The sequence below is a fragment of the Patella vulgata genome, chromosome 7, assembly GCF_932274485.2.
Source record: "Patella vulgata chromosome 7, xgPatVulg1.2, whole genome shotgun sequence".
Classification (NCBI taxonomy): domain Eukaryota; kingdom Metazoa; phylum Mollusca; class Gastropoda; family Patellidae; genus Patella; species Patella vulgata.
Window position 1 is genome coordinate 65956966 of NC_065885.2, and position 72089 is coordinate 66029054.

Genomic DNA, 72089 nt, shown 5'->3' on the forward strand with positions numbered 1-72089 from the left:
CTGTCGGCTTGTGGACGCCATGTCCAATCAAAACCATCTTTCACCAGTTCTATCATCTCCGTCAGACGGTTATCTGAATGACAGTTACAGACGGCACTGTTCCGTATCGACAAAGATCGTAATTTCTGCCGCAGCTTACACAATATATACTTATTTTCAATTTGTTCATGAACTTTAAATTCTCGGAATGTATCACATAGATTCTTCAGCAGTGTTGTAAGATGGATGACATTAGAAAAGTTTGTTGCTGTCATCTGAAAATAATAAGCAACAGATTTAACAAAGTTCCATGGTAGGGATGAATCTACTGGTCACTGGAAGTAGTAGACGGGTAGAAGAATCCCTGGATCTCAGTGACACAGCCGGGGATAATAATCCAAATAAATTAATCAACAAACAACAAACTACGGCTGTACGATATTGCAAAAAGGGACGATATCGATATTGGCATGTTTTTCAACGATCTAGTTAAATATCGCGATATTTAATAATAATGTCACTTTGCTATTAAATAAATTAAATATAAATGCATTAAAGCTGACAACAGTGTGAGTAAAAATTGTGGGTAAGAATTGCTTTCTTCATACACATTAAACTTTGCTTTTTTTATAATATAGATTTATTAAAATGAACAAAACATCCTTTTTGGATAAAAACGTTTCAATGCTTTTTAACACAATAACAGGAGACATTACTTAATGCCTGTACATATAATTAAATTACAACCGCTGATGTTTAAAAAGCGTCTGCTTATTACCTTGAGTAAGAAAATTCTCAAATATCACATGCAGCAGTAGTAAGTAGATGCGGTCTTCAAGTCTTTTATTGTAAGTTCAAACAGTTTAACAAATACTAAATGATTCGGACTATCTTCCATTCAAGCATTCGATTAGCTGCGGTATTCCTGGCCTAACAGTGACAGTAATCTATTTAAAGATCGTTTTATTCTTGCTTTCAGAAATTGAGTTTCGTTGAGTTTTCTAAAAATGTTCGTTTTTTTAAAAATATGACAACCTATTTATAGCCTGGTTATTAGCCGCGGTAGTGGGAAATTTCAGGCCTTTAGTAGGCCTAAGCTTTACATGTAGTAACAACTGACAATTTATTGTCGACTAAAAACAAAGTAAAAGCAACGCATACACGATGCAGTGAAAAACGGCTGCGGATACTGCGCAAGTGTTTTTAACATTTAACGATTCTCAAAACATTAGTTTTATTATAGTTTATTGCCATCTGCTAATTTCCACTGCTGTATAGTGTATTACCTATTTTTATGATAATTTTTTTTGATATTTAAAGTTTTTGGTGATATTCGATAAACCACTATATCGACGATTTTTGGCCACATGATATCGTAGTTGTGTCTGAAAATACCATATCACGATAAATGACTATATCGAGAATATCGTACAGCCCTACAACAAACTTGACAAGACACTATATAAGTAAAGTGGTTTATTCGAGCTACAATCCTTTATCAACTGGTAGCCCGAAACGCATCCTGGATTAAACCATTTTACTTTATACAGTCTTGTTAAAGGAGGCAAGTCTCTAACTCAGTATCATTCACAGTCGTCAACATTGCAAAAACGACTCAATTTAAATCAACATTGATGGTGTGATTTTACCGTGAAAACATGGGCGTCTGATATCCAATATCTAAGACAAAATGAACATTTTAAAATTGGCAAACGAATCGCCAGACTGGAATGTTTTCAAGTGCCATTTGCAATGAAGCAACTTGATGAACGAGGATAAATATAACCCACAGAAGAATAGGCTGCGGTACTACAGGTGTAAGACTGGAATAACTGTTGATATTTAGAGTTTAAAAATTTATGATAGGTCTTTGCTTGTCGAGGGGGGAGGGGGTGGGGGTGGAAATCATCTGAGTGCATAGACTAGCCGCCGAGGAGGCTGAGATAGCAATTCACCGACCTTTGCTTCCCCTAAACTTGTTAAAAGTATAAAAAATTGTATTTTAAAATTTCATTTAAGTCAACCGAGTGCAGGCACTGAACAAAGCAGTTACAGTATGCAAGGGTGTCGGGTGGGGGTCACTGAAACTTTTGCCCTGGGACTGGGGCACCCCCATTGGCTTACATCATCTTAACTGTGACATTGCGTGACACTCTGACTAGACCTCCGTCTGACTCAAGAAGCCAAGGCGTCGGAAGTGAACTCTGAACACAACAAAAGTAGTTTAGAAATAACCCATGTCACTGCTTTGACATTGGCATGTTTTGAGAGGTCATCAGTAAGATGTTATCAAGCCTGGGAATGTCAAAGCCTACATGACAGACATCACAATCACTGTGTTCGTGATACTAAAAACGAACTTGGATAGACGCCAAATCGCAAATGATTAAAAAATGTCAACCGTTCCGAAAACTGTAATATCGATTTCTCCACGAAAGGGTCATTGAGCCGGGTGACAATGGTTTCAGTTTAACCAGAAGCTATTATGGAAGCACACAAACCTGGTCCAAATAGCCCTGTACCAATTCTTTCATTCTAAAATGTGGTACAGAAAACACATCCACTTCCTCTGGCCAATTCGGAGCCATCTTGGATTTATAATTCTCGCAAAATCTCGGTAGACCTTGAAGTTCTCGTCGTATCTGTTACGTCATGTTGCTAGTGGCGACGTTGATATGCGGCCACGCGCTGTTACCTATGACTGTGGTAATTATTAAAACTGCGGGGCTATTGAACACTGGCGGTGAAAGAGGTTTGAGTTTAGCGGAAAGTAAGAGTAAAACTACAGAATGGCAGCTAGAAATCCCAATTTCTCAACTCAATATCAAAACTTTTTAACGGAGTCCTTCAACAAAGAGCGCGATTCTCGTTTAGCATGGTTTTTTAACAGAAGTCCATCTGATGTGTCAAAGCCGAAACAAATGGAGGTTTTCAGAAGAAAAATTGAAGAAAGATCAAAACCCTCCGAAGCATTGATGGAACGATTACCGGCAATTACAGCCGAACAGAAATTCAACAAAAAGAAGTCGACGCAAATTGATACGCTAGGGCAAAGAAGTGAATTCCTAACGGTGGAAAATATGCGAGCAGTGACTCCGAAAACTCAAAGTAAATTGTACGATGGTTTTACTAAAGAAGGAAAAGGCCGATATCAATACCTCCAGGACAGATATAGCAAAATACCGGAGGTTAAATTTACATACCCATTACTTAGTTCCTGGGATTATGGCTGGAGGCTCAGTGATGTGGTGAAAAAGGAGGATATTAAGAAACCAGCGCATGGCAGAACGCGTATTGTTGCCGATACATTCTACACTAGAAATGGAGTCGGTTATCCTTCAGCCATATCTGGCTAATCTTTGAGCTAATTCAATGATTTTTTTTAAAGATGAGTTTTAATTTGTGACAATTCCTAACATTTTTAATTAGGAAAAGAACTGAAATCAAAATGTGCGAAGTGTTCAAATAGTAATTTTTTAAGGCCCGGCTTAACGAACAATTTCGAATTTTCGAAATAATATTTTCTGCCGCGCTATCCTGTGATACAAGAAATACTTTTTATTTTCATTCTGTTTGGAGATTTCGGACTAAGGGTGTTCTCGTAATATGAACTTTGTTGAAAGAGAAAATGGACCCGAATCGAACTGTGAAATATATAAATCGTTAGGCAGGAAGACAAAAGAACTTTTTGATACAATTATAATTAAAGTTTTTCACGCTTTTTGTGTGTGTGTAAAGGTATATTATTTATTTTTTATCAAATATATGTACATAAATTTGTATTTATCAGCATTAAAGAAGCCAGTCATTATAAAACATTGATGGAATTTGGTTGGATGTTTTACTTATTATATTTCCAATTCGGAAACATCTAACCTAAATTGAATTCAATAATTCAATATTCTAAAATATGAACACAGAGCAAATTTCACTTACAGGTCAAAAAAAGGACAATTTGTCAGTTTGCAAATTAATTTATAGGAATTTATTTGTTTATCATGGGGATTACGGTGTCATATAACGGTGAATATAACGGTATATACAAACGGATATAGTTATTACATCATAATATGTGTTTATTACACGGTTTCTGACGTTATAACTGTGACGTAATACAATCAAATAAGTATTAATCCAAAACATTTTTATTGACATGGTATCCAATAACAATGATGGTTTATCATCACAACTGCCGTCATTATACAGTCGATAACTTGATTACGGCTGATGTAATCAATGATTTGATTAGTTTATCCCATTAGCCTTCGATTTTTATATAATTTGTCTAAATTGAAATCTGAATAGTAGTCGGGATGTGCTGTGGTATTCCAGTAGAGGAGCTAGGGATGAGGGTGTGCTGAGGTTTTTTGTTGTTTTTTTTTTGGGGGGGGGGGGGTTCTCAAAAAATCCCGGTGAAATACGCGATTGGGAATATGTATCATCCACAGGCACTTGAAGGGATTAAATTAAAACTTCTTACTACTGCATGGCTATATATTAATATTATAGTAGTTAGAAGTTTTATTTTAATCCCTTCAGGTGCCTATGGTATCATCGTGAATATACAATTAAACATTAATATGAACTTTTATCACATTTAAACGAAAAACGAAATGAAATGAGGTTTAACGTCCTAGCATTCTGCTACGGCCTATCTTATAACGAATTCCAACTGCCAAGGGATCTTTTATGTGCACGGGACATCGGCTTTTCGTCCACTCTGAACGACTATACCTTGTTCCTTGCCAGGATCTCTGTCCTGCACCACTGCCAAGGGGGAGCCATGCTTGAAAACCCCGATGAACTTTTTCGGCCAACACCATGATCGAACACGGAACCTCCAGGTTAGAGAACCAACGTCTTAATCACTGAGCCACCGCGGCTTATTACAGTTCAACCACAGTCTTCTGAGTTGTTAGTTGGAATTCGATATAAGAGTAGGCGATAGTGCCGCTGGCCAGGCAAAATTTCCCTCATAGCACACTGTATGGCGTATGCCCGTCTTCATTAGCCCAGTTTAGGATGATTATGGTCTGCCCATGATCATTCCAAGGATTTATGACAAACATCCGCCTCGATATTTTGACAGCAGCCATGTCAATTATTCAGTCAATATCCTATAATCAATAGGTACAGCTAGACCTATTTTGTAAGGCCAACTCAATTTTTGTCAAGGTCGCTGTGATGTAAATAAGGTTAGGGCACGAGAATGTAGGTTAGGGCAAGCTTTAGGGCTAGGTCCAGGGTTAGGGTTAGGGTTCGGATTAGCGCTAGCCCTGTTTACATCTCGTGACCTTTGATCAAACTTGAAGTTAGCCTTATCAAATAGATCTAACCCAACAGGTGCGTTGAATGACGAGGGTGGGGTGGGGGGAATAAGATAGGGTTATGGTTAGGGTTGGGATTAGAACTAGTCCTGTTTACATCTCGTGACCTTTGATCAAACTTGAAGTTAGCCTAATCAAATAGATCTAACCCAATAGGTACGTCGAATGGGGAGGTAGGCGAGGGTGGGGTGGGGCTATTTAGTATAAGATAAGATAAGATTTTATTGTATCATTGCATCCATACAAACACAGCATACACAGTTTATACGAATATTTTTATTACACGATTTCATATGTCATAACTGTAACATCACATTTTATAAACATCAGAAAGCCAAACATACTTAACATACGACGTTGCTATGGGCGGTGTCATTCGACACCGGGTTTATAACTCTAAGGGGGTCGTTAATAATGTAAGACGTGGCATTGAATTAGATCTAATCTCTAGTTGGTCATTGTATAGGTGTGTAGACTTAATTATAAATATACTACACAATTATAGCAGGTACAGCTTAAAGGGACAGTCCCTCAATATGAAATCAAATGGCGTAATTCCGTCTCGGTTTTGTTTCCGTTGCATATCTTATAAACCGTTTAAGTTAAAGGCCAATCTGGTTAAAACACAGATCCTATTTCGTTTCGTTTTTTATAGTTCAAAATTTCGTTTACTTGTCTTTACTACAGGATCTAGACGATTTCCGGGGGATGTGGCCTACATTGTTTGTGTGCATATAGTCAGTTAATGGATCAGTTCAAGAGACACACCTCGTGGCTATATCGAGAAGTTAATTAGTTACCATAATAACCAGATGTTTCAGACCGTGCTGTTATTATATCTGACTAAACCACGTAAATAGAATAATAGCTGTCTGTCTTCGACACATGGATTACAAAACGTAATATTTCCATGTCAGTCTTTATTTATATCCACTTCCTATAGAAACATAATAAGCCTCCCTTGTGATAAACCGTCTTCAATTAGCCCAGTCGGTTCAGAAAAAGTAGGACATTACACCCCACATCATTGCATTTCATTTCACACACGAAATGGTATGATAAATTCGACAGAATGTATGATAAATTCGATAGAATGTATGATAGATTCGATAGGATATATGATAAATTCGACAGAATGTATGATAAATTCGATAGAATGTATGATAGATTCGATAGGATATATGATAAATTCGACAGAATGTATGATAAATTCGATAGAATGTATGATAAATTCGATAGAATGTATGATAGATTCGATAGGATATATGATAAATTCGACAGAATGTGTGATAAATTCGATAGAACGTATGATAGATTCGATAGGATATATGATAAATTCGATGGGGTATATGATATTTTCGATAAGATGTATGATAGATTCGATAGGATATATGATAAATTCGATAGAATGTATGATAGATTCGATAGGATATATGATAAATTCGACAGAATGTATGATAAATTCGATAGAACGTATGATAGATTCGATAGGATATATGATAAATTCGATGGGGTATATGATATTTTCGATAAGATGTATGATAGATTCGATAGGATATATGATAGATTCGATAGGGTGTATGATAGATTCGATAGGATATATGATAGATTCGATAGAATGTATGATAAATTCGATAAGATGTATGATAGATTCGGTAGGATATATGATAAATTCGATAGGGTGTACGATATATTGGATGGGGTATATGATATATTCGATAAGATGTATGATAGATTCGATAGGATGTATGATAAATTCGATAAGATGTATGATAAATTCGATAAGATGTATGATAAATTCAATACCAGTCTAAGAAATGTTAAATCAACCAATTGTCTCTTTAAGTGTTTAAGTTCAATAATCAATATTTGTTGTATATCGTAGATAGGGTTTATATATCTTACAGTAAGTAAACACATAGATAGATGAGACGAGGCAAGGTTTTTAAATAAAATGGGGTTTAACGTCCTACTGTTCTACCCCCACTTGGTTAAAGAAGACGGGCATACGCAATACAGTGTGCTATGTGGGAAATATTGCCCAGACAGCGGCACTACGACCTTCTCTTATATCAAATTCCATCTGCCAAGGGATCTTTTACGCCAATATGTACACGGGACGTCAGTTTTTCATCTCATCTGAACGACAAGACAATTGTCCCTGTCAAGGCCTCGCCCTGCACCACTGACAAGGGTAAATCACGCCTACCACGAGCCTTTGATGAGTTCGAATGCAAACGAGAAATGTAAATTATTCGACCTCGGTGTATTAAAAACACGTCAACAATAGCTGGAAAATGCGTCGAATTCTATATTTGTAATCCAAGATTAATGGTACAATGTTTTACAACAATACACTCGCGGGCCCTGGTCTTTATCAGTGGGTGGAAATCGGGGGACCCGTAGAAAACCCACGGAGATAGGCGCCCAGGCCGTGGGAATCACATAACGTTGCTACTTTGGTTTTGTTTTCTTACATGAAATTTAAATAATCAATCTGAGTACATATTAGGAAGCCACGGTGGCTAAGTGGGTAAGACGCTGGCTCGCTAGCCTGGAGATCGGGTGTTCGATCCCCTGCATTGGCCGAGAAAGTTCATAGGAATTTTCAGACGTGGTTCCCCCCTTGTCAGTGGTGCAGGACAGAGGGCCTGACAAGGACAACTGTCTAGTCGTTCGGATGGGACGAAAAACAGAAGTCCTGTGTATACATTGGCGTGTACGTAAAAGATCCCTTGGCAATTGGAATTCCCTTATAGCACACTGTATGGCGCATGCCCGTCTTCATTAGCCCATTATAGGAGCAGAACCGTAGGACGTTAAACCCCATTTCATTTCATTTGAGTACATTTTAGCCGCGAGGAATCGGTTATTGTACGAATTTGATCGGTGAGTGAACTTTTAATCAACACCATGCCCTCAACACGTCTTTAAGCTGTTGGCTTACATATTATATATTATAAATCCACCCTGAACCCTCTATATTATTTATATTATTGTAACATATTTCCATAAGGTAAAATATGGCAACAATTCTGGCCTATATAATAATACGATATATCTGTTTTATATAATGTAGGCCTATATATCGTCTCTTATAATTCATAAAGAAACATTATTCATGAGCTAAATCTGCAGGTTTTTCTTAAGGCCGTACATGTTATATAAATTGTTCAAGGGCGTTAGGTAAGATTAGATAAAGAGCTGACAGTTCTCGCTAACATTTCAGTCAAATTGCTTCACTCTGAACCGAGATACTACCCATTCAATTTTAGGCTAGCCTCGGTCGTCATTACTAACGTTGCTGCGATAATAAACAAAGTCTCGATTATCCATTTTTATGTTAAATTATCCATCACAAAATGTATTCAAATCCTCTAAATATCACATCGAGCATTAATTATGGTCTGGATAAATTAATTAATGTCTAATTAATAATTTAGATAACATTTCAGGCCTAAAGAAAGACCTGCAATAGAAAGATTTAGCTCTTTGCATAATGCATGTTTAATTAGACATTTATTAACAAGGTCATAATCTACTCTCGATGCCATCGGATAACCTCGTTTTTAAGTAGATTAGAACAGTTCCGCCATTTAATGATTTAATTTAAAAGTGGAGAAGCGAGGCTAAGTCTTCAATAACCAGCACCGTGGTTACGATATTAAACAATCAATGCACACATCTTGTCAAAACTACAAACATTGATATCGTCGTTCAAAATAATGTAATTTGAATGAAATTTTCAATATATTCATTTTGCATTGTCTATTTTTAAACTATTCTTTATCTAAATCTTACATAATGTATCTTTAATGAATGACGGGGTTTTATAATGTCCACTCGACACAAAGTAGGTCATTTCGGGATTAACATATGGTTCAATATTATTTCAATAATTCGCTTGCGCACAGGGGTCTTTAGGACCTTATTATATCACGCACACGCGTTAAATCACTAGACTCCACACACACACACACACACTTATATACATTGTTGTATTATCTAATTGTTGTTTACCCGAAAGTTTATGCGAAAGTGCTAGTAATCGACAAATAATGTATAGTTATTTTTTCAAAAACTTTTATATTTTTGTGTATTTATTACCTAAGAGCATATATAGACATTAGTCGTTCGTGTGTAAGAGATATGGGGTGTTATTGAACAAATAATACAGGTATATTACCTACAGGTGTATAAAAGGTTTAATATATATATATATAGACATTAGTCGTTCGTGTGTAAGAGATATGGGGTGTTATTGAACAAATAATACAGGTATATTACCTACAGGTGTATAAAAGGTTTCACATATATATATATATATATATATATAGGTATATAATAGATATGAAGGGACTCGTGTAAACCATACTGTGCATTATAAACATGTATATCATAGAAATAAACTATATCAACCATAATCAATTAATCCATTATTAAACATAGATTAATGTATAATATACCCTATACATTACAAGCATACCAATAATAATATATCTATTGATCCTAGTCACTATCATACTGTGCAGTATAAACATGTATATTATAGCAATAAACTATATCAACCATAATCAATTAATCCATTATTAAAAATAGATTAATGTATAAAATACCATACCAATAATAATATATCTATTGATCCTAGTCACTATTATTATATGTATTAATAGACCACTGAATTGAAATCCGGGTTCATTCAAATTTCAATTGTCGCTCATTAACTACGTATTACGTGAGTGAGAGAGAAATGGGGTTAAAGTCCACTCAGTAATATCGGGGTTAACATATTTCAAAATTTGCCAGCGCAGAATGATTTCTATCAGCTGGCGAACGAGGTTGGGGGGGGGGGGGTGGTGGGGTGGACGGGGGCTGATTAGAATACACGAGGTTCGGTATGCGACCCCAACCCTCGTGATGTTTATAACAGTTGCTGTTGTAGTAATTTGTTATATCGTTAAGTATTGTCTCTAAATGTAACCATTTGTGGTAATTTGTTATAACGTTATTAAGTATTTTCTCGTAAAGATACATTAGTTAAGAGCTAAATATGACAATTGTATGTCTTTCTATAGGCTTTCAATGTTATAGAAATTATTAATTAGGTCTTCATTTACATAACAAACCCAAAATCAACTATATGGACCCTCGGATGGCTTGGGTACAGCTTGGATTTAAACAGTCGTCCATTTAATAATTGGCTGACCAAGCTAACATTTACCGTTAATTACTGGCGTCACTACCGGAGATTGCCGATGAAAGAACTGACATTCGAGGGTATCGTCGGCATTGAGAATCGAGAATATGTGAGCGGAGTTATCGTCTGGCAATCAAACGACCAGCAATTCTTGGAGACGGCGCGGAGACGGTTGATGCCTATTTCTAGTCCAAACTTCCAACAGTGGCAACTCCGTGACTGAAATTTTCAATATTTTCTTTGTTTATCATCAATATTTGAACTGTTATATCAAGAATGGCAACCTCTTAATTAAAATCTGAACTAATGTATCTTTATTGTGTAATGAAATGGGGTTTAACATCCTACTGTTCTGCTCCGACTGGGCTAATGAAGACGGGCATGCGCCATACAGTGTGCTATGAGGGAAATTTTGCCCGGGCAGCGGCACTATGGTCTACTCTTATATCGAATTCCAACTACCAAGGGATATTTTACGTGCATGACAATGTGTACACGGGACCTCGGTTTTTCGTCTTATCCGAATGACTATACTGCTGTCCTTGTCAGTTCCTCCACCCTGCATCACTGACAAGGGGAAACCACGCCGGAAAATTCCGATGAACTTTCTCGGCCAATGCAGGGATCGAACACGCGACCTCCAGACTAGCGATCCAGCGTCTTCCCCACTTAGCCATCGTGGCTCCCGCTATCTTTAATGTAACTGTTTGTAGTAATTTATTTTATCATTATAAAGCATTGTCCCTAAAAGTAACTTTTTGTAGTAAAAGTATTGTCTGTGATTGTAACTATTTGTAGTAATTTTGTTATAACGTGAGTCAGTGTTATCGTACGGATTGATCGATTTGTTATTGACGTTGTACAGAAATCAACGATCGATATTAATTATTCACATTGTGGATTGATTAATTTGATTGATCTGTTTATATTGAACTGTAACAATTGACACTCGGTGTAATCAATAACATAACCAAATGTAATTTACAACCATATTAAAAGCGTGTAAAGAGTCGAGCAAATATCGGTTCTATAGATGTAGCTACGTTTCAAAGTTAAAACCACAGATCTTCATATTTAAGACAGTATTTTTTTTTTCATGGCTTAATTCGCGCTACTATTTATTTACTCAGTTTCATTTTTAAATATTTAATTATCAAAATATCGACACTAGATGATCTACCGGCAGGGATTCCTATCACAAGATCTTTCCCAGCATTTATATGTGGCGCCGGATTATTTATATTAGAGGATACCGAATGTTGTGAAATTTTCAATTAATCACATCTTTGTAAGTACTGAAAGTTACAATTTCATATTTTCTAAGAGGGTCAAAACATAATTATTTCTATGTCTTTTGCTCAATAGGTTGTCAACTTACTATTATACGATCACGGGTGTCATTCCCACACTTAAAAATCATAACACCGGAAATAATAACACAATTACCACCCAATTACCTCCCTTGTTTTCCTATTTCCCACCATGAAATAGCTATCTTCAAACGTTTGAATTTGAAGTTAAAAATGATATTTTTGCCATTTTATCAACTGGCAATAGTGAATTATAGGATTAATAGGATTATTCTTTAACAAGGTAGGACTCTTTGTAGATACCATCTATTTTAGGGCTTTATTTTAATAAATTTTAAAAATATAACTTAAAAATATGAAATTGTAACTTTGAACTGACATACTCTGTAGGGATTCAATTTTAACACTTACTTGCAAAGGAGTTAAACTCCCTCAAATGACATGGGTTGGATGGCCGAATGATTTAACGCGTGCGCTTTAGTGCATAAGGTCTGTCAATGAGTCAAGTGGAATGGCTTCGATTCCCTGCTTGTACGTGACAAGGAGTAGGGTCGCCTGTTCATCCTCGTAGGTTTTCTCTTGGACCCTCTGTTTCCTCAAGACCCTTACGCGCAAGCGAAATTTTGGCTCCAAAATGACCTAGCTTGTGTTGCATTGACCCCCTCTCTCTCTCCCCTCCTCTCTCTCTCTCTCTCTCGCCCCTACCCCACCACCCCCTCTCTATATCTTTTTCTCTCTCTCTCTCTCAATCGCTCAGATTCTAATAAAAACATTATATTATGTACAGCATAATAGGCTACACGAAAAAGAATCTTTCACAGTTGGAATTCGGTGTAGAGTACGCGGATACGCCCCTGTCACAACAACATATGCCTTATAGGAACTCATAGAAAACTGCATGGGTGTTTGTCTGTCTGCATTAGCTCAGTAAGTGTAGATATTTGGTGCGTTAATCACCATTTCATTGATGTGTTATTTGATACTTTTCCTGTTAGATGATTTGTATCGCAGGGATGGTGAAGTTACCTCCCTTGCGCCGAGTAAAACTTCGCACAACATGACAATGCATTTTTCTTGATATCCTCGCATGAGGCATAAAGGTCGATAAGTTATTCCCACAAGACATAGCGGCCCTACAACCAGGAATAGAGTGCTAAATGATAAGGCCAAACCCCCCACCCACCCACCCAATTCTTAAACCCAATGCTTACCCTAACCCTAACCTACAATCTCGCCAACAATCACGTGCCCTAACCTTATTCATATCTCAGCGACCATGACAAAAATTGAGCTGGCCTTAACAAATAGATTTAGCCCTTCAACCAGGGAAAGAGTGACGTAGGAGTGGGTGTGACGACTGACGTTTTAGAGTAGGCTTTCCACTGTATCTTTGTACTCGGCATTTCCCGTGGTCATTTGTTTTGCAGGCTTTCATTGGTTAACACACAAAACCCGATGCCCAGCATTTAAATTATATTTATAGCACGGCTCTAATGAGTTAACAGGTTTAACCAGAGGCCGAAAGCCGAGGGGTTAAACCTGTTAACGAATGAAGCGTGCTATAAATCACTTGTAACATTGACAACTGCTCAACATGCTTGTTGTTATTGCACAGAAAACCCACCCCATTTCTCTATATGATTTCTACTAAAACTAGCGTAAACCAGCAAAAGTGTGCAATAACATTGAACATGTCTAGTTATTGCACGGTTAAGCTCCACCCAATCTACTAGAGGGAAAACAATCTGCTTATTCAACGAAAAGAACAAAGGAAGAATTTCCCATCCATGTTACAAACAATAATATAGAGCTCATGAATGCAAGGATCTGTTTGAAAGAGTTCAGTTAACCCTATGTATTTGGCGAAAGGTCAACCTTGTAGGCCATTTTTTAAAATAAAATTCTTCCATGACATTAAATTCGGATTACCTAATTTCACAAATTTCCTATGGTTTTAAAAATGTCAACAAACTGTGACGTCGATCTGTAGAATACTGGGGGGTTTCCAACGGGTGCGTCCACAGTTACATCTCGAGACCCCTGGTAACTCTGTCCAGTCCATATGTGAACCCAGCTTGATGTAGGATCCGCGGGTAGGTATACGTCCCAGTGTTTTCTAAAATCTAATATAACCGGGGCTATTAATAAATCATTCCCATATAGGAACTGATACGTCACGTTGTAGCATCTGACGTCATCGGGATAATTAAAGAATAGTGGTTTGTAGGCGGGGACGCCTGACGTCACCGTGTCATTTAACACGATCTTAGTATAGTTTTTCAGCGTTTTAAAAATGTGCGTTAGTCTGGCGAATTTATCCGATATTTCTGGAGTTGAATAAAATTGAACATTTTCTTTCGGTTGGTTTCCTGAAAAAGAGTGCAGAAGAAAGTAGGTCATTATTATAAGATATTAGTAGAACGGCCAATAGGAAGATTTCTTTGGGCTCCATTTAGCAAAAGGGGGTGGATATGGCCAAATGGTTAGCGCGTGCGCGTTGTATCATAAGGTCAGCCATTTAATCATCTGGCGTGGTTTCGATTCCTCGGTTGTACGTGACAAGTAGTAGAGGAGTAGAGTCGCCTGTCCAACCTCGTTGAATTTCTCCGGTCCTCCGGGTTTCTCCCACTGTTAAAGACCCCTACGAGCAAGCGAATTTTTGAAATAAAATTGAACCATATGTTAGTCCCGAAATGACCTACTTGTGTCGAGTGGTTGTTAAACTCAACATCATCAAGCAAACGATCGTTTATAATGATGAGTAGATCTTTATGTAGATCATTATCACAATGTCCATATTATCAAAAGTTGTGAAATGAAATGGGGGTTTATCGTCCCGCTTATCTACGTCGGCAGAGCTAATGAAGATGGACATACATTTTAGAAATTGTGCCCGGACAACGGGGCTACGGCTCTTATATCGATTTGCAGCTACTAAGTTCCTTTTACATGCAAGCCAATGTGTACACGACCTCACAATTGTTCGTCTAAACAGAACAACAACTAGACGATGTACCTGGACACTCAAAAGTTATCCTGGATTTCTTTTTTTCACTGTATGGGATAGTAACAAACCTTGATGTGTTCGGAATACCGGACCAAACGCCGCATACTCCGCAGATCTAAGCAGAAGTTCCTCCCTTCGGACCAGTAGCGGGGCAAAGGTAGTGTAGCCCCCTATATCGAAATGGGTAATGCCCACTCCACTGAGACCCATGTTTAAAGCTGCTGGGATGGTAGAGGCTATTCCATCGGCATAGGTAAAATCAACGTCTTGATCACCCGCCCACATTAGCGTACTGTATTTACCAGTTCCTTCAAATTAAAAAATACACCTTTAGAAATAAATTGATTATGATCCACATAGTTGTCCTCGTGTGTGGAGGCCATCGAAAGAATGTAAAATTTAAAAATGGACCAAGAAAACCGCTTAAGAATTTTGAGAATCCCACGTAAATGACGTCATAAGTGGAGGACATTGTAATTGAAGATGATGCAACAAGAGCAGCTAATTCTTTTAGTCGAAGTCGAACATAAGCTCACAGTAGAACGTGCATCCGCTAAGTAGTCGCGAGAAAAAACGCTTCGAAAATGTTGCTTAAACATACATTATGCACGAGCTAAATCTGTCTATTGAAGGTCTTTCTTTAGGCCTTCTATCTAAATTAATAATTAGACATTAATTAACCTATCCAGACTATAATCAACTCTAGATGGCATCGCTAGCCTGCGATCTTTAGTGGATTGTGAGCTGATTTACTGCATAACTTTCCTTCACGATTTAACGATTAAATGGATAATCGAGACTATGCTGTTTATCGTACTGACTTTAGTAATGATGATCAAGGATTGGCGGAAATTCAATCGCTTTGTTCTCGGTTCATAGTGGATCAATTTGACTGAAATTTTAAGCAAATTCCCTTTACATTATCTAGTTTTTAACTATTATAGTGAGAACTGCCAACTCGTTATCGAATCTCCCATAATGTATCTTTAATATCGAGTAACTTTTCCGCGCGCGAGAACGCTTCCTACTTGGATCTGCGTCTCGATTTTGACAATTGCCATAAACTGAGTGTTAAATTGTACGATAAACGTGATGACTTTGACTTTCCGATTGTTAACTTTCCATTTATTAGTAGTAACATTCCAATATCACCAGCTTATGGAGTGTTTGTGTCTCAGCTAATTCGTTACGCGAGAGCTTGTTCCTTTTATTCTGATTTTTTAAGTAGATCGAGGCATTTGTCATCTAAGCTTCAACTACAAGGATACTTGCGCACTAAACTTATTAAAACCTTTAAAAAGTTTTATGGCCGTCATATTGATTTGATTGGTAAATATAACGTGTCTCTATCGGCTATTATTCTAGATATTTTTAATTGACACGTATACTATTACTATCTCCCTGATAATATCTACTACATCGTTAACACAGTTCATCGCGTGCATTTTGCATACCGATAGTTCATTGGCCAATCACGCTATTTTACCGACATTTCGCCTAATAGTTTGGATGCAGCTATGGCGGGTGTGGCGCCAGGCAGGGTAAGCTTACTCTTCCGGACACCTGTTACCATTGTTTGTCGTGTATTTTGTACACGGTGAGCAGTCCATTTGCTGATTACACTATTTTGCCAGATTACACTATTTTGCCTATACCGTTTGTTTTTGGAACACAACCGGTGCAGGTTGTCATTGATAGTCCGTTGGCCAATCACGTTATTTTGCCGAGATTTCGTCTAATAGTTTGGATGCAGCTATGGCGGGTGTGGCGCCAGGCAGGGTAAGCTTACTCTTCCGGACACCTGTTACCACTGTTTGTCGTGTAATTTGTACACGAGGAGCAGTCCATTTGCTGATTACACTATTTTGCTTGAATACACTATTTTGCCTATAACGTTTTTTAGGACTTCGAATTCTGTCTTATGGTTTGGATTGTTCGTACTTGGTTTTATTTTATTTCGTGGAAAGGGTCACATCGCATTGGCATTGAACCGCCTTTTTCGCCGGTGAATTGTTACTTACCAGAAAATCCGGCCCTTAAAAAGAAAACAACCTTTCCAAGCATTCCAAGTTCCTCTACAGCTTCCCGGTTTAATTTAGCCCACAGTACTGGCCATATATTATGATACGACTTCGCTGATTGGTTGTTATAAAGCTTGGCATCTATTGGTAGATATTCACTGAAGTCAGCCATCCAGCCACTCATACCGAACTCTATCATATTTTCTTTGATGATTTCTGCAATAAAAAAATGGGGTTTAATGACCTTTGAATTGTTGGCGATATATCAGCCCAATGGAAGCGGACGGTAACTCCGACATCAGGTCAAGTCAAGTAAAGACGTCTTTTGTTATAAAGCTTGGCATCTATTGGTAGATATTCACTGAAGTCAGCCATCCAGCCACTCATACCGAACTCTATCATATTTTCTTTGATGATTTCTGCAATAAAAAAATGGGGTTTAATGACCTTTGAATTGTTGGCGATATATCAGCCCAATGGAAGCGGACGGTAACTCCGACATCAGGTCAAGTCAAGTAAAGACGTCTTTTGAAGATCAAATGGTAATTAGCAATACGGATTGGGGGGGGGGGGTGTTGATCGGATTACTACGTTTCCGGCTAATCTGTTTCGAATTTCGACCACAATTTGTCGGCGATATATCAGCCCAATGGAAGCGGACGGTAACTCCAACATCAGGTCAAGTCAAGTAAAGACGTCCTTTGAAGATCAAGTGGTAATTAGCAATACGGACTGGGCGGGGGGGGGGGGGGTGTTGATCGGATAGCTACGTTTCCGGCTAATCTGTTTCGAATTTCGACCACAATTTGACACAAGTTTTCGTATATTCCGCGCAACTAGCCTCTTACATTAGGTTCCACGCCTGGAAATAGAAAGTGGGAACACCTCTTGAAAAAGGTTATAGGTTATAGTTAAGATATAAGTCTGTTGGATCAGGGTTAGGACTAGGGTTAAGATGCAAAGCTGTTGAGCGAATGTTTTTGTCATGTTCCAGTCAATTTTAACCATAGATTCCATCAGCGGATCCCGATTTTAAGACTGGTTATTCTAGACTATTCATAGATTCAAAATCTACTAACATCTGAGAAAGATATCCTGAATTTTTAAGACAAACCATTTGAATGTGACTTACGGTTTTTGTACCAGTGATAAGCATCCGGATTGGTTAGGTCTATACTGCCAGCCATTATACCAGCAAAATCTTGAATATACGTCTCATTAGACGAATTCTTGACAAAATAACCGAATTGTTCAGCATATTTAAATAAACTACTATCCACTGTCAAATACGGGTTGACGTAAGCAAGCACGTGTATATTACGATCTCTTAATTCAATAATAAGCTCATCTAATCCTGTAAAAAACAACTGATAAATTTAATGACCTTAAATAATGTAGATTGGTTTATGCGACGTAGAAACAAAATGAAATGAAATGGGGTTTAACGTCCTACTGTTCTGCTCCGAACTGGGATAATGAAGACGGGCATACGTCATACAGTGTGCTATGAGGGAAACTTTCCCCGGACAGCGGCACTACGGCCTACTCTTATATCGAATTCCAACTGTCAGGGAACTCGTTGTCCATTTGAAAGACCCTTTATCCGACACCACTGACAGAGGAGGAATCACGCCGAAAAATCCCGATAAACTTTCTCCGCCAACACCTGAATCAAATACTGGACCGCCAAGTTAGCGAGCCAACGCCTTAGTCAATGAGCCACCTCGGCCCCCCACAAGGTAGAAATAAGATTCGCAGTGTAATGAGAATTGGTAGAATGAACGTCTTAATTGTCTGAAATAATTAAGCTACTGAAGACAATTTTTTCGGGACTAAGATATCGTACAATTGGGCGTTGGAGTCCTAAGCAGTGGGGGGAAACCGGGAGATAAACCCACGAGGCTTGCCTTAAGCTTAGCCCGTACAAATATAGGATGGAAACCACGCGACCTGACTAGATGGTAGACCTTTATGTTCTAAAGTGCATCACGAACAAACAAATTTTGACAACAACAAATGTATTATTTACATATCATTGACCAATATCTGTACCAGGATAAAGTTGTTGGTTCCACTCCCAGTTCCAGAACAACCTATGACCAAATAGATCATCTACAGAACCAGCCCAGTCTTGAATCCAAACACCGGCAATATTCAGACCATGAGCTTGAGAATAGTTGATATAATCCATCATCTAAAAATAGATTATTGAAGTTAAAAATAGATTATTGTAGTTAGATATAGATTATTGTAGTAAAATATAGATTAATGTAGTTAAATATGGATTATTGTAGTTAAATTTAGAAACAGCTTATTTTACATCCGCTAAGTCTGTTCCCCCATATCCTGAATAATAATATTGTTTTTAAAAAATATCTTTCTAGATTCACCTGTTTTGATCCACCCTGAACACCAATAATAGCACCATCATGAATCCAATCCGGAAGATTTGGCATCCTCCCAAGAAAGTTGGTGAGACTAGAAACCAGGAGTGGAAAGGTTTCAGCCGAATTAAAATACAGTCTACCCGGCTGATCTGCTATGAAGATCTCATGGAAATCCGGATGTGAAAAATCCAAGATGGCGTAATTAGAACCGCCATGATGGAAGTAATATTTGTTGGTGCTGTAAAAAGTTGGTTGTGGAAAATACGTCGTGTAATAATCTCCACCGGATTGTTTTAAATCTGTGACGTAAGTTACCAATGTACTTCTGTTTCTTCCGATACCTATGATAGCCAATAGAATGCTAGATAAATACACTAAACAACCAATAGAAAACTATGCTTAGCAACCAATAGAATGCTAGATAAATATAGTCAACAACCAATAGAATACTAGATAAATACAGTCAACAACCAATAGACTGCTAGATAAATATACTCAACAGCCAATAGAATGTTTGATAAATATAATCAACAACCAATAGAATACTTTTATTAATATACCCTGTTCTCCCGTCCAGATAGGATATTGACGACCTCTGAGATTAAGGTAAGAATACTGTTCTCCTCCACCATATATAGCCTCGTTATTATCAGCTGTCAATTGTATCCATATTCTATTATAACTACCAATATCACCAATATCTATAGTTAAAACATGGCCCTCTTCAGATCCCAACCTTATAAACACCTACAATGTTAATATCTATGGTTAAAACATGTCCTTTTTCTTATCCCAACCTTATAAACATGTACAATAATGTTATCTATAGTTAAAACATGTCCTTCGTCAGACCCCAACCTTATAAACATGTACAATGATAATATATATAGTAAAAACATGGCTAAATCTATTTGTTAAGGCCGGTTCAATTTTTGTCAAGGTCGTTGAGGTGTAAATAAGGTTAGAGCACATGATTGTTGGCGAGATTGTAAGTTAGTGTTATGTAAGCATTGGGGCTAGGTCCAAGGTTTGGGTTAGGTTTGGGATTAGTGCTAGCGCTGTTTACATCTCGTGACCTATGACGAAAAATTGAGTTGGCCTTATCATTTAGCACTAACCATAAAGGCATGACCCTTTTCAGATCCCAACCTAATAAACAACAACAACAATAATAATACGGCCTAGTTAATTTGAAAAAAAAGAGAGGTTGGATTCAATTATACAAAAATGTCAATCATTTACCTTGGTTGAACATGAGTACATAGTTAAGTTGTAACCTCGACTGTCATTGGTTACCGTATAGGATAATAAACCAATCTTTTCTCCTGTATAATCAGCAATCTTATAATTACCATACTTCTCTATAAACTCCGTTTCACCAGAACCGATGTACACAAAAGGTCGACGAGCAGAATGTTGGATTATCTAACACATAAAAAAAACCCAACATGCTCAATTATTAAAGATACATTCCCGGGTATAAACTGGGTGATTTGATGATATATTTGAGCTAAAAACATATTAATTTGTCATAATTTTGGTTCACATCCTTCTCAAAAACCCCGTGTACACATTGGCGTGCACGTAAAAGATCCCTTGACAGTTGGAATTCGATGTAAGAGTAGGCCATAGTGCCGCTGTCCGGGCAAAAGTTCCCTCACAGCACACTGTATGGCGTATATCCGTCTTCATTAGCCCAGTTCGGAGCAGAACAGAAGATGTTAAACCCCATTTCATTTCATTCTCAAAACATTGTATTCACCGGGGAATACCCCTGCTATACAAAATCTATCAAAAGAGGTCATGTTTGTGTTATGTGTCTTGGCTGACGCCGTACCTAGCAACGCCACTCGAGCAACCTTCCCTTATCGTCGGGGGCGGAGGGGGGGGGGGGTATTTAAACAATATTTTATTCATTTGAAAAGGATTGATCAACAGGCACAGCCAATATAAGTTCTTTCCCAGGGATACAGAAAATAATAAACGATAAATATAAACATATACATTAAAATAAGATTAAATATAATAAATTGTAAAACCGAACATATATACAGTTTCATGTGGAAATGATGTATACGAAATATAGTTCATGAAATTATTTGATATTATACAACAATATGTAAAAGCGAATGAAAACCTTTTGATAATTTTAATAAAATTATGGACTGCTTCAAAAATCAAAATATTAAAGGTTTTCGAAAGATCTCTAGGGTCATTTAAAATTAGATCTAGATTAACAGTTTCTGTGAATACCTTTAGAGAATTTAATAGTTCGATTCTGATAGTTGAATAAGATGGGCAAGAGAAGAAAAAGTTGAAGTTATCTTCATCCGAAGAATTGGATTTTGGAAATAGTTTTTGATTCAGATAGGTAGTGTTGGAAAAGATGATTATTGAGATTACTAAATTTATTTATTAGTTGGCAGTAAAGGATATTTTCCTTACGGTTTCCATATTGAAAATAACTAGTTTTTTTATGAGAGAGAGAGAGAGAGAAATGGGGTTTAACGTCCACTCGACACAAACTAGGTCATTTCGGGACTAACACATGGTTCAATTTTATTTCAATAATTCGCTTGCGCGTAGGGGTCTTTAGCTGTGGGAGGAAACCGAAGGACCCGGAGAAAACCCACGAGGTTGGACAGGCGACCCTACTCCTTGTCACGTACAACCGGGGAATCGAAACCCCGCCAGTTGACTCAATGACAGACCGAGGTCCCATGTATATATTGGAATGCACGTAAAAGATCCCCTGGCAGTTGGGATTCGATATAAGAGTAGGCGATAGTGCCGCTGCCCGGGCAAAATTGTATGGTGTATGCCCGTCTTCATTAGCCCAGTATAAGAGCAGAACAGTAGGACGTTAAACCCCATTTCATTTCATTTCATTTCTTTATGTAGATTACTTATGATTATATTATATATCTCAAGAAGTTTGGTTTATTGTTGAATCATTTTATTTAGACCTATCTTCCATTAAATATATATATTGAGATAACTTACTGGTCTGTCACCCATTAAATATATAGTAAAGTTTCCATTGCCGTATTCTCTGAAAGTAAAACCCAGACCGTCGATACCAAACACAAAATAAACCAAAAACAGAAGTGAAGAGAGAACGTCCATTTTGGAAATCCTGAAAAATAAAATAAAACATTATGTAAAGGGCTGACCGTTCTAGCTATAATTGTTCAAAAATCGATAATGAAAAATGAATATATTGAAAATTTCATTCAAATTACTTTATTCAGAGTAAAGTTATGAGTGTCTGAAGTTTAGACACGATGTAGCTTAGATTGTTTATTATCGTGGCAACGGTAGGTCTAATGGAATTATTAAATCGCGCGAGTGTTCTAATCCATTTTAATCTCGGCCACCAGTGATCTTGAGTGTTGATTATAGGCTTGTCATGTGAATAAATGTATAGATTATAATTAATATAACAGTTGAAGTCTAAAGAAAGATCTATAATAGGGATTATAAATATAGAAACCTTCATGAAATCTGGAGAAAGTATTACTACGTGTGTTTTTTAACTATGTGTTGACATTCAGTTTAAAGAAAATGCGTCATTTGCGTTTTTCGCATGGCTTAATATTTATTCAGATTGATTATTTAACATTTAATTAAGATAGCAAAATTAAATCAAAATACTAATGCTAGATAACATAGCGAACAGCTGAGATAGATGAAATGTCAACTCAATATTAAGTTCTGAGTGAGAGGGTTTAACGTCCATTCCAGACATGTTAGATCATTTCGGGATAACCATAAGGTTCAATTTTATTTCAATAATTTACATGCGCGGGGAAACCGAAGGACCCAGAGAAATCCTACGCAATTAGACTTTCGAACCTACTCCTTTGTCACGTACAAACGGGGAATCGAAAACGCGCCGTTTAATTCATTAACAGACCTTATGACCTATCGTGCACGCGTTAACCAATCTTCCACCCAACCTCCATCATTAAGTTCTGACACTACATATGTTATACAGGTTGCGATAAGTTAAATTAGTGTTTGGTACTTACAATAAGAGTGATATTTATAATTACATCTCATCCGGGTCGATAAATCAACTGATGATATAAAGATAATACGTTATCTATTTTATAATCTATTCAATCTAGTACAAAGGTTATCAAATTGAACTTTAAAGGTTAATCTAATCTCTGATAAGCCTTGTCCTTAAAGCAGTGAAAGTCCCGTACAGGAATTGGTCCCATGTGATAGATCCCCAACAATCTAAAGAGAAGCGGACACGCGCCACTGACAGGGCAAAATCCGCCATTGTAAAACGGTTAAAAAAAGACGCCCAGCCCCCCCCCCACTACCGCCTCAGAGAAAAGAAATTAAATAAATACTTTATGACTCAAGAAACATGTTATGGCGGAATAGAGATTAATATCTGTTCCATTATAGAGCGATTTAACAATAAAACAGCATTAAATGTCATTAAACTTGCCATTGTTTACTATTACTTACAGCTAGTTGGTTGTAAAGTGCTTTGTTCATTAGGGTGCGCGCTGTATCATAAAGTCTGTCATTGAGTCAACTGGCGTGGTTTCGATTCCCCAGTTGTACGTGACAAGGAGTAGGGTCGCCTGCCCAACCTCGTGGGTTTTCTCCGGGTCCTCCGGTTTTCTCCCACTGCTCAAGACCACTATGCGCAAGCGAATTATTGAAATAAAATTAAACCATATGTTAGTCTCGAAATAACCTAGTTTGAGTCGAGTGGACTTTAAACCCCTCTCTCTCTCTCTCTCTCTCTCGCTTTGTTCATTTTATTTTAAAGGTCTACACTAGGCCTACAATAATTATAAAGCTATAGTACTAAGAGGTTTAGGCGAATGGATATTCATGAAATCATTGAGTTGATGATTTCCAAATTATGGGGTGGGGGCCGAATGGTTTAATGCGTGAGCGATAGAGTATAAGGTTTGTCATCCTGAGGCAATCTCCAAAGTTCCGATCTCCCTCTAACTTGGAAACGGAAACCCCACGGAAACCCCTAGATACATATCCGTTGCCCAGAACAACAGCGGAATCGCACCAACGATCTTGTGTTATTCCTATTGCTTCAACAACTCTCATACACGCGGGACTCTTTATTTCTGGATGAATTTCTGACTGAAGCTCATAAGTACCTAAATATTGGTAAATATCGAAAAAAAGAAGAAAAAACAAACTTTGTATCGAGCTCTGCAGTAATATTTACTGAAGTCTTATTATATAGTTTAAAAGGGTCATCGTTGTACGGTGTCATGAGACTGATAATTAACTGGCGGTGTTTTGTGATATCAAGCGATGCATGTCTTTTTACAATCAATAATTGATATTAAGAACGAATCTACAACTGCAACGATAATAAGTGAAATCAATTTATACGTATTGAATTCCAGGAAACTGCCAATCATGATCAATTTGTATATGAGTAGATCAACATAACGGATAGATGTTTGATTTTATAAAAATTGTCCATTATTGCATTAAAATCATACTCGGGCTGTCAATATTGTATAGAATGTTGCTTAAAATATACAATTTATAAAAAAAAGCTATTAAACCACGAACTTAATCAATTATTCTACATAACGTTATTAAAACCGCCAAGAGGGAACGCTGATGAGAAAAATTATGCTGATATTATCACTTTTTAGTTAAATCGTTTTCTATTCTTTTTCGTTTCGTCGAATCCCTAGTTGTACGTGACAAGGAGTAGGGTCGCCTGTCCAACCTCGTGGGTTTTCTCCGGGTCCTCCTGTTTCCTACCACTGCTAAAGACCCCTGCGCGCAAACGAATAATTGAAATAAAATTGAACCATATGTTAGTCCCGAAATGACCTAGTTTGTGTCGAGTGGACGTTAAACCCCATTTCTCTCTATCTCTATTTTTCGTGTCGTTTTTATTTTATATCGTATTTTATATTTTACCGGACACAATTTTAGTTAACCCCAGACAATTTTTTTTATTGCGCTGTGTTCTTACTTGTGTTCAGTAAACGGCCAATGAAAAGCAGCTGTTCACATAATCTATTTATAATCTCTCACTGACGTCACGTGCAAAACACTCCTGAGACGCCAACCTTCTAAACGACAGCCTTTCTGCTGTTATGTCAATCTGAACGACAGACTCACCCTACCTGCAGAGAAGTGACTCTGACACAGTGAATAGCCATGATATCCATATGACGTTATCTAAACGTCACAGGTCATGAGGTCACATCAACAAACAAATGTAAACACCATCATTATGATCATTATCAACATTACAAGACACAATGTTACATTGTAAACAATAGCCTTCTTGTAGCCTTTAGGACTGTATAATCCGTACATAACGTATTATCGCTTCTTCCAATGATTTTTCAAAAAAATAACATCATCTGCAATTCTAGATTTGACGTCGGCATATTGGCACTATTTTGTGCTTCGGTCGTGTCTATTTCAGATATACACAATCAATTCTGTTAATGTTTTTAGCGTGGGGATTGACTAAAAGTTAATTTATTTCAGTTCTAAACAAAAATTTAAAACTTTAACGCAATTTTAAAAAAATAGCCAAATTCTGGCTGGGATTACTGAGCAAAATGGCCATTCACTGTATACGTGCGAAAAAAAAAAGCCAGCTACCATTTAATTTTCGTACGTTAGTTACGTACGCTGTTATGTTAGATCTTGTGTAGTGCAGAAAATCGGAATCATAAAAACGAAACTACACACATTGAACATTATAATACACTAAAAACACATATTTCAATATATTACGCACCTTTTTATTTTTAGGGAACTATATAAATTTCCTGTCAAAATAAGCCCCCATTTTGAATTTGGCCCCTTAACGGAATTAGCCATCAAATTTGGGAGGAAATCTCCTATTGGGTTCAGCGGGTCGAATTCTTATAAAACCCTTCTTCAAACCGAGGTCCGAGTGAATATGTCACATATTTTACCCCACTAAATAACATCATGAATATTTAAATTTCCCCAAGGGGTGCCAGGGTGGCATCATCCGGGTGCTGAACCTACACATACTGAAGTTATATAATCTATCAGAAACATTAGGTGGATTATATTTCCATGTTTGTCGACCTGCTCCCGGACTAATTCGGGTACATTTTTAACATACAGGTATCGTTCTCTGTATATATACCTATCACTCTGTAAAGACAGAATTTGAAAAGCTGTCTTTTAAAGGGGCATTTTGGGAGATTAGATAAGGAGTTCACAGTTCTCGCTATAATAGTTACAAAATAGATAACGTAAATAGAATATGCTCTGAACCGAGATATTAGCTTTTGAATTTTAGCCAGGCCTCGATCAGCATTACTAAAGTCGGTACGATAAAAAACAAAGTCTCGATTATCCACTTTTACGTTTCATTATTTTTCAAAAAATGTATTCCAGTCATCTAAATATCGCAGGCTAGCGATGGCATCGAGAGTTGACTAATGTCTGGATAAGTTAATTAATGTCTAATGAATAATTTAGATAACATTTAAGGCCTAAAGAAAGACCCGCAATTGGCAGATTTAGCTCTTGTATAATGTATGTTTAACGAAGGCTGACACAGTTATGACGTCGTAACTTAGTTGTGAGGATAAATTCAAAAATCTAATTCACCAAATCGATGCAGAATTGTTCAAAGAAGAAGCATGCCAATTTCTTCATGTCGGTCGGACTTGAATTGACGGAGCCTTAGGCTTTTTCGAAGAGCATATCACCCAAACACGTAGAACAAGATAAGTAGCGATTAGCGACGAGTTCCTCGTCCAAAAATTGATTAAAAGATTTATGTTTTTTATAATCGTCACATGCAATAAATCAAAGTAAATTGTTAATTGATTTTGTGGATTCACGTCAATTATTTTGTTCGCTTACTGAAATGATAAAACAATTTATGATTTTATTATTTGCTATATGTAATAACTCACATCAAAACTAAACCATCATTTATTGTACTCACTTACCGATATTAAAAACAAACAGAAGATAAAAACAACAACATCAAAACCCACGACGACAGTGTGATCATTGTGGCGATATAATAAATTACAAAATAAAAGACTACACTTCGTACAGTTCTATTCAGGGAGATAAAACACTTCGCATAGATAGTTCTATTGTGGAATACAAAGCACTCATATTTATTAATTATTATGAAAAGAGAGAAAACATAAAACACGCCAAAAATACTGAATGAGATTAAACACTGATATTAAATTATTATACAGAAAACATTTCATCAACAATTCTATTCATACTCAAGGGGAGATGAAACTATCGATACTATTTAATTGTTCTGACTGTATTTGCAAGGCATAAAAGACCCCCCCCACCCCTCCTAAACAAACAAAACAAATACAACTACCATAAAAAAAATTGTTAACACAGGGGCGAACATATCGATTTTGATTGTGGGGGTGGGGGTGTTCAGCACAAATGAGACCGACTGATGCACAGGCCCCTAATACGAATGACGCAGGCATGGGCCGAGCACCACAGGCCCCAGGTTATTACAGGGATCCGGGGGAAATTACAGGGATCCGGGGGAAATTACGGGGATCCGGGGGAACGCTCCCCCGGAGAAAGTTTTGAATCTAGAGTTCTTGAATGCCATTATCTGGATATTGCAGAATTCTAATGGTCCGAAAACGCATTTGAATTCATGTTATTTATTAAGAATTTTGCAAGAACGTACAAAGTACTGTGAATCTCTGACAACTTATGAAAATGATAATTAGATCATTTACATGGACCTATATCTTCGATATTTTGTTGTGATGAATATAAATACATTAACAAAGATATGAATATGTCTTCATATTTTCATCAAGCGTCCGCGCTTAGTCAAGTCTGACCACAGGTCGGCGATTTTGTCACGCAAGATCGATTGTGTCCGTCAAGCTCACACACAAGAGTCAATAGTTCATTAGTTCATTGAGGAGTTCCTGTTTCATTATCGAACGCATAACAGTTTTCACTAATTTGAGCTTTGAGAAAACCTAGCGTGTATTGTGATATCCAATCAAAGCAATCATATTTATTCTTATATTAATTATTTGTGTTTTTTCCTTTCTATTTTGGCATTGTTTATTTACCTCATTAATTTATTTTGTCGTCGATACATAATTTTTAGACTGACTGCACTTATTTCGATGCCGAATACCTTTTTTCAGGGGATACACTACCCCCTACCCCCTCGCATATTTACGCCCCTTAAACTATTAAAAAAAACTAAATGGAAAGATATAATTATTAACACTCCTGGATGGATTTATAAAATCAATTTTTTAATCTGGTATTCAATCGGTAGAAATGATATTCATTTAATTTAATATTCTACTATACTGCACTATTTGGCTTAATGAGAGAGAGAGAGAGAGAGAGAGAGAGAGGGAGAGAGAGAGAGAGAGAGAGAGGGCGTCCACTAGGTCATTCCGGGACTAACATATGGTTCAATTTTATTTCAATAATTCGCTGGAGCGTAGGGATCTTTAGCAGTGGGAGAGGAACCCGGAGGACCCGGAGAAAACCCACGACCCTACCCCTTGTCACAAACTTGTAATTAGATAAGGTAACCGCGGTGGCTCAGTGAATAAGACGCTGATTCGCTAACCTAGAGGTCACCTGTTTGATCCCGCTGTTGGCCGAGAAAATTCATCGGGATATTCGTGTGTGGTACTGGTATAATCATTCGGATGGGCCAAAAAAAGTCTCATGTAAACGTGCACGTAAAAGAACCCTTGCCATTTGGAATTCAAAATAAGAGTAGGCCTTAGCGTCGTTGTCCCTCATCACACACTGTATGGCGTATGCCCGCCTTCATTAACCCATTCGGTGCAGAACAGTAGGACGTTAAACTTCATTTCATTTCATTTATAATAAATGAAAGCAATATTAAGTGTATTTTGTCGGATGTCACGCTATATGCTCACAAAGACACAAACAGCCGAATGAAATGGAAATATCTTCACAGGAAACAATAGATTGATTATCGCGATAACTTTAAACATATTTTAACAAAAAAAGAAACTTGATTATAAAGAACGGGATAATGTATAGTTTCGTTTAATTTTGTTTCTTCTTTTAAACGAAGATGGGGTAGTTTGGTGCTATAGATCATAAGGTCTGTCATTGAGTCAAGTGGTCTGGTTTCAATTCTCCGCTTGTACGTGACAAGGAGTGGCGTCGCCTATCCAACCTCGTGGGTTTCCTCCGGGTATACCACTACTAAAGATCCCTACACGCAAGCGAATTATTGAACTAAAATTAAACCATATGTTAGTCCCGAATTGACCTAGTTTGTGTCGAGTGGACGTTAAAACCCATTTTATTAAAATTGAACAATATGTTAGTCCCGAATTGACCTAGTTTGTGTCGAGTGGACGTTAAAACACATTTTATTCTCTCTAGTATATAATTAAATGAATATAGAACGAAACGAAGTTGAAGCCAAACGGATTTGAAGCGAAACGAAGTTAATGCAAAACGAATTTTAATAAAAACCCAAAACGTATTTTAAACGAAACAAAGTTAAATCCAACCGGATTTTAAAGGAAACGAAGTTAATGCAAAACGAATTCTAATAAAAACGAATTAAATGCAAAAATAATTTTAATTTACTTGTCTTTACTACACTAGGATCTGAAAGAGTTGTTATATAACCCGCGTTCTGGAGAATGTGAGGGATTAGCCAATGAAACGGTTTGCTACAGCGAGTTTTTGGCGTCATGTGCACGGAACTGTGAGTAACCCACTAGAAACATCAACGCGTATTGCTTAATGAAATGCCTGACGTCATAGGTCAAAAGCCGCTTGTATGACACCTGACGCGACCTTCCACTACAACCGATGAGATATTCATGTAGTAGAGGCCATCGAAAGTATAAAAAAAGCGAAGCGCCATATAGATCTTTATTTTAATGAGATTGGGGCCCAAGAAACCAGTTTGCGCAGAGCTACCCATCCCGCCTCTGACCGTGTATTGTGTGTACGTCCGCGGGTTTGTCTAGTGTGGCGGAGTTCTCCTTTATTTACAATTTACTGATACATTAGTGGGATAACAAAACATAATTCTGTTCTACTCAGTTTCACATCTGTCATACACACACAGATTAAAGAAACTTTTTCAACTGTATTAAATGAAAGTGGAATAAATAGTTCTCAAAATTCTCGAAGTATGTATACTTAGTGTTTTCGACTAAAATCGCGATTTTTAGGACTTAAAATGTCGGTCAACTAGCTTAGTGTCTGTTCTCAATTAGATCTAACTGTGTATTATGTTATTGTTATTGTTTATTAAAAATTTAACGTCCAATGCATAATATTGTAAAAGTGGGCTCTTTGGGTGTTGTTATCTATCTGAATATAAGGATCCAATATTAAAGTTTCTAAGTAATTTATTAAGTGAAGATATGATTATTAAAATTCAAACAATAATAACATATAACATAAATACAATGTATAGGGTGGTGTAGCTTATAATAATATATATATATATATATATAATTTCACAATAATGTAAAATATGTATTAATCTTTAATAGAGCTAACTCGCTTGTGAAGAGGTATAAATTACGGAAACATATTTAAATACATCCAGATAAGATTAATAATTTTTTCCTCAATTTTTCAATATTCCCTACCCTAACTGTTGACATGCCAAATTTTAAAATCACCAATAAGATTACAGGTGATTTAGAAAAAAAATTCGACTTTCCTTGTACCAGGAAAAAATTATTAATCTTATCTGGATGTATTTAAATATGTTTCCGTAAAAGATAATTAGTGTCTAAAAATAATCAAAAATGGTTCGCGCTAAAATAAACGGAAAAGTAAGAATTTATATGATTTAATACTTGTTTATTCACCTGCGAATATTGTACAATATATATGTTTAATAAACCGAAAAGTACTATATATTCGATAGATTACTTGTTTATTAAAGAAATTTGTAATTTAGATTATTTAAGCTATTAGTGACTAAAAAGTACGATATATTTTACTATCGATTAATGCTTGTTGCTCACTAGTGAATAAATATCTAATAGTTATATTTGATAAAGATCTAATAGTTTTATTTGATAAAGATCTAATAGTTATATTTGATAAAGATCTAATAGTTATATTTGATAAAGATCTAATAGTTTTATTTGATAAAGATCTTACATTTAATTAATTCGACATCAGTAATTTATACCTCTTCACAAGCGAGTTAGCTCTATTAAAGATTAATACATATTTTACATTATTGTGAAATTATATATATATATATATATATATATATATATTATTATTATAAGCTACACCACCCTATACATTGTATTTATGTTATATTGTTATTATTGTTTGAATTTTAATAATCATATCTTCACTTAATAAATATATATATTTAAAATAAACTATATAATCTATAGAATATACATTCTTTAAAATACATTAAAATAAAATATCTAAAATAAAATGTTTGTGCATATTTCTTTAATATGCACTGTTACAATATATGATATTTTGGTAAAGTTGATTTAAAGTAGCTAAGTCTCCAACTCAATATCATCCAAAATCTTCGACATTCAAAACACGAATTATTTGTCAATTTAAATCAACATTAATGTTGTAATCTTACCGGGAAAAGATGGGCTTCTGATATCCATTATTTAAGACAAAATAAACATTTTACCATTGGTACAGGAATCGTGTATCATAATGCGTTTTAGTGCCATTTGTAACACGGGACTCGAAGAACGAGGCTAGACATATTCCACAAGTCATGCCAAACCTTGACGCCATATTCTTATCTGGAGAGCATGCACAATAAATACTATCGGTGTAGACTGGAATAACCAGACGCTAGAGATTGCCATTCGATTGAGACTTCTGGCGTATTTCGCGGAACATAACTGATTTGAAATTAGAGTAAAAACGGAAATTATTGAATGTAAATCAGTTTATATACATTCATATTACATTATTATATGCGTCGCGACCCATTTGTGTCAATTTCTAGTTCCTTTGATTAAGTTATTTACTTATAAGCGTAATAAAAAAAAAAGAGGAAAATTGGTAAAAATATAAAAATATCAAGTTTTTGTATATCAGAATGTCGCTTTAAATGTGTATTATAAACATCTATATCTATAGATATATTTCAATGATTAATATTCACGTGGGATTTACACCAATCGACACCGACATCAATGATTTTTAGGTAGTAAAAGCAATTTGTCTATTTCTTTATCCTGTATTGTGTATTATGAAGCTTTGACGCTACAGAAATATACATTTATTATTTTTATTAGTAGTATTATTATCTACATGCCTTAACATGAATGTTGTTGATGTATTTGGTTTATAAATGTTATCAATAATCAATAACAAAATATGTTATGCTGTGAATTCAACGAACAGATAGGCTTTAATAAAAAAAAACATAGCAATACAGACGATGGCACGCGACTGAGATTATGATAGGCGCCTAACATCTTCACGGTTATAGAATGTCGTTTATGCAACCGGCAATCGAACTTCACGTATTTAACAACTCTAAAACTGCAGTATGTTTAGTGGTACTGCCCTCGGGAATTTAAGTGGCAACTAGTAAAGGACTTAATGAATTCATATCAGCGACAAAGTGTTGAGAACTCGTGGAAATATATTGGCAACAAGGTGTTTTTGGGAACTCGTTTAAATATATTGGTGACAAAGTGTTAAGGACTAATTGAATTCTCATCGGTGACGACATTTTTAAAAACAAATTGAATTGATGACAACGTTGTAAGGACCCATTGAATTTATACTGATGACGTTTAAAGAACTCGTTCAACGTTCATCCTACAAATGTAAAGGGGTTTACCTCTTAACGTGTGCGGTCCATTCTACATTTTGTTAAGGAGTTCACCTCTTATTGTGTGCGATCCATCCTACGTTTTGTAAAGGGGTTTACCGCTTAACGTGTGTGGTTCATTCTACGTTCTGTTATGGAGTTTACCCCTTAACGCGTGTGACCAATCCTACATTTTGTAAAGGAGTTTACATTTAACGTGTGCAGTCTATCCTACGTTTTGTTAATGAGTTTACCGCTTAACGTGTGCGGTCCATCCTAAATTCTGTAAAGGAGTATACCCCTTAAAGTGTTCGGGCCATTCTACATTTTGTAAATTAGTTTACCACTAAAAGTGTGCGGTTCATCCTACATTTCCATCCTACGTTTTCTAACGATGTTTACTGCTTAACTTGTGCGGGCCACCCTACATTTTGTTTAGGAGTTTGCGTCTTAACATTTTATTTAGAAGTTTGCGTCTTAACTTGTGCGGGCCATCCTACATTTTGTTTAGGAGTTTGCGTCTTAACGTGTGCGGGCCATTCGACGTTTTGTTTAGGAGTTTGCGTCTTAACGTGTGCGGGCCATCTTACATTTTGTTTAGGAGTTTGCGTCTTAACTTGTGCGGGCCATTCGACGTTTTGTAAAGGAGTTTACATTTTAACGTTTTAGGTAGCCTATATACCCTAGGCCTAAAATTCAATCGCTAAATTCTCGGTTCAGAGTGGATCAATTTGACTGAAATATTCAGCACATTCCCTTTACATTATCTACATTTTAACTATTATAGTGAGAACTGCCAGCTCTTCAGGTAATCCCCCATAATGTATCTTTAAATAGAATTATATCAAATTTAAAAATCATGGAAAAAGTGACTATAAATATTAGCGGCACTAAGTATGAATTGAGCATGACGACGTTTCATCAGCTAACAGAGCTAAAAGATTCCAAGTTTCTACAAAATGCCGAAAGGGTTAGCGCTAACGAGTATTTTCTGGAGAGATCACCGACTGTTTTCGGGTCGGTACATCAGTTTCTGACCACTGGGGAACTACATCAACCCCCACACACTTGTCCCCATTCCTTTTTAACTGAACTGGAATTCTGGGGGGTGGGTATCTGTGACGTACAGAAGTGTTGTCAGAATACGATATTAATGGCGATTGATGAAAGAAATACCTTAAACAAATTTGAACAATATACCAAAAATAACAATAATCTTATTTATGAAAAAGGTAAAATCATGTGTTCAACTAGGTATATGTTATGGGTGATTCTCAATGAACCTGGTTATTCGAAGCTATCAAAGGTAAGTCAGGAATGTTTCACCTGTTTATTGCCAATCTGATTAAAACACAGATTCTATTTCGTTTCGATTTTTATTGTTCAAAATTTCGCTACACTAGGATCTGGAAGAGTTGTTATATAACTTCCGTTCTGGTTGATGTGAGGGATTAGGCAATGAAACGGTCTGTTATGGCTAGTTCTTGGAGCTGTGGGTATCCCGCTAGAAACATCAACGCAGATTGGTTAATCAACTATCTGACGTCAAAGGGTCAAAAGCCGCTCGTGTGACCCCTGACACGACATTCCACTACAACTGGTGGGATCTTCATGTAGTGTAGGCCATCGAAAGTATAAAAAATGAAACGAAATATAGATCTGTATTTTAATCTGATTAGTTTATTGCATGTATGTAGACGAGACCGGTTGGTGTTTGGTTGCTAGTGTTGTCTAACGCATGCGTTGTAGATTAGAAAACCTGGCAGTGAGCCAAGTGGCGTGGTTTCGATTCTCCGCTTGTACATGACAAGGAGTAAGGTCGCTTGTCTAACATTGAAGGTTTTCTCAGGATTCTCTTATGTTCTCCCACTGCTAAAGTTAGTCGAGTGGATTCTAACCCCCGCCCCACACCCCAGTTACCCGAAGGGGGAATATGCACATGCCAATCAATATAAAAATATTTATTACAGTGTGCTATGAGAGAAATTTTGCCCGGACAGAGGCACTACGCTCTACTCTTATATCGAATTCCAACTGTCAAGGGATCTTTTATGTGCACGCTAATGTGTACGTTGGAACTCAGTGTTTCGTCCACACCCGAATGACTAGACAGATGTCCTTGTGCAGGCCCCCTGACACGAGGAAACCACTCCGGAAACTTTCTCGGTCAACACCGGGACCGAAGCCGCGACCTCCAGGCTAGCGAGCTAGCGTCTTACTCACTTAGCCTTCGTGGCTCTCGTGACAAAATAACACATGAAATAATATATACTGCTACACCAAAGCATTATGGAATGCTCTGGATAATTTTCTGTTTGGATCAAATCTGAAGTTGTTATTCAACATAAAAAAATTCACTTTGTCATTATGGCACGTGCTTTATCACATTAGTGTTTGTAATTCATTATTCATATTTCTTAATTGTTATACTTTCTTGTGAGTAGTGAACATGCATTATACAAGAGCTAAATTTGCCTATTTCAGGTCTTTCTTTAGGCCTGAAATGTTATATAAATTAATTAGAGATAATTTACTTAACTAGATCATAATCAACTCTCGATGCCATCGTTAGCCTGCGATATTTAATGGATTTGAATATATTTTATGATGGATAATTTAACGTAAAAATGGATAATCGAGACTTGGTTTATTATCGCCCCAAAGTTAGTAATGACGTTCGAGGCTAGCTTACAATCGCTAATATCTCGGTTCATTGTGAAACAATTTTACTGAAATGTTCAAGATATTCTATTTACATTATCTATTTTGTAATTATTATATATTGAGAACTGTCAGCTCTTTATCTAATCTTACCTAATGCCCTTTAAATATTAATTGTGAATAGGGTTCTTCTTATCGGGTGATATCAATAGACTTAACGACCTCGGTGATTGATCGGAAATTCAAAGCACTTTGACAAAACACAATTGGGGCCCACTTAGATCGTAAGTTTTGAATGTGAATGATTGTCGCCTTTTACTAATATCGATGAGAGGATGGGTGGCCGAATGGTTTATGGTTTAACACGTGCTCTTTGGACCACAAGGTCTGTAAAGAGTCAAATTCGTGATTCTCAGTTTGTTGTCTACGTGACCAGGAGTAGGGTTACCTGTCTATTCGTGTGGGTTCGTCCAGGTGTCCCCGGTTTCCTCCAACAAGCGTATTACTATTATTATTGTATTTTAGTCCCGATATGACATAGTTTGTGTCGATGATTGGACGTTAAGCCCCATTCCGTCTGTATCTGTGTCTGCACTTCTCTGTTCCTGTCTCTTCCCCCCCACCTTCTCTCTCTCTCTCTCTCTCTCTCTCTCTCTCTCACACTACTTTTACCAATTTCCGAGAAATTTCATCGGAATTTTCCGACGAGGGTTCCCCTTGTCAGTGTCGCAGAACGGAGGGCTTGACAAGAACAGAAGTCTAGTCGTTGGGATGGGACGAAAAACCGAGGTCCCATGTACACATTGGCGTGCACGTAAAAGACCCCTTACAGTTGGAATTCGATACACGAGTATGGCTAATTAGTTTATTAATTTCAGTATTTATGAACTATTTTACTAATTTCAGTATTTATGAATTATTTTACTAATTTCAGTATTTATGGACTAATATTTTACTAATTTCAGTATTTATGGACTAATTATTTTACTAATTTCAGTATTTATGACTAATTATTTTACTAATTTCAGTATTTATGGGCTAAATATTTCACTTATTTCCGTATTTATGAATTATTTTACTAATTTCCGTATTTATGGGGTAATGTTTTACTAATTTCAGTATTTATGGACTAAATTAGAAATATATTGTGTTTATTTCTAGGTGTATGCTGTGATAGCTGGGATATTTGTACTAATGTCCATATTTGTTCTCACGGCACAGACACACCCATTCTTTCAACGAAAGCTAAACATGGAGGAATGGCAGGATTACCTTGACGACGAATTTCAACCGGAAGACATGGATGCGTTTTACGACGACGGATTATATTACTATGACACGATAGCAGCTGACATCCCGCAATCACAAAATAAAACTAGATTCCCTCGACCTTTCACTACCGTTCAATATTTGGTCATAATGGATTACGTGACGACGGCCTTCTTTACATTAGACTTAATGATGAGATTTCTTGTATGTCCATATAAACTGAAATTCATATTTGATTTCTTCAACTTGATGGATCTGATTGCGTTGGTGGCAGTTTTTGTTCACGTGACCATTGAAGGGATTCTAACAAAAGAACGGTACCGGGCAAGTCTTTTGGACCTAGTGCTTGCATTCCAAGTACTTCGTATCCTCCGTTTTCTCAGAATGATAAAAAGAGTTCGTGGTTTTCGAGTGTTGGTCTATGCCATGCGCGTGGGATTTCGAGAACTAATGACCGTCGCCATGTTTGTGTTCCTGGCTGTCATATCGTTTGGGTGTATAATCTATTTCTTGGATGGCAAAACTCGAATCAAACATATCCCAGATGGCATTTACTGGGCCCTAATCACAGTCACAACGGTCGGGTATGGGGATATTGTTCCGGGAACACCCCAGGGCAAGCTTGTTGCATGTTGTTGTGCGCTACTTGGCGTTTTGCTGACAGCTGTAACTGTTCCTGTTTTTGTGAATAATTTTGTTCTGTATTATTCTCATGCCAGTGTGTTGAGTTTACAAGAAGATATAAAAAAGAACCCACGGCTTCATCCAAGTCACGTGCAACCAAACGTACGCGTCATCACTATACCATCACTATCCAACAAAAAGACAGCGTGTAATAAGACATGTCCAGTGACAGATTAGCGGATTATGAACCGGCCTTGACCTTAGACCACACAGTGTATGCGTCATGGCCTGAACTATTTCCATATATCAATGTCTTAAAAAGCTGGGGTTAGTCTTATCCATTTCTCCGCTTTTTGTTCGTAATTCTTGCCTAATGCTTTTGATGTCATCTTCCCGGCGTCAAGGTAACCAAGTGCAACATTGTATTTTGAGCCGTTTATTATGTTGACCAAAGAGTAGTTAAAAGATGCCCCCATGGTGTCATCTCTGTGTTGGTGCTGATTCAAATTCTATTGCGCACAATCGAGCTTTCTAATTAAAACAGCTCAACTTCCGTTTCGTTTAATCTAGCGTGATTTGGAAATAACTGCAGCTGTAATTAAACCATCGATTTTTACATCAAAATCCCCTGAACATAGGCCTACAACACATTGTAAAAGTCAGATGTGTGTCTACCTCTCAACCTAAATTAGTCGTATCTCAACATTTGTCTCTACCTCTCGACCTTAGATTTTAAATGTCCACAATTCAAAAGAAATCAACATAGTAAATTTAAATAAATTGACTCTTTATTTAATCTTTAAGAGGAATTTCAGTCCAAAAATGGCTAGATTCCGTTCAGTATTTATAAAGATATGTGGAATTGACATTTCATTAGCCCATGCTGCTCGACAGGAACAAGACGTCGCCATCTTTAGTCGGTAGCGGAGAAACATGAAGGGCCTATTTTAAATCCGATTGAATTCAAGCTTGGAGATTATCTAGCGATGGTATTTTTGTTTTCTTTATCAAATGTTAAAAAAATCCATCTGAGTACATATTAGCGTGAATTAAGCCGTAAAAAAGTTGATATTTTAGCGGAAATGAAAATGGCGCATCGGAACTTGAACCCAATTGAAACTTTATTTAAATGCATCCTTCATTTAACCCAAAATATCCTTTTATTTAGCCCAAATGGACACTTGTAGACGTCTACATGTGATTTTAATAGCTGATTAGAAATCGATACGTGGCTCTAAAACGTAGACTGACTGCCACTATTTGCTTCGCTTGAGTTATTCTCAAAGTGTGATAGTCCCCATGGATGCAGAATGACCAGAAATCGATACATCGCCTTGTAACACTTTTATTATAATCGAGGGAATTGGATGACCGAATGGTTAGCGCGTGCACGTTGTGTATCATAAGGTCTGTCATTGAGTCAACTGCGTGGTTTCGATTCCCCTGTTGTACGTAACAAGGAGTAGAGTCGCCTGTCCAACCTCGTGAGTTTTCTCCGGATCTTCCGGGTATCCCCCACTGCTAAAGACCCCTACGCCAGCAAATTATTGAAATAAAACTGAACTTTATGTTAGACCCGAAATGAACTATTTTGTGTCGAGTGGACGTTAAACCCCATTTCTCGCTCTCTTCATTATTATCGAATGTTTTTGTTTTTTTTTGGTTTTTTTATTTCGCCAAAGAACTGTAAACAAACAAAACTTCTTTTAGGATGTATGTTTTTAATATTTACATAGATATTTTTTAATATGTCATATCCGTTCCGTGTTTCTGGTTTTTTTTTTAATAGTCGACCAATCATTATATAATAGCATTGTTCTGTATTGATTTACAAAAAATAAAAAGACATGGTGAATTGTTAATTGTTTTGATTTTTGTAAAACATGTCCTCTCTCAAACCAAAACCAAGCGTTAATTAGGAGATAAACACTTCCTGTTTCGCATTTAGAGGGGTGTTATTGTCCAATAGACATGTCCTGTTGGCGTCGCAAGATTCACCCTTAAGGATGTTACAATTGTATTTGCATGGCTTGCTAGCATATTTTGCGTCATATCTTATTTAAAATGTATTCCTATCAATACTGTCGTATTTATAAAAATACAAATAATAATATTTTAGTAAGCTAACATGTCTTTAATGGTAGTGAAATAATAATTATTTATTAAAGGAAAGCATATCACGTCCGTTCTATTTGGCACCATAGTCTTCATTGTTTTCATTGGGGTGTTCCCACTTTGCGGCAGGCTTTGATGTCAAATTTTGTCGCTAATCCAAAGTTAATCCTAGAAAAATGGTGTTATAAACTACATGTATAGGTCCATATCTTTTTTAAGAATAAAACTGTATTGAATTTAACAAATTTAACTTTTATTAAATAACATTATATAATTTACACATATAAAAATATATAGAATTTACAGCCCCACTAAATAGGAAATATTTGTTCCATATTGATCTACACTTAAAGTGCCATTTAATAACTGTGTTTTCAAATGGTCTATTATTGTATCAAGTTGTCGATATTTCTTAACTCGAGGCCTTTTGGTACCACCAAATAATATCTGTGAAATTGTGTTTTCGACTCGACATAAGATTGTTCTTGTTTTATTAAGTTAATGAACTTGTAAATATTAGGATGACATGCTGTCATTTTATTCAACTTAGAATGCCAACCTTCTACGTGGTTGGTAGTGCGGGGCCCTGTTGTATCAAAATGGTTCCACACATTACGGCCATTGTAATTATCAACCCATTAAGAGCTCATTAACGCTGAACACTAGTGAACAGTTCTTGAGTGACTACTTTTAAACAGAGTATAATTTTAAGATCAATTAAAGGATTAACAGTCTGCCTGCATAGTGGGAAAACTCCGTTTTCATTCTACGAATTATCATTTTACGAACTGACCAATTGGATTACGTTTGATGTCACACTATATATATACATCGGCCAGTTTTCTTGAAGGCGGTGAGCATATCACGTGAACTCTCTAAATGGCGGGTTTGGGGGACGGCAGCGCTTAAATCCCAGTCACCTGATTCCTGAATTATTAGGTAAGACAGGCGTACGGTGGGCAATTCTGGGCACGTAAGCCCCTAATAACCTTTTCTGGCGTTGGCCTCAGCTTCGATTACTAGGACCCTCACCCCACCCCACCCCCAACAACACCACACCCTTTGTGAGCTATTTTCCTATTCGTTTATACTGTGCTAAAACTGCGAGCTGTGTTAAAAAGAGTTAAACACTAAAACCTGTAATAAGAAATGAACCATTTGTTTTCAATATGGTTCGGATACGGAAAATCCAGGGCCTTTTTTTACAGAAATATTTTAGTTTTTAGCAGAATCTTGGATTGAATCAGGTCCTTACGTTCTAACGGACTATGTCGGTTGTAGGAGAGTGTGTCAGGTCCCTCTGTTGGACCAAAAAGCACGTGTATAAATGGTACTGTATTTAGAAGTGCACTGATATTTTATAACACATTCCATCTTATTTAGCTATAACAATAGTAGGCTATCTTTTTTATATAAACACTAAAAACCTGAATTATTTACAGCAATACAATCTACAGAATTGTTCTTGAAATTTTAGAAACTATGAGTAAAATACGTGTTCTAGGTCGTCCTACACGTTTGACTGTTCACGGTCTAGAGTCCAATTCAGCTCACTGGAGCACTGCTGCAAGCTTATACAATGAATACAGAGAAATAATTGCACGTTACTTACTCAGTTTTTTTGTAGACGGGATGAGCAAAACGTTTCGTAACATTCTACCTTTGTGTGTTCTCGCCTAACCTTTTCTTTAAAAATAAAACCATTAGACGTAAATTCGGGACATGATGTGTCTACACATGACGAATCTGCTAACTTTTAAAACATGTGATAGCCCTAGGCCTACTAGTAGTCTGGATATTAGTGTGTTAGTTTTAGAACCACGTCTATGTAGTCTATTGATCATATTTTGCAAAGATAACCAAGGGGATACAGCCATTAGTCATTCATGTTCCTGAAGCAACGACCGCGAGTTTTACAACATCTAGCCTCGATAATATGTAGGCTATACGGAGTTACAGTGAGACCAAGTCGTACAGATAAATAATATTTGTCTAGCACAGGTTGGGGGACAGGCAATGTTGAATAATTTTTTTCTTGTTATTAAACAGATTATTTGTTTTAAAAATCCAAGGGAACTTAAGGGAAAACAACTCTTGCAGTAGGCCTACGAGAAACTACGCTGACAAACCCCAAAATGGCAGATCATGTTTCCAGAGCAATGACGTTGCATCGTAAGGAGTCGGCGATAATAGCGCATTGTGTCTGTCTGGATAATTGCGATTGAGTTGTGTATAGTTTGTTAAAGAGATTGATGAATTTCAATTAGGCTAGTTTAGTTATCGTGTACGATTCCTGTAGAATGTTATTATGTGATGATGTTGGTTATTCATTACTTTACGCTTCGCATTAATTACGCCAGTACATCACGCTGTAAATGGGGATTTGGCGCGTGACGGTTTCTACGCATCAACAGAAATGGCAACGACGGAATTTATGACGTCAATCAGTCAAGAATTTTTTACAGCGATGCCTTCCGCCATTAAAGATACCTCTTGCACTTGCAGCGGTGAATAGGGCCAAGTTTGTATAGCCTATTTGAAAAATGAAAGGCGAAATATTATTCCTGTTTGTAATAGGGGTGGTTGTTCATCAAGGCAATTGCAAAACACGTAAGTAGACTGATGATGACGGCTGGAGAACAGCTCGGCTCTAGTCTAGGCTACTCGACTCGATTTGAATTTCAAAAAGGCCTACCGGTTAGGCCTTACTTATAATTACTTTTAAACTACTGTAGACTAGCACCAGCGCAACCACACAGACAACTAACCCTGGGCCTGGTGGCTGCAGTATTAGACCTAAATGAAATTATTATTATTTACTATGCCGCGTAGGCCTGTAGGCCTCTAGTAGGCCTACTGCCTACTTAGCTAGTAGTACGTAGTACTAACTCAATCTCCCAAACAGAGTTGTCTTCCCTTGCAGTTCACACGAATGCTGGATAGCGAGACTTGTGTGGAGAATGGTACTAACTTACTAGTACTAGTTCTAGTGGTAGGCATAATCGAATGGTAGTCAGTAATTTCGTTGCTTTTCTTTTCGACCGTAGACTACTTTGTAGACGCCTTTCACACTTTGTGTGTGGAGGAGCATTTTAAAATTTGTATTGTTTTCTTTTTGTTTAGCCTACTTTGTAGACGCCTTTCACACTTTGTGTGTGGAGGAGCATTTTAAAATTTGTATTGTTTTCTTTTTGTTTAGCCTACATGATGCATGCAGCCTAGCTGATGCGCAAGCATCCATCTAGGCTATAATATAGGCCTAGACGCTATAGAATAATAATATATAATAATTAATACAAGTACTGAAGTAGGCTAGAAGGTGCGTAGAAGTAGTAGAACTTGAGAACACCAACCGCCGGGCGACCACCCTCTACATGAATGACTGTCATAGACTAGGCTAATATTTCACTTAAATTTATTGATGGTTGATGTACCGTTTGAAATAGAAACAGATATGAGATAGTCAGGCCAGCACACTTTGAAGAGTAACAAAGGAGGTGTCTAGGCCTATCTCTCTAGTCTCTAGATAGAGTGACGTCTAGAGTGTCGTCTAGACTGAGTTAAGATTATAAAGCGACTATCATATATCATCAATTTGATGGGAATGCCAGTGTTTCGTCAATAAATGAAATTCCGAACGACCTGCACCACTAACATGGACAACCGCTTGGTTAGCGAGCCAGTGTGTTACTCACTGGACCACCGTTTCATCAAGACAATACTTCGGTCATCTAAGACAAACATGGATCGGTCGGTAGTTTCTATCTATGTGCATGTGTAAGGAGAAATTTGCCCAGACAGTGGCATTCCGCCATCTCTTTTCAACTTCAAACTGTTCAAGAGCTCTTCAGCGTCGTTAAAGATGGGTTCCCAGAAAAGTATTTATCGGGTGGTTATTTCCAATAAAAGTATGGCAATTTTGGAAAGTAGAGATATCCAATCTTACTAGAAAAATACTGGATTCCCCGAAAAACACTCATGGAGCGTATACAGGACAAAAATGTAAGGGTTCCCCTAATCAACAGCCCGACGATTAGGAACATCTGCACGCATGATGTCAAAGGTCACAAGCGAACATTGAGCGCTTGATGTACAAGTTGATAAAATTTATGAAGAGTTAGACGTACAATACTTTCTGAGATAAAAATGACGGAAAAAGACGCGGGTTGTGGATAATCCGAGAATTTAATTAGGATTCGATATTTGTAATAAATAGTAAGCGATTAAAGACAACATCGTCTTATCTATGCAATGAATTCTCCTCTGACTCCCAAGACGTGACGTAAACATGACCTGGTTTGATCGAATTTTAATTGCAGGGCCTTCCTTCGCAATTACAATGTTTGAGAAGGATTTGAAGCATAATTATGACAAATTAATTAGTTTGAATATGTTTTTGGTCCATATATACCATTAAATCACCCAGTTTGTACGCGGGAACCCATCTTTAACGCTAATGTGCACATGGGTGAACGAACCTCCGTTTTCTGTTCCACTATAAAGGCTAGACATACTTTCCTTATCAGCCCCACAGACAGAAGCACTACCGCTTACACATTTAGCGGGGGCTTGAGAAGGGTCGAATGTATTTATCGGGTCAGACTGGAAATCGAACCCGGAACATTCGTGGCCGCTCGAGCGAAGACCATATTATATTGACCCATTGGGTGGAACCAGTGCCTGATATTATGTACCGATATAGCGTTCCTTTGGGTTTGGGATAATTCATCTTATTTTGTCCCAACTGGCTCGTGAAATTTCTAGTCAACACAGACCGCCACCCCTTTCCTAAATACGCCAAGGCTCAACGAAAATGATACTCTCAACTTACAATTTAGTAATGTTGTTAAATTTTGAATCAATTACAGCAGGATGTACACCACCACCTAGAGTTGTTGAAGGCTGTAATTCTGTGTATGTTGATAGACCTGACTGTGGACAGGAAACATTATCTGAAGTTAAACCATATTTCATCGTTCTGAAACAAGAACTATGTCAAGGAAACCTTCAAAAGCCAATTATAAACTGGTTCGTTCAACAAAAGCAAGTAATAATGGCACCAATACCATCATGCCAGTAAGTTTTATACGTCAATCCATAATTTGAAATGAGATGGGATTTAATGTCCTGCTTTTCTGCACTGACTGGGCTAATGATGGCGGGCGTACGCCAGAGTGCTATGAATGAGGAAATTATGCCCGGACCCTAAGTGTTAATCGACAAATTACTTCATAGACAACGCCTGTCTTTAATATGTTTTACATTTTCCATACTTATGCAAATGGGGGAGTATAATCGGGTGTGGTTATAAGGTAGAGATTACATAGCACAAAATAGTAGATATCAATGTTTGATTTGTTTTAGATATTATGGGGACGATTGGGCATGCTGTACTGTGACTGTTACTGTTAGTACATTCTATTTGACGAAACGTAACGATTGTTTCTAAATAGGGAAACCAGGGTTGGTAAGGCGGCTTCGTGTAAGGCGCTGGCTCGCTATCTAGAGACTAAGAGGATTTTTAGGCGTGGCTCTTCAATGAAAAGCAGGCTTGCGTATTCCCGTTTTCAGTCTTATGTATTCCACATCCAGGTGATAATTAGAGTTGTCCCCCTTCAATCACACCACTAATTTGCAAATTGATTTAAAATTGATTAGCGACACTGACAGATCCCCCCCCCCCCATCAATTTCGTTCGGACGTGTGTGATATAAATCATGACTGACATATTTCCTTGACACAGAAGCCCGCCTCAACAATATTTACATCAAAGTGCTTCAAAAAAAAAAAAAAAAAAAAAGACAATAGCTAAGTCGGTAGACACTTATTTTATTTAAACGGTTCTTCACCCCAATGGCCCAAAATCTTAGCTACGCCGCTGCCTGGTTACAACTTTTTCAAACTATGTCTATTAATTCGGATAGGAATTTAAAGAAGAATAGACCGAAACGCTGTTAATGGGACTAATTTTCTCTCTGGCATTACACATAACCATAGATATTATAAAGTGTGGATAGGAAATTAATCCTCATTCCAGTCAGATGTTCTATACTCGGATCGCCGAATGGTTAGCACATGTGCGCTTTAATGCTGTATCATACGGTTTGTCATTGAGTCAACTGGCGTTGTTTCGATTCCCCGGTTGTACATGACAAGGAGTAGGCTCGCCTGTGCAACCTCGTGGGTTTTCTCCATGGCCTTCCAGTTTCCTCCCACTGCTAAAGACCCCTACGCGCAAGCAAATTATTGAAATAAAATAGAACCATATGTTAGTCCCGAAATGACATAGTTTGTGTCGAATGGATGTTAAACCCCATTTCTCTCTCTCTGCCTATGCGAATGCAATAAACGGGAAATGTTGTCCGACGTTTTTTTTAAAGGCACAATATTCCGACTAAATGGCAAATATAAGCTTTCGTTCCATACGCATTAAAAAGTAGTCTTACTATGAAAAGGATATATTGGTCCAAGCTGATTAAAATCGACCAAACTTAACTATTAAATATTAAATGACCTATAATGAAAAGAAATAAAATAGAGATAACGTCCTACTTTTCTGTACCAACCGGTCAAATGAAGTCAGACATATAGTGTCCTTTGAGGAGGAATTTGTCCAGATGTGGTGTCCGCCTACTCTTAGTTAAATTTCAACTACCAAGGGTACTTTTACGTGCATTCCAACCAGTACTCTCTGAGTTAAGAGCCAGTTGGGAAAAAAAACACAACAGATTATAGTAATCCAACAAAAATAACAATGTATCACGCCTCCACCTCCTGCCCCTACCGACCCCACCCTGACATGAAACACAAAATAACTCCGATTAAAGACATATTATGTTTTCGTTCCATTCCTGTAAACTTGTATTTTTACAGGAATACACTGAATTGTACAATTTCCCCAGCAATTCTTACTAGTAATGATGGTGCAGAAGTTAAAATAGATGTTGTTTTTCCACCAGCAAATAATAGTAATTTTCTCTTCGTCCATTTAACAGGTACGTAGACCTATTGCTTGTTATAATCTCACCATAGTGTACAAATCGTCTTCGCCACACCCCTCAGAGACACAGAATTGTCTAAATTCCTTAAAGTAGCAGTATTAATTGATATCAACTAACTACGCCCAGTTTAAACATACATTATGCAAGATCTGAAATGAAATGAAATTGGGTTTAACGTCCTACTGTTCTGTTCCGAACTAGGCTAATGAAGGCGGGCATACGCCATACAATGTACTATGAGGGAAATTTGCCCGGACAGCGGCACTACGGCCTACTCTTATATCGAATCCAAACTGTCAAGGGTTATTTTACGTACACGCCAATGTGTACACGGGACCTCGGTTTTCCGTCCCATCCGAACGACTAGACAGCTATCCTTGTCAGGCCATTCATTATGTATCACTGACAACGGGGAACCACGCCGGAAAATCTGGATGGCTTTCTCGGCCAATGCAGGGATCGAACGCCCGACCTCAATGCTATGGAGCCACCGTCTTAGCCACTTAGCCACGATGACCCCCTTATGCAAGAGCTGAATCTGCCTATTCTTTAGGCCTGAAATGTTATCTAAATTATTAATTAGACATTAATTAACTTATCCAGACATTAATTAACTTATCCAGACATTAATTAACGTATCCATACATTATTTAACTCTCGATACTTTGTTTTTATCGTACCGACTTTAGTAATGATGATCGAGGCTAGGCCTAAAATTCAATTGTTAATATCTCGGTTCAGAGTGGAACAATTTGACTGAAACTTTTAGCATATTCTATTTACGTTATCTACTTTTTAACTATTATAGCGAGAACTGGCTACAAAATTGTTTAATTTACAATGGCTACCAATATTTTTAGAACAACCACACATGTTTAATGTGAATTTATGTTTTACTTTTAATATTTATGGTCGTTTTACGTGAGTTTATTTACATTTATGTATGGTTTATCATGTTTGTGGAAATGGCGCTATATATATAAATTATAATAATAATAATAATAATATACCGGTAATCTTGAATTGTTATTCTGCAGAGCATATGTTCCAAAATTTTCAAGTCATCACATCTCGTCGCTTTTCTGGCGAAGTGACGAATCTGAAATATTTAAGTATTGAGAATTATGTGTTTGAAATTTGAGTTCTGTTGTTATATCTGTGGACATCAAATATTAACATTTATTTATGATTTAATATTTCATACATATACATCAGGACACGGAACGTCATTTACATAAACGTTATTATTTGATGGACATAGAGATAACATCAGAGCGCAGTATCAATATATTACTTAATGTCTCGCTCTTGACCATTAAACTATACATAAAGGACTATTTTAGGAACATGAATCTTTTATATAGTGTTGAATTGTGGATAAGGCAATGGACAGTATGGACTATGATGTGGGTTATATGGATATAATGATAAAGTAAAGTAGAACAACGGTTATTGTTTTGTTCTTTGTCTCGTTTCAGTTAAATATGGAAGACCGTCGGCTAATGAATCTAAGACGTTGGCACGACAAAAACGAGAATCGGTGGGAAAACAAGCAGCAAAATTGAAATCAGAAGCAGAAAGCGAGAAAAAACAGATGTATAGGATAAAGCATGACGCTGACAAAACGAAAAGGGCTGCTGAAATGACGAGGTCTGAACTTGAAAGAACTATACAAATAGCAAAGGAGGCGATTGATGAGGAAGAACGAAGAAATGGCACAAAAAGGGCATTGAACGACGCCAAAAAGAAACATTGCCAACTTAAGAAAAGGCTTAGGCTTTTGTTGTCAAAGAACACACCATACCTTACACCACATAACAAACCAAAGTTTAAACCTAAAACAACTGCAGCTGTAACCAAAAGTCACGACATCAGTGTGGAAAAACTAGAAAATGATCTAAAAAATACTGAAAAATCCCTTGACAAAGAATTAAAAACTATTGAAGATAAGGAGGCTTATGATGAGAACGAAGAACATTATGATTATGAGGAACATGGCAAACATGAGGGTGACGAGCATAAAGATTACGGTGAGCATGAAGCTTACGATGAGCATGGAGATTACGATGAGCATGAACATTACGATGAGCATGAAGATTACGATAAGCATGAACACGGCGAGCATGAACATTACGATGAGCATGAAGATTACCATGAGCATGGTGAAGATTCCATTGCGCATGGTGAAGATTACCATGGGCATGGTGAAGATTACCATGGGCATGGTGAAGATTACCATGGGCATGAAGATTACCATGAGCAGTATGATTATAAATAATAAGTTTTAAAAATTGTTGAGTAGTAATTTCCGTCAAACACGATATTATACAGTGAATACAACTTTTCAGAAAAAAAGCGCATGAAAGACAGAACCCTAGCCCTAAATAACTAGACTTTACCTGAAAATAACTAGACTTTATCAGGAAATAACTTGTATCGGCCAGAAACTAACCAGCCTCTACTAGAAACTAACTAGCCTCTATCAGAAAATCACCAGCTTCTATCAGAAAATAAACAGCTCCTACCAGAAACTAAACAGCTTCTATCAGAAACAAACGAGCCTCTAACAGAAACTAAACAGTTTCTACCAGAAACTAACTAGCCTCTACCAGAAACTAACTAGCCTCTACCAGAAATTAACTAGCCTCTATCAAAATAACTAACCACTACCAAGAAAAAATAGCATCTATCAATATAACCAACCTCCACCAGAAAATAATTTAGCCTTTATCAGGAAATAATTAGCCTCTATCTAAATAATTAGCCTCTACCAGGAAATAATTAGCCTCTATCAAAATAACTAACCTCTACCAGGAAATAACTAGCCTCTATCAAAATAGCTAGCCTCTATCAGGAAATAATGTATAAAGACGAAAACAAGTTTAAACTTGGGTTATTTAAACATCTTTTAGTATTCTTTAAAATGTTATGGATTCCAAAATTGATTTTCACTTTTAAATATATTGTTAAATTCTATGCATTGGGTTAAATTACCACTTGGGTGGTTGTGATTTAATCAAATGTTAGTCACGGGAAAAATAATCAGCGGAAATATTTTGCAATTCAAACATCTATGTTATTCGTTTTAACACTCACCGTGTGATTTGATCTCTGGAGTATAGAATATTATAAGTAGTTATAAAATGAAATAAAACACAACGACTGAAAATAAAAATTTCATACCGTCCTACTGCCAGTCAGGGCCTTACGACCAGTTAGCGGCTTACTGTCAAGCGCTCTACAGCAGGTCAGCACCATACAGTTAGGCATCACTCTAATGCCATTCAAGAGGCATTCAGCGCCTTATTGCCAGTCATCTCCTTACAGCCATTCAGCGACTTAACTATCCAGCGCCATAACTATCCAGCGCCATACAACCAGCGACAATCTGATTAAAACACAGATCCCATTTCATTACCTTTTTTATAGTTCAAAATTTCGTTTTACTTGTCTTTACTACACTAGGATCTGGAAGTGTTGTTATATAAGCTGCGTTTTTGATGACGTGAGGGATTAGTGAATGAAACCATCTGTTACGGCGACTTCTTGGCGTGCGATGCACGGAACCGTCGGTAAACCACTAGAAACGTCAACGCTGATTGATTAATCAATCTCTGATGTTATAGGATCAAAAGCCGTTCGTACGACCTCTGACGCGGCCTTTTACTACAACCGGTCAGATCTTTGTGTAGTTGGGCCATGGAAAGTATAAAAAACCGAAACGAAATATAGATGTGTACTTTAATCAGATTGAACCAGTCAGGCTCGACTATTTTATGTATGAAACCCTTTCTAGATATCAGTCAGCACCGGTCCATCATTATTCTAGCGGTAATGATAGTTACGTTAGTTATTAAATCTAATTTGCACGGCTGCACTTTTCGTTACTTGAATCGGGACTGCTATTTCATTTTTAGTCCTCCCATTTCCAACCCTTCCCTCAAGTTGGGCTTGCCTCTCAATCAGTACAATATGCTTCTCTGCCAACATGGAAATATTGTTAAAAACGACTTGGTCATGTTTTGTGCAAGAGATAAATTTGCCAATTGCAGGTCTTACTTTAGGCCTGAAATGTTATCCAAATAATTATTTAGACATTAATTAACTTATCCAGACCATAATGCATTCTCGATGTCATAGCTAGCCTACGATATTGACTGGATTAGAATCCTAACTGCTGCTCAACGCTCATTGATAATAAAATCAAAAATTGGATAATCGAGACTATGCTTTTTGTCGTACCGACTTTAGTAATGATGATCGAGGCTAGGCCCAAAATAATCGCTAAATTCTCGGTTCAGAGTGGATCAATTTGACTGATATTTTCAGCAAATTCCCTTTACATTATCTAGTTTTTAACTATTATAGTGAGAACTGTCAGCTCTTTAATCTCCCATAATGTATCTTTAAACAAAAAGGTGATATAATGTTCTTGCTAGATATTTAGGTCTATTTTGAAAGCAGCAATCCAATGACATTATTTCGTGAATATCCATTATCCTAAGGCTTTTAGTAATGTCCTTATCTGTAGGCCTAGTGTACTTTAGAATCAAATAGACCCTTTAATTTCAATGAATGGATAAGCGACTGCCCAAATAGATATTTAAAAAAACCGCTAAAACTTTAGATAGATCGACAATGTCAATCCACGAACTCTAACCCAACCCCATTTTCCACACAAGTCTCGCTATCCAGCGTTGTGTAACTGCAAGAGTAGACAACTCTTTTTGGGAGATTGCCCCCATCCCCAATCGCGATTAAGCAGTTCAGCATTAATAATACAGTAGCCCTCTAATTAGAGTAAACTGTTTATAATAGCCTTATAAGACCCTGAAAGAACGTTACCCTGACTGGAACGCTTGCACGTGCTTGTTACTATGCCGTAATATGACGTCCATATTGACTGGAGAACGTCATGTCGCCATTGTGGAAATGTCATCCTGATATCAAAATGAACATTTAAACCCCGAAATAATGAAGATATCAGGGAAAGCATACTTTTTTACGAGTATAGCTTTCCTGTGTTCTGTTCTAAACAATGGAAATAGTACAAAACTGGGTAAGTTTAGTATGTAAGCCATGACTCGCATGACAGTACTAAAAGTACTAGGCTAGGCCTAATAACTATTATTTACCTAGGCCTAGATCTAATAATAATATTTTAATAGCTATTATAACTATAGTCTATTAATATTATTACTGATAGGTCTCCGTGCGGTGAGGCGTGGTCCCGGCAGAGAGAGCAGCCTCCTGCAACAAGACTTACTAGAGTAGGACCTACAGAAAAGCGTCGATCTACCTACAAAAATTAACAAGCTGGAACTAGGTTTTAAGACAATCAACAAGCCTTTTAAGTCAAGTGTATCCTGGGCCGGGGTTACGATTACACGAATTATGGGCCCATGTGGTTGATATTCATAGCTTTTGTAAAGACTGTGAATAGGCTGTAATTTTCGCTTTAGTTTGAATGCTGAATCGGGCTTACTTGTTTGAATTTTGAACTAATAACCTAGAACCTTTTAATAGCATGATAAACCCAGTAGAAATTTGAGATCGCAACCTGTAAGACCCAAATCCAATACTTCCGTTGGCCAACGTTTCTTTCCCATATGTTGCGCCACTGACGAGGAGGTTGTGGTAGGTATATCAATCTTTGCAGAATTAGTTTAAATTCTCTTAAAACCTAGAATACCGATACTAGTCTATTAATCACCGGTACCCGGTAATATTAATTATTCGACATCTTTACTTTAAATAAAAAAAAACCCAAAAAACATGAAACAAATTCTAGTTAATCTGTTGACAGTTCCAACCCGTTTTTTTTTATTTGTGTTTTAACAATTATGTGACTAAATTAAGGCCTTGTTATTATAATGGTTGCCTATGATTACTTCCCTTTCTTAATCAGCTTGGTGTAAGCATATTGTATTAATAGGCTGACTAGATGTATATATTTTTCATGAACTTGAAAATGTGACCCACATGTTATAGTCAACTTATACGAAACGTCGTTATTAAATTACAGAGAAGTAGTTATATCCATCGTGTGTTGTGTTTTGTTGATCTGCATCACCAAGTCCTATTACATTGCTTATTTTATTCACTGCTCTGTACGAATTTTATATTTTCGTTACAGGTCATCACAGGAGATCACATAAACACAAAACACATGAACGTCTAGGTAAATATGAGAATGACGGTGAACGGATCGCCGAGAAAAATTTTGTACACTACCAGACAAATTTGGATGAAGACCAACCACGATTTAAGGTGATACAATATGAAAAACATCTATTTCCAGAACAGAACATTCATAATCTAGAAGAAAATATACACCACCATAAAGAACAGCAAATCAAGCGACACATGAAGGCATTAAAAAGGTTCGGGCGGAAAAAGAGACGACGATTGAGAATGTTAAAAAGAGAAGAGAGACGGCATCAAAGAGCGTGGAAAAGAAATCATACAGAAGAAATACTTGACAAGATTAAACATGGCGTGTTATTCGGGATATCCAATCACGATAATGGAATCCCAGTATCTAAAGCAGAAGAAACGTTGATAAAAGAAATACCCGATAATGTAGAATCCGAAGGACACGATTACATACAAATAGTACATAAAAAAAGGCCGATTAAATCAACATCAATAGAGAAGGTACAAATCGCACGCAGATTTGCAGATGCATCTTTAAATAATCTTAAAAGGACATCGTCTAACTACAAAATACAACCCAGGTCGATGGAAGAACTATTGGAAGATGAACATTGGAAACATTTAGATGAGGCTGAAAGGCGTTTAGATGAGAATGAGGAAATGTAGTCCCAAAACACCAGCCTTACCAGAACCTAACCAACATCTACCAGAAACTAACCAGAAACTAACCAACATCTACCAGAAGCTAACCAGCATCTACCAGAAAGTAACCAACGTTTACCAGAAGATACCAGCATCTACCAGAAAGTAACCAGCATCTACTAGAAACTAGCCAACTTTTACCAAAAAATAACCAGCATATACCAAAAAACTAATGAGCATCTACTAGAAAATAACCAACATCTATCAGCCTCGACCAGAAAAAAAAATAGCCTCTTCCAGCAACTAACCAGCCTCTACCAAAAAAGTAACCAGCCTCTACCAGAAAATAACCAGCCTATACCAGAAATTGATATATACCAGAAAATAGCGAGCATCTACCTGAAAATACCTATCCCAGAAAATAATAAGCCTCTACCAGAAAATAATTAGCCTCTACCAGAAAATTACCAGCCTATACCAGAAAATAATCAGCCTTGCCTTTACCAGAAAATAACCAAACTATACCTGAAAATAAAGAGCCTCTACCATAAACTTGGAATATTAATAAATACTGAACAAAATGTTTTAATAATTTATGCATTTGTAAGAATGATGTTTAATTCTGTGCATTCTGATAAAATGTGGTTAATGCTGTTCCAGTCGCTAGAACAGTAATCTGCTCTAATATTTTGTAATTCAAATATTTAATTTATTCGTGATTTTATCTACGGGGAATACAATATTATAACTAGCATAATATTCCTAACTTTTAAAATCCCCAAGATGTAAATATATGGCCATTGTGTAACATTACAGTTGTTGACTTTCTACATTAAACATACATTATGCAAGAGCTAAATCTGCCTATTGCAGGTATTTCTTTAGGCCTAAAATGTTAAATAAACTATTAATTAGACATTTATTAACAAAACAAGACCATGATCAACTCTCGATGGCATCGGATACTCGAGATTTTAACTAGATTAGAACGGTTCGCCATTTAAAAATGGGAAAGATAGGCTAAGTCTCGAATATACCAGCGCCCTGGTTACCACAATGTACACAACTTGTCCAAACTACAAACAGTGATAACTTGGCTCTGAATGAAGTAATTTGAACGAAATTTTCAATATTTTCATTTTACATTATCTATTTTTGAGCTATTATAGCAAGAATGGTTAGCTCTTTATCTAAATCTTACATAATTAATGTATCTTTAATTAGAATTTTAGCTTTAAGATACATTATGGGAGATTAGATAAAGAGCTGGCAGTTCTCACTATAATAGTTAAAAACTAGATAATGTAAATGGAATTTGCTGAAAATTTCAGTCAAATTGATCCACTCAGAATTAGCGATTGAATTTTGGATCTAGCCTCGATCATCAATACTAAAGTCAGTACGATAAAAAAAAAAACCCAGGCAAATGAAGAACAGGCAAATGAAAGACGATAATGGCCGAACAAAATAGCTTTAAAATAAATCATTGAAGAGTGCTCTATATTTAGGTTGGAGCGAGAATAGCAGTCAGACCCACAGCGCCCCAATGCATCAACACAATATATCTGACACTATTTCGTGAATACCCAGTATATATAACCGTTTATTAAAGATACATTATATAAGATTTAGATAAAGAACTGGTCGTTCTTGCTATAAATAGTTCAAAAATAAATAATACTAAATGTATATATTGAAAATATAATTCAAATTACTTTATTCTGATAGAAGTAATAACTGTAGTTTTGACAAGATATGTGAATATCGTAACCACGGTGATGGTTATTCGAGTCTTAGCTCGCTTCTCCACTTTTAAATTAAATCATTAAATCAATGATTATGGTCTAATCAAGAATTTATATAATTTATATGCAGGCTTTAATAATGCCTCTTTACTAGCGTAGTAATTGTAAAATAGGCTTTCAGAATAAAATAAACCACCGACTAGATCACACAGTCTGAAGGTGCGACATTTATATAATTTATATGCGGGCTTTAATAATGCCTCTTTACTAGCGTAGTAATTGTAAAATAGGCTTTCAGAATAAAATAAACCACCGACTAGATCACACAGTCTGAAGGTGCGACATTTTCTAGTTTTATCTAAACCTATAAATGTTTTTATATCAAATCTTTTTCATAAGGGTCCATTTTGAAAAATTTACCGTTTCTCTACAGACATCGTAAAAATTCGTATATACTCTAACGCTGCAGCTCAGATTAAATTCATAATCCCCCCTGCCTTGGAATGTTACAAATACATGCTCAGGACAGGCCTGTTCGTGAAATAACGTTACCTTGACTACCGTTGAAGGGATGGAACTGTTGCACGTGCGTGTCGCCAGGCCGTAAAATGACGTCCATTTTGACAGGAAACTGCCATGTCGCCATTGTGGAAGTGTCATCCTAATATCAAAATGAACATTTAAAACCTGAAATAATGAAGATCCCGGCGAAAGTGTACTTTTTTACAAGTATAGCGTTCCTGTTATCTGTTCTAACCAATGGAAATAGTACAACAATAGGTAAGTCGTGTCCGTAAAACCTAATTTATACGATGACTCTAGGCTAGATCTACGACTACGGCTTAGCAAGTGCAAGTGAAGTACACAGCTCCGCAACTGAACCAGATATTTGATTAGTCCTATTTATTTGTACGAAACTAATTATTTCCTCCAATTTTTAGTATTTAATATGAAAACGAAGCTAGACCCAAGATAAGGCAATTGTGCAGCATAGTAGGCCTAGTAATATAAATTATTGCACGTGTGAATAGGCCTAGCCATAAATAACCAGGACATGAAACCACTGTCAATGAAGCCTGTCGGTATCTAGTCTAGACTAGAGTAAAACTGAATGTTAACTATTTATAAGCCTATGATGGCTAACAGTAACAACAGGCCCACTTGAAGACAACCAACCCACCGTAAAAACATCTTCATAGACGAGGGGGGAGGTTTAGCTATTTTAATTGCCGTAAATCGTAATATTTAGACCTATTAATTAGGCCTGTATTAAAGATAGGCCTACATAATGTAATAGCTAAATCTACTTATTGTGTAGGCTTTTTTTCTATTTTGGCTTCGTTCCACTGTTAATAGTGTTAAGTTATATACCGTACACTATTATTTAGACATTTATTCACACGCCAAGTCTATAATCAACTCTCTAGGACATCGGGTGACCGAGATTTAAATGTATTAGAACACCCGCGAGATTAGAAAAATTAATTAACGATACAATAGACTTATTCTCGATTATCAAGCTCAGAATAATGTGATTTAAATGATATTTTCAATATATTTATAGCCAGAACGGCCATTTCATTTATCTAAATCTTACATAATGCGTCTTTAATTAAATAACTAAATTTCATATACACCCCCACCCCCTAAATAAAATATTGGTCGCACAAAAAATTCAAATATCTGGCTGGCTAACATTTTTTTAAAAAAAGAAGTAATATACGCAACACTTCACAACCATTTGTTTGACTGAAATGTTTGACCACGACGAAGGGCAAATTATATTCTTTCATATTAACTTAAAAACCGTAGGAAACTTATCTGCATCTCCACCATGTGGTATAGGCCTTTAGTCTAATTAGATCACAAAACATTAGGGACAACAAATATAGTATCATTATTACTATATGGCACTAGCTGTTGTTTGCTTTATATCATATTCTTGAGTACCGTAGCAACTTTAATATCTGGAATAGAATTGTCAATGATCTGCATATTTTATGTCTATATCGTTCCAGGTCATCACAGGAGGCCAGATACTCACAAAACACAAGAAAGTATAGGCGAAGATCAGAATGACGGTGAACAGATCACCGAGAAAAGTCAATCGAGAAGTAATGAGGTACATGCTGCACAAAATGAAAGACATCGGTTTCCAGAACAGAATATGGAACAAACCGATCTTGAAGAAAAAATACACCACCACCAAGAGCAGCAAAAGAAGCGGCTCGAGAAGGGAATAAAGAGGTTCGAACGGAAAGAGAGGCGACGAATGAGAATCTTACGAAGAGAAGAGAGACGGCATCAACGGGAGTGGAAGAGAAGACATACAAAGGAGCTGCTTGAGAAGATCAAACCTGACGAATTAAACGGGAACTCCGATCATGAAAATGAAATTTCGCCAAATGATGATCTAATATCACAATTACGCAGGAAATTCAAACACCACAACAAAATGCCGTCAAATGATGAACAATCAAAATTATCCAATACGTCCAAAGGAGAAGAAATGTCGGGAAAAGAGACCACCGAAAGTTCAATACAAGAATCCAAACAACATGATAAAACAATGCCGATTATATCGACATCATCAGAAACACCACAGACTACACCCAGTTCTGCGAACGGTAATTTAGATACGCATAAAAACATATCCATTGACAACAAAAACAAGTCACATTCGACGGATATACTTGATACTGTCCAGGCCTTGATTAAAGAACTAGATGAGAACGAACCGGAAAGGGTAGGTGGTAAACCCCCCAAAATCGTTGGAAATGTAAACAATAAAATCGTACTTTTAAAATTTCTAAATTCAAGAGAAAATCAAACCAAAGATTCCAAATGGGCGGATCTATTTTCTTCTATTGTGTCTAATGTGACTGTTAGTGAGCCTCCAGGAAACTCGATTCTGTTAACTAAATCAGATGAACTCTATGACGATATTTATGACGGTAATTGGACTGAAGGGCCAGAGAAATGGCCGAAAGATACACCGGATTACAATGCATGGGCTGGAAACTTTCCAGAACACAAAATAAAGAATATTCACGAACCTCAAAAAGGTAATGGAAACAAATTGAAGAATATTCACAAACTTAAAAAAGAACACAAAATAAAGAATATTCGCGAACCTCAGAAAGATAATAAAAACAAAATGAAACATGCGTACAAACATGCCAGTGAAAAACACAAAGGAAAGAATATTCTCAAAGTTAAAAAAAAGCACAAAATGAAGAATACTCACGAATCTAAAAAAGAACACAAAATAAAAAATATTCACGAACATCAAAAAAATAATGAAAAAAAAAAGAATAATGCACACGAACATGCGCGTGACAAACACAAAGTAAAGAATATTCACAAATCTAAAAAAGAATACAAAGAAAAGGATATTCACGAACCTAATAAAGAGCACACTATAAAGAATACTCACGAACCTAATAATGAATACAAAACGAATAATGATCACCAACTTAAAAAAGTGGACAAAATAAAGAATACTCACGAACCTAATAAAGAACACCAACCTAAAACGGAAACCAAGCAAGAACACAGAATAAAGAATATTCACGAACCTAATGAAGAACACGAAATGAAGAATGCTCACGAACCTTATCAAGAACACAAAATAAAGAATATTCACGAACCTAATAAAGAACACGAAATGAAGAATGCTCACGAACCTAATCAAGAACACATAATAAATAAAATTCACGAGCCTATTAAAGAAAACAAAATGAAGAATGCTCACGAACCTTATCAAGAACACAAAATAATGAATATTCACGAACCTAATAAAGAACACGAAATGAAGAATGCTCGCGAACCTAATCAAGAATACACAATAAATAAAATTCACGAGCCTATTAAAGAAAACAAAATGAAGAATATTCACGAACCTAAAAAAGATTCGAGTGAAATTCCAGGTGAACAGATAGTCGCCGAGAACAGTCCATGGATTGGAGACGTTCCACAAATTCCAAGAGAACAGGTAGCCGAGTATACTCCGTGGACTGGAGACGTTCCACAAATTCCAGGTGAACAGTTAATCGAGAACAGTCCATGGCTTGGACACGTTCCACAAATTCCAGGTGAACAGGTAACCGAGAGCAGTCCATGGATTGGAGACGAAATGAAGAATGCTCACGAACCTTATCAAGAACACAAAATAAAGAATATTCACGAACCTAATAAAGAACACGAAATGAAGAATGCTCACGAACCTAATCAAGAACACACAATAAATAATATTCACGAGCCTATTAAAGAAAACAAAATGAGGAATATTCACGAACCTAAAACTGATTCCCGTGAAATTCCAGGTGAACAGGTAGTCGCCGAGAACAGTCCATGGATTGGAGACGTTCCACAAATTCCAAGAGAACAGGTAGCCGAGTATACTCCGTGGACTGGAGACATTCCACAAATTCCAGGTGAACAGTTAATCGAGAACAGTCCATGGCTTGGACACGTTCCACAAATTCCAGGTGAACACGTAACCGAGAGCAGTCCATGGATTGGAGACGTTCCACAAATTCCAGGAGAACATGTAACCCATAACTACAAAATGAAGAATATTCACGAACCTAGTAAAGAACACACAGTGGAGAATATTCACGAACCTAGTAAAGAACACACAGTGGAGAATATTCACGAACGTAATAAAGAAAACAAAATGAAGAGTACCCACGGGCCTAAACAGGGCGACGACAAAATGAAGAATACACACGAATCCAAAAAAGAAAACAAAATAAAGAATATTCACGAACCTTATAAAGACGCCCCTGAAATTCAAGGTATACAGGTAACCGAGAGCAGCCCATGGATTGGAGACGTTCCACACGTTCCAAGTGAACAGGTAGCCGAGAACAGTCCATGGATTGGAGACGTTCCACAAATTCCAAGTGAACAGGTAACCGAGTACAGTCCTTGGGTTGGAGACGTTCCACAAATTCCCAGTGAACAGGTAACCGAGTACAGTCCTTGGATTGGAGACGTTCCACAAATTCCAGGTGGACAGGTAACCGAGAGCAGTCCATGGATTGGACACGTTCCACAAATGCCAGGTGAACAGGTAACCGAGTACAGTCCTTGGATTGGAGACGTTCCACAAATTCCAAGTGAACAGGTAACCGAGAACAATCCGTGGATTGGAGACGTTCCACAAATTCCAAGTGAACAGGTAGCCGAGTACAGGCCTTGGGTTGGAGACGTTCCACAAATTCCAGGAGAACAGGTAACCGAGAATTACCATCCGGAGTCCAAAATGAAGACTATTCACGAGCCTAGTAAAGACCACAAAATTGAAAATATTCATGAACCTAATAAAGAACACAAAATAAAGAATATTCACGAGCCTTATAAAGAAAAGAAAATGAAGAGTACTCATGAACCTAAAATGGAACACAAAATGAAAAATACACATGAATCCAAAAAAGAAAACAAAATGAAGAATATTCACGAACCTAATAAAGATGCACCTGCAATTCCAGGTAAACAGGTAGCCGAAAACAGTCCATGGATTGGAGACGTTCCACAAATTCCAAGTGAACAGGTACCCGAGAGCAGTCCATGGATTGGTGACGTTCCACAAATTCCAGGTGAACAGGTCGAGAACAGTCCATGGATTGGAGACGTTCCAGAACTTCCAATAGAACAGGTAACCGAGAACAGTCCATCGATTGGAGACGTTCCACGAATTCCCGGTGAACAGGTAACCAAGAACAGTCCATGGATTGGAGACGTTCCAGAAATTATAGGAGAACAGGTTCTACAAATTCCAAGGGAAACTTTAACCGAAAACAGTCCATCGATTGGGGACGTTCCACAAATTCCAGATGAACAGGTAACCGAGAACAGTCCATGGACTGGAGAGCTTCCACAAATTCCAGGGGAACCTGTAACCGAGAACTACAATCCAGAGTCAAAAACAATATGGCCAAACACGGTACCTGAAAATAACCAAGAGGAAATGATTAATGAGAACGGGTAACGTTCCACTGAGACGTACAACGCAGAGTCCCCAATGTATTACAATCCCCGGGAAAATGCTTGAAAATAGCCCTGAAATATTGTAAATTATCGTTAACACCATAATCTTCTTCTTTATTCCCTTATTTAAAGTAGCAGGTCAAATATATCCACGCATATTGCATTGAATTTGTCAATTCGATTAGTTATAGCTCAGTAGCTGAAAATGTCTATGAAAATGCCTAATAAAAATATTTCATTGTGAATTAAAATCATGTTAGAGATTTTAGTTCTCGGCAAATAACACGACTTTTCCTTAAATTGTTTTGTTTTATCCTTACCCTAATAAGGCCCTTGTATGAATCACCCTGTTTGGAAGTTGACGTCAGTTCCCATAATCTACGAGTCGGCACTGTTGCAGAGTTTAACTCTCAAGAGAGGGAGAGAGAAATGGGGTTTAACGTCCACTCGACACAAACTAGGTCATTTCGGGACTAACACATGGTTCAATTCCATTTCAATAATTCGCTTGGGCACAGGGGTCTTTAGCAGTGGGGGAATCGAAACCACGCCAGTTGAATCAATGGCAGGCCTTATGATACAGCGCGCACGTGCTAACCATTCGGCCATCCAAGTATAGAACATCTGAAATAACGCTTGTGAATCTTGACTGGAATGGGGATTCATTTCCTATCCACACTTTATAATTTCTATGGTTATGTGTAATGCGAGAAAGAAAATTAGTCCCATTAACAGCGTTTCGGTCTATTCTTCTTTAAATTCCTATCCGAATTAATAGACATAGTTTGAAAAAGGTGTATCCAGGCAACGGCGTAGCTACGATTTTGGGTCATTGGGTATGAAGAACCGTTTAAAAAAATAAGTGTCACCTGCATGTAAAGTAATTTAAGGGGCAAAGGCCCGGTGGTAAAATACGTAACTAAATAAAACAATAGACCTACTAACTAAGCTATTGGTTTTTTTTTATGTTGAAACACTGACTTTGATGATGTAAATATTGTTGAGTCGGGCTTCTGTGTCATGGAAATATGTCGGTCATGATTTATATCACACCACCTGGTCCACCCGTCAGTGTCGCTAAGCAAAATGGGGTACTCTTGTCCCTTTGACAATTTTAAATCAACTTGCAAATTATTGGTGTGGTGGTGGTGGTGGGGGTGGATGAAACACCCTAACGCGAGAATTTTTGGTGGTAAATAACGGAATCTTTACAGTGATTGAAGGGGGACAACTCTAATTATCACCTGGAATACATGAGACGTGCATTCTCAGCATGAACTGAAATAAAATGAGGTTTAAATAATGTCCAGCTTTTCTGTTCCATCAGGGCTACTGAAAACGGGCATACGCAAGCCTGCTTTTCACCGAAGAGCCACGCCTAAAAATCCCCCTAGTCTCTGGATAGCGAGCCAGCGCCTTATTCACGGAGTCGCCTTACCAACCCTGGTTTCACTATTTAGTTTTAGAAACAATCGTTACGTTTCGTCAAATAGATGTACTAACAACAGTACAGCAAGCACAATCGTCCCCATAATATCTAAAACAAATCAAACATTGATATCTACTATTTTGTGCTATGTAATCCCTACCTTATAACCACACTCGATTATAAAAAACCCAGAACGAAACACCTTTAGTGGTTTACGATGACCCAAACAAGATATATAGCAAAATTGTTATTACTGTATTATTAAACTCGCAAAAATATGAGGTGTGAAATCAACATAGCTTTGAAAATAGCCATTACATACTATTTTTTTATTTATTTATTTTTTTTTTTTATAAAACATGATTTTGACGTGTAGGGCCTTTTTCAGTCTATATTTTCACATTTTGGTTTATATCCAATCATTTCAGAATTCAGTCCTATGAAAAATACATTTAAAGGTTAAGTTATTTACGGGCCGCTCACCATACCGTAATAATCTTTTACGGGCCTCCTGTCTCAATAGTTGGTTGAAGGGAAGCAACTGCGTTTAAAAAAATAATTGTTCGGATTTCTATTTTGGTACCGGTATTATAGTTATGTTAACTTTTAATAAATCTTTCTGGCCATTTTATGCTGCGATTGGTAGGTTTGATAGCCATACTATTTCTCTTAAAATAATCCAAAGCCGTGGTTTTTTTTCTTTCAGTAAAAAAAATACCAATTGCTTTCGTTTGTTTTCGTATTCAAAATTTGGACGAAACATCAGTCACGCGCGAAAGCTCCAAAATGACGAAAACAAGATGTTGTTGCCTAGGATTCATAATATCTTTTAAAAACAAGCGGAAGTGGATCTTTCGTTTAACATGTACAGGTGTAATCTTATCAAACAGTAAACTTTTTCAGTCGAAGATCTATGCTTAAATTCCAACACTTGACACAAACATGAGCTGAAAGAAACAGACGTGAACGTCAACATCATCACGATGAGGCAAGATGTAAACATTGTCATGCTCAGACTGGCGCTCGTTTACATTTTTCTGGCACCAGCAGTTTTCTCCTTATTTAATGATGAAACTGTAAATCAAGTATATCCAAAATGTAAGTTTTATATTGACTATTTATTGCTATGGCCCACTAGCTAGGCTGTGTATATGACTATGTATGACTAGAGCAAAGGAGAAGGCATGTGATCTGACTGTCTGTGTCTAGTCAGCAGAACAATGAGGCCTACCCTACCTACGAACGATAAGCCGAACAGGTCAAGACATGCGATCTCGGGACTAACAGGTTTTTTTCTCCATAAATATAATGATAAAATTACATGTTTTATTATTAACGACTTGCACTGCCCGGTGTACAATTCTGTTCCATTAACCCTCATTTACCCTGGGTCCGGGCCTAAAAAATACAAAGACTGAAAGAGTCTGTAGCGTCTCATACTCATAGTCATATAATTAAATCATAGGAGAGAGAGAGAGAAATGGGGTTTAACGTCCACTCGACACAAACTAGGTCATTTCGGGACTAACATATGGTTTAATTTTATTTACATAATTAGCTTGCGCGTAGGGGTCTTTAGCAGTGGGAGGAAACCGGAGGACCCGGAGAAAACCCACGAGGTTGGACAGGCGATCCTACTCCTTGCCACGTACAACCGGGGATTCGAAACCACGCCAATCGACTCAATGCCAGACTTTATGATACAGCGCGCGCACGCTAACCATTCAGCCATCCAACCCCCCAATTAAATCATAGGCCTAACGCCTATATATTGTCCCTAGTTGCTATCCTACTACAGTAGTCCCACTATAGGCCTAGATTCTAGACATGGGTCTACATGTAGTTCACCCCCACCGCAAGAAAAAAAAAGAATATTACTAATGTAAATAATAGTAAGCCATAATTATAAAACAAAATGGTCAGATTTGAACCCAGGCAGATGTATCATGAAACAAAATACTAGACTTATTAGACCTATTGATTCGGGCTTGTTTTTGAATTAGTTTGAATTAGTGTAGAGATGTCATGTGAATGTCATGACGGAGTTGGAGGATGAGCATTTAGAACTTGGGCCTTGGGGTAAGTTTTATTTTAGGCATTTTCAGCTTAAGTTAAGCAGAGTGATAAACAATTTGATTGCTAGATAAGTGAGCTAGTAATTAATAGATTTTGGCATGTTCAATCTTATAATTAGTAAATGGCTGCAATTTATTTTTCAGGTTCATTAAGTGTTGGTTGTTACAGACTTTGGATTAATACGCCGGTGTGTGGGAAAGGCGTATTTAAACTGGGTGACCGAGTCTTATTGACGTTGACAGCACTTGATTGTCAGGGTCACATAATACATCATCTAAACGTCCAGTGGTTTGCCATCATACATGGCCGCCGTATACCTTTAAAAGGCTGCAGGTAATATAAAATACCGATACCGTACCAATAAATTACCAAATATTCGAAAGTTCACTTTGGCTATTTTCTATAAGAATATACCACTACCAGGCCTCATGGAAATAAGAATTTTAGATCGTTGAATCGTTCTAACAAAATGTCTGTTAGTTTATCAAAAATAAATCCACAGTACACCAACTCATCCAGGCTTTTAAATAATGATACCAGCTTTACTTGCAACTTTCATAAGTTTCAAGCAGTAATGAACTAGTATCGGGCATTTTAACGTGGCAATGTAGAGGATTAGAGAAAGAGCTGGCAGTTTTCACTATCATAGTTAAAAACTACATAATGTAAAGGGGCTGTGCTGAAAATTTCAGTCAAATTGATCCACTTTGAACCGAGATATTAACCATTGAATTTTAGGCCTAGACTCGATCATCATTACTAAAGTCGGTACGACAAAAAACATAGTCTTGATCATCCATTTTTGTATTTAATCAACAATGAGCGTTAAGGAGCAGATCGGATTCAAATCCAGTGAAAATCCGACATATAAAATGGCATCGAGAGTTGATTAAATTCTTTTCATGGTATTAAATGTCTAATTAATAGTTTATATAAAATTTCATGCCTAAAGAAAGACCTACAATAGGCAGATTTAGCTCTTGCATAATGTATGTTTAACTTAGTGCCGGAAATGTGTAACAATTTATCAATATATAAACTAGCCTACTAACTAAAAAACCGTCTTCATTAGTCCAGTTGGAGCAGAACAGTAGGAACCCCATTTCAATTCACTAACTAAAAACACTGCTATTTTGTGCAGGACGAAATGACAGAGACACGAGGAATGTGTCACGGAGAATATGTATTGGTTGTTTAAATTTTGTCAGTGAAAATTTGTTTGTGAAAACAGCCTTATTTCAAGGCTTGGTACACTGACAAATATGCGCCGAACAAGATTACAGGCATTTAAGGAATTGTTTCTGACATAGCATGTGTCTCATGGCTCACAATAACACGGAGGTGCTTTGTTGGTCGAAAAACAATCTGGTTAAAACACAGATCCTATTTCGTTTCGTTTTTATAGTTCAAAATTTCGTTTTACTTGTCTTTACTACAGTGTAGGCCATCGAAAGTATAAAAAAACGAAACGAAATATAGATCTGTATTTTAATCAGATAGGTCGAAAAATGTCCTCGAGATTAATCCACCCTTGTCTGTCACGCTCAAGGACGTGGGTCATTCCACAAATGAGGGGTCCAAAGTGTGACATAGGTACTAAAATTTTAAGTTATCTCAATCACTTATAAAATTATACAAATAATATGAGTAATGTGTGCCATTTGAGGGTCAGTTGGTGATTTCTCATTGTCGAGTTCCAAAGAAAAGAAATGAACGATTTTACATGACAGGTTACGTACAGATTTCTCGTGTAAAGGGACGCCAAATTAGACTGTTAATGCTAAATTTCTGTGCATATATAAGATATACTAATGTGTTTATGATGTATTATTTTTATTGAAACGAGGCACCTTTATTAGAAGTCTAAGCAGAAATAGTGTATATTTGTACCAACACCTCTAGCCAGTCAATGTCGATTACATGGATATTCCCAAATTCCCGATACAAACTGAACAGTTTCTGTAGATTTTTAATAAAATAAAGATTTTGCAAAATTGATGAAGTTTGTATGACATTAACAATCGATATGAACTACTTGTAAATCAGTTATCATGAAAAATCAACATGGAAAGTTTTACTGTGATTCGGAGTTCTGCTGTTTCACGTGTAAAGGGACACCAAATGTTGATGACTTGCCTACTAATAATTAAATCAAACCATATTATGTAGTATGTCTCCTTTAAAACATGAAAAATAAATATACTTTCAAATATAAAAAAAAAATATTAAACCTTAACAATCAAAATAAGTAGCAGTCTTTGAGAATTGGGAGCCACGGTGGCTAGGTGGTTAAGACGCTGGTTCGCTAGCCTGGGAGTCGGGTGTTCGATCCCTGCATTGGCCGAGAAAGTTCGTCCGGATTTTCCGACGTGGTTTCCCCTTGTCAGTGGTGCAGAACGGAGGGCCTGACAAGGACAGCTGTCTAGTCCTTCGGATGGGACGAAAAACCGAGGTCCCGTGTATACATTGGAATGTACGTAAAAGATCCCTTGGCAGTTGGAATTCGATATAAGAGTAGGCGATAGTGCCGCTGCCCGGGCAAGATTTTCCTCATAGCACACTGTGTGGCGTATGCCCGTCTTCATTAGCCCAGTACAGGAGCAGAACAGTAGGACGTTAAACCCCATTTCATTTCATTTCATTTCTTTGAGAATTGGTTGTGTCCCGTTAAATAGCTTACTTTGTGAATCCTTTTAGCCAAAACAATGAAACAAAAGACTTGAAAAAAGCAAGGTAACATTTCAAGATTGTTAGCTGGTTTACCGGAAAGCAAAGAAAATAATGTAGCATTGGTTACATACGCGTATACTAATACAATATCTAGTTAATAATAGGGACACGAAACTTTTGGTTTCCCATTTCCATAATAATATTCTGACACCGCGACCTTTCCGTCACGTGATCCCCGAATATCAAGGAAGCGATAATTTTCATTGGAAGAATACTGTTATTTTGGACTCGGCAATTATAACGTTCGGCATCTATGCGTCATATGCAGGGGGTAAATTCACATCACAACGTAATTCCGATAACAACGTAAATACAGGGACGCTAAACTTTGATTCGAACTCATTCAGAAAATATCCATTCGCCGAGCCATCGGATGCTTCGAGTATCTCTATCATGTGACCATAAACTAAACATCTCTCTCTGACGTAATTCGCAGCTAATAGAGGGCGTTACAAGCGGCATAAACAAGCACTTCGTAAATTGAACGAGGGACTCAATTTTCAATATCGACAAAGCTAATAAAATTTTCACAGACAATTTTACACAATACAACTGCTGATGTTTTCGGAATTTGTTATTTATTACAACGTCATCCAAATGGAATTAAGATGAAACATTTTGGTTTGATTTTTCAAGTTAAGATCGTGGCTAACTTAACAATAATACAACGTAAATATTGAGGACACAAAAATTTACGTTGTGAGACGTGAATAAAAATCCTCCCACTGAGATTACTTACCATTTGTTAAGAAATGAAAAATTAGCAAACAAAATCTTAGATTCTCTGCTGCATGTTTCGCGAAAATATTTGGAAATATCAGTCTTGTGCTCAACATGGTCCAGTTGTTAAAATGTTGAGTACAAAATGTCCCCAAAACGTAGCACAAAAATTCAGGGACACCACGAATTGCAACATAGAAAAATGTAACCTCAAACCAATTTTCTATGTTTTAACAGAACATAAATATAAAATAATAAACATATTACATGATCAATTACTTTTTTAAACAATTGGTGATCAGTAAATAGGTGTTTCTGCTGCTTTGAGCAATGATATGTATGAATTTTCAATCGGACCCCTCATTTGTGGAATGACCCACATGTTTATGGTAACTGTTTATGGTATTTGAGAACTTTTCTCCAACAATATTGATGGATCCAAAAAGCAGTTCCTTTTTAATAAAAAAAGCAGTCTCTTTTTAATTGATTATGAAATATATCACACAAGCGATATCTACTGTAGAATGTGTTATTGGATGATAAATCTAAATATCTCTCTGGCTCAAGATAAAGGGAGCTAAACCTCAAACTTAATATTATCCATAATATTGGAATTTAAAAACAGGAATTAAAATTCAATATTGGTCCATTTCGATGAATATTGTTGTCGAGTTCTTGCCGTGAAAATATGTGATCCTAATAACCAATATTTAAAACACAATGAACATTTTTAAATCACTACGCGACTCATATTCTGTGGACATTTATTATTTGTATAAATTATTTTATTTATTTTTGACAGAAACCAAATAGAGTGTGATGTACCAGAGAAATATCTGAGATCAAAAGATAATAAAATGTACACAACACGAATATTATTACCGGGTGAAAAACCTATACAGCTATCTACAAATCTCAAAATACTTGGTAATAGTTTTTATTATTATTTAATTTAAAATTCAAATAAATCTTTATTTTTTAATGGAGTAGGCTCCCCTGTCCAGTCTGGTCTCGGGGTCCGCCGATTTCCTCCCACTGCTAAAGACCCCTAGAAATAAAATTGTACCTTATTGTACGGCGCGAAATGTCCTGTGTCGAGTGTGTGTTAACCTCCACCCCCCCCCCCCCGTCTCTCTCTCTCTCTCGATTGCTTGAGGATACCTGCACGTCCAATCGAGCGTCCCCAAAGAGACACGGGGATTAAATCACACCGTACATAAACTAGGTCATTCTAGGAAAAATAGAGTAGATTTATACAATATAATCAACATCGCAGATGTTAACCCCCCACCCCACCCCGTTCCACACCTGTCTCATACCTTACCCACTATTGTAATTTACACTTCATCCAACTGATTGTGTGTACATTGTCACTGGTGCATGGTGGATGTTCTGGTCAGGGACAGCGTCTAGTCCTTCGGATGGGACGAAAAATGAACCCTTGACAGTTTAAATGCGTGTCTCAGCACTTTTTTTTGGCATGCCCGTCTTCATTAACCCAGTCGGTGCAGAAAAGTAGGACGTTAAACCCCATTTCCGTTTATTTAGCCTTTAGACAAATTTCCACAATACTTGATGCTTTTTGATAAAAATATTACAGATGTTTATGAATAAGAAACTTATGAATATTCTTTTTAATTAAAGGTTTAATTCCACAGAATGTTAAGAAACAGATTCATGACCCTGATGGCGATGACAGGTTCACCAACACGATCCCAGAACAGATAGAAAAAGGAGAATCAAACAGACTTACACTATTAAAAAGGGCCCTTGACAGTTCTGATAAAGAGGTAGACAGTTTTCGCTTAGGCAAGACGAAAAATAATCTGACCGAAAAGGAATTAAAAAACAGAAAAATTAATTTTAATGCAAATTCGCCCTCAGATGTAAATGTTTCCAAAATTTTTTCGGACTCCCATGAAACAATAAACACGTTAAATAAATTGATATTGGACTTACAAAATCATGACCATGTTCTGGACAAAAGCTCAAACAGAAAGAAGGACGTAGATTTAGGTCAACCGATTATCGTCCCCCGTCCACCTCTCATATTCTACAATATTAAGACAAAACCTGCACATAAACCAAAAATAAATTTACGCTTACGTCAACACAAGAATGGTTTAGAGCGACAGAAAAATTTCAAATTGGAACAAGGAAAAACCCTAAAGATTAAAAGACTGAACAATTTTGATGTATACGACACCAAAGTAGTGGCAAACACTACTACTGATAAGAAGGCAGAAGGAGCAACCACTTCTACTTTCTCAAAGGCGATCTTAAAAACCACCAACAAAACCGACATATCAGCTAACGCCACCAAAAAAACTAGCTCTTTTAAAAGTTTTACTAATGGCGTAAGCTCGTTTTTAGAAAGTTTAACCTCTGGTAGTTTCTTTAAACCGAACCATCCCGTGAACACAACTATTGTGGACAAGGACACTATGAACATAAGCTCTGCGAAACCTGGGGGTGAAATCTCAGCAACTGGTGGTAAACTCTCGGCAACTGGTGGTAAACTCTCGGCAACTGGTGGTAAACTTTCGGCAAATCAGCTACCCGAAACATCAGCCAACAGATCGATAGAAACGACGGAGGACATTTTGAATTTCGATGCCATTAATGAAGCGATCCCTGGAAATCAAAATGGTGACAATGATACTTATAGTAGCCAGGTGAATAGTCAATCACAAAACGACGAAATTCAATTTCCAATAATGGATGAACAGGTAACGAATGTTGGGTCACTGAATTCCAGAAACGACAAAGTTCCAACCCCATCGTTGTCGAAAAAACTGCGGATTGTTTCCTATGTGAACTCAGGAAACCACCAAGATTCAGGTTCAAAATTAACACAAAAGGCCGAAGGCGTAACCTCATTAAAAGCGGCCGAAAAGGATAAAGCCTCCGTATTCAACGCAAAGGAACAGATTGGTGCTTCGATGGATCGATTTATGGATACAGTCGATAAAACTAAAATAAACGACGGTGGTATTCCGAAGACGATGGCTTTAAAATCGTATACTAAAGGAAACCGTAATTTAGACAAAGTAATTTACAATAATGAAGATGGTGATATTCAGATAATGGACTCACTGTCGAATTCTAAATTTATAAAACTTTCTGATTATATGAAACACAGCTCACGAACAAAAGAAGAAACTCGAAATAATCAAGTGGGCTCAGTTGCGGGAGAGGATGGCATTCCTAGTGAAAGAGGGTCAGCTACAGGAGAGAATGAATTTTTAGTTACTATTAATGACGAAAGTGGGGACTCCAGTATGCCTAGTACATCTGGCCCAGCTACAGGAGAGGATGAATTTGGAATTACTGTTAATGAAGAAGATGAGGCCTCCGATATTCCTGGGAAAGAGGGGGAAACTACAGGAGAGGATGAATTTGTAGTTACTATTGATGACGAAAGTGAGGCCTCCCATATGCCTAGTAAATCGAGCCCAGCTACAGGAGAGGATGAATTTGGAATTACTGTTAATGAAGAAAATGAGGCCTCCGAAATTCCTGGTAAAGAGGGAGAAACTACGGGAGAGGATGAATTTGAAGTTACTATTAATGACGAAAGGGAGGCCTCCAGTATGCCTAGTAACTCGAGCCCAGCTACAGGAGAGGATGAATGGGGAGATTATGACGAAAGCGAGGCCCCCAGTATGCCTAGTAAATCGAGCCCAGCTACAGGAGAGGATGAATTTGTAGTTAATATTAATGACGCAAGTGAGGCCTCCGATATGCCAAGTAAACCGGACCCAGCTACACGAAAGGGTGAATTCGATGCTGCTATTAATGAAGAAAGTAAGGTCGTCAATATTCCTGGTAAAGCGGGGACAACTACAGGAGAGGATGAATTTGTAGTTACTAT

At 37.0% G+C, this 72089-nt stretch overlaps 4 protein-coding genes across 4 annotated transcripts in view; 2 read left to right on the top strand and 2 right to left on the bottom strand.

Moving 5' to 3' along the window:
• LOC126826751 (F-box/LRR-repeat protein 5) overlaps positions 1–2611 on the bottom strand; it is a 15714-nt gene extending 13103 nt beyond the window's left edge. The window contains exons 1-2 of the mRNA XM_050555830.2: positions 2481–2611; positions 1–254 (exon numbers count right to left, since the gene is read on the bottom strand). The exon at positions 1–254 is cut by the window's left edge and continues 82 nt beyond it. Of these exons, the coding sequence (XP_050411787.1) occupies positions 1–254; positions 2481–2567 (341 nt within the window). The 5' untranslated portion in view covers positions 2568–2611. The remainder of the gene's footprint in view (positions 255–2480) is intronic.
• A 23-nt stretch (positions 2612–2634) lies between these two features.
• On the top strand, positions 2635–3797 carry LOC126826769 (protein ATP6V1FNB). The gene has a single exon (XM_050555860.2). It carries the CDS (start codon positions 2769–2771, stop codon positions 3333–3335), a length of 567 nt encoding a protein of 188 aa, XP_050411817.1. The 5' UTR covers positions 2635–2768; the 3' UTR covers positions 3336–3797.
• A 7980-nt stretch (positions 3798–11777) lies between these two features.
• On the bottom strand, positions 11778–20483 carry LOC126827864 (sulfoquinovosidase). The gene is made up of 9 exons (XM_056102347.1): positions 20471–20483; positions 19789–19881; positions 19232–19569; positions 18894–19035; positions 17974–18120; positions 16842–17057; positions 14889–15128; positions 13917–14182; positions 11778–11798 (listed from the first exon to the last, which is right to left on the bottom strand). Exons 1-9 carry the CDS (start codon positions 20481–20483, stop codon positions 11778–11780), a joined length of 1476 nt encoding a protein of 491 aa, XP_055958322.1.
• Positions 20484–36879: 16396 nt separating this feature from the next.
• LOC126826756 (potassium voltage-gated channel subfamily C member 1-like) lies at positions 36880–39375 on the top strand. The gene has a single exon (XM_050555841.2). It carries the CDS (start codon positions 36909–36911, stop codon positions 37842–37844), a length of 936 nt encoding a protein of 311 aa, XP_050411798.2. The 5' UTR covers positions 36880–36908; the 3' UTR covers positions 37845–39375.
• The last annotated feature ends 32714 nt before the right edge of the window (positions 39376–72089 follow it).

What these genes read in the sequence shown, in the direction of transcription:
- LOC126826769 (XM_050555860.2), top strand. Translation starts at nt 2,769, where the DNA reads ATGGCAGCTAGAAATCCCAATTTCTCAACTCAATATCAAAACTTTTTA.
- LOC126827864 (XM_056102347.1), bottom strand. An exon ending in TATCTGGACGGGAGAACAGG is followed by an intron (nt 19,570 to 19,788) that starts GTATATTAATAA and finishes TGGCTATCATAG; the next exon opens with GTATCGGAAGAAACAGAAGT. An exon ending in TTATCACTGGTACAAAAACC is followed by an intron (nt 17,058 to 17,973) that starts GTAAGTCACATT and finishes TTTTTATTGCAG; the next exon opens with AAATCATCAAAGAAAATATG.
- LOC126826756 (XM_050555841.2), top strand. Translation starts at nt 36,909, where the DNA reads ATGTCCATATTTGTTCTCACGGCACAGACACACCCATTCTTTCAACGA.